Below are 72,089 nucleotides of genomic sequence, written 5' to 3' on the forward strand. Positions count from 1 at the left end.
TGAAAACTGAAAGAATTTTATTCATCATTTGGTAATGAAGGGGTTGCACCTTTTCTTCCAATGTCTTCTGACTGACCAATGGCTGCACTTAAATTCCCACTTTTTTTTCTTTTGGTGGTTCTTTTAGAATGTCTCTAACTGGCAACATCAGGAATGGAACATCTGTATTTTTTCACTTAACAAGCCTAGCACAATTAGCAGCATCAGTGCTGCTCTGATGCTGGCTCTGCTACAGAAAGAACAGATCCAGAGGCCCCCCTTTTATGGCAATATACAAATCATCTAAAATCCAGAGGGAGATGCACCATGTAAACACACAAAAAGCAAAGCTCATTATTACAAAAGAAAATATATATCCTTAGAATATGTCATTAAATGCTGGTGTCCTTTCTGAAGGTGAAGTCCCTTGTCAGGGAAAAGGGAAGCCACACATGACACATGGCAGGAACATAATTTTGTTTAGAAGCACCAGAATAAGATAGTACTGCATAAAATAATACAATGACTTGTAAAGTCAGGTGTGTTGTGGTAACTCTTTGTGTTTACCACAAAATAATTGAGAGGCAGCTTATTCCTAAGTGAAACTGAGATTAAGTTTTTGGTCATTTACAAATGAAGCAGCGTGTGTCAATGAGTAATAGCAGCAGAATAGTTAATAGCAAATTCACTCCTCCTGAATGTGGTGTCCATGCCTGTAGAGATCTCCTGAGGTGCACACAAAGTCCTTGATGATTAGAATGCATGAATGTCTAACCTGAACTGGAAGCAAGTGCCCATCGTTAATAGCCATGTCTGGATATAGTTTTGCTCTAAGGTCAGTGAAGATTTAAACTAAGAGCTTCAGCTTATCCATAGCAGCCACACAGTGCTTCTAATATGTTTGTACTTTCTGTCTATATTCAGACTGAATAGTGATTTGGAAGAAAAATAACTTTTTTCTATACTGTTCCTTGTTTTAGCAGCTTAGTTTGCTGTAAATGGTTGTTTTCTCAGATAAAGTTTGGAGGTAGGGGACAAAATAAATAGTGTTGTTCTGTCCTTTTTCCTTTTCCACTCTGTGAATATAGAATATATTTGGTGACATCCAAAACTATTACTCATGGAGGCAGCAAAAAGCTAGGTTTGTTATGAGTAAATCTAGAGACACTTGTGCAGAACAACCAAGAGGTCTGAGTACCTTCACAACAACTGCAGTTGCTGAGAACTAACAGTGCTGATGATTTCTGCTCAGACTTGGGAGGAAGTTGATCAATTTTCTGTGCTGTGTTTGCAGATATATTAATTACCAAATAAAGATTTTTCTCCATGTGCTAGAGAAAAATTCCTCAGAAAAAGACTTCATTCCTGTTGTGGCCATTCTAGAGAACACCCATTCCCTGAAGTGGACACCTGAGCAGACCCAGACCTGCAGCAGCTTGCAGGATTCTTGACAATAATTGGGCTGCAGCTCCATAAGATACCGGTGTTTTCAAGCTTGGAAGCACGTTTAATACAATGAGGACTAGAGAAAGAAATATGGGTCTGAGGGAGGTGGTAACCTCTTCAGATTGTACACTTTGAAGTGTGGACAGTCTGGTTGTGCTCTTACTGGATCTTGCTGCCCTGACCCCTGTCCAGTGCCTAGCACTGAGTAAACAAAAGAATTGTGGTGATGACATTGGGGGGTTGACCAGTTGAAGTCATTGGACTCACCAGACATTTCTGTTGTTTCCAATGCAGAGTAATAGAAGGATAATTAATCAATCTAGTGTAGATTAGCTTCCCTTCACTAACTGGGTTGCGTGCGCTACCCAGAATGCTAACCATGTTCTAAGCTCTGTAACACTGTACAGAACAGATCATCAAATTTTTGCACTTTCTATTTAAAAATGACCACAGTAAAAGTCCAACAAGAGTTGCCTATGAGGAAGAAACTACAATCTTTAAATATGGAAATCTTGATCTTTCCAAGAGTTTTCTCTGGTTTTCCCTCAAGAAAGATACAAAACAGCATATAAAATCTTGTTATCCCAAGACCAGACAGGATAAAGTCCTTAAAAATCTGGTTCTATTTTTCACAGTCTGCCTCTAGATAAAAGGCCTCAGGATGAAGTGAAAATAATACTTCTCTTCTCTATGTTCTTCTTGGATGATCCAAGGGATAGAAGCCATGTATCTCTGATGTCTGGTAAGAGAGCTGAAGAGTGAACTTCCCATCCTTGCCCTTTCATTCACCTGGGGAAAGGAAGCCTTGTTTCCATCAGATGTTGAGGAGAGCAGGCAAGAATTTTGTTCCCCCACTAGCTCCGTTGGGAGTCATCACTGCATAGCACTGCAGGAACCTTCCCTTAGCTGTGCTTGCTGAGTAATTATCTTCTCTAATTCCAGGCTTCTCACACTCCAGCAGATGTCATACTCTTGGCTGTAATCTTTACCAGTCTCAAGTGGCTCTTCTCACATGAAAGCTCTGGAATCACAGTACCTTTAAACTTCTTTCTTTCTTTTTCTACTCCTAGAGGAGTTTGAGATGCAGGTGGATTTAGCTTTGCTTTGTGCTCCTCAACAAGGGCTTTACCTTGACCCCAGGCTCAACACTGTTGATGCACAGATGATCTTTGCAGACATAATCCTGCAATGACTCTTCCAAATAATAGAACATACAAAACCCCCTGCAACTCATCAGACTGACACAACTCTTCTTTGGGCCCAGAGTGCAAGCAAGAAGCAGGAGAAAGGATCCGTGATACCATATCCTGTTGCATTTACTTACTTACTTCACTTACTTGTTTCTAGCACCTCATTGCTGCACCACGCAGAGACTTACCTGCAAGTGTCTGTGGCAAATCCAAAGGAATAATCTCAGAGATTGCATGGAAATACAGTATTTCACAACCACAGTGTAAGTCCCCAAAAGTATGCCTGAAACACAAAAATATTCTTAAATAAAATGGACAGAAATAACAATAATTTTGACAGTACAACCCTTTCACCTCTTCTCTGCTTTAATTAAACTTCAGTACCTCAAAGCACATATCAAATGTATCTTAGTACTGTTACTGCAGGAGACTGGTACTTTTAGAACACCAAATCTCAATGCTCTATCTTAAAAACACAACATCAGGATTCTTGGGCCAAAATTTGGGTCTTTGTCATGGACAGAATATCAGACAGACTGGACATCAGAGTATTTTTTTTCAGAAACTGTTCTAAGAAACTAACAAACAAAACATTCTACAAGGCAAACAAGGCAAAATGCCATTGAACTGATTTGAACTGATTAGATAATCAAAGCCAGGTTGGATGGGGCTTAGAGCAACCTGTTTTAGTGAAAGGTATCACTGCCCATGGCAGAGGGGTAATATTTAGATAGATAATCTTTACAGTCCCTTCAAACCCAAATAATTCTGTGATTCTAAGCTTCTACCTGGAGGAAAAATCTTTTAAAAAAACTTTGCGTTTTTATGCCAAGTAAAAGCTGAAGAAATCAGCAGATATTGACAAGAAAATTTAATTTTCCTGTAATTTGGAAATTGCCAAATTAGCTGAATTATCCTCATGGAGTTTGGAAAGTATCTACATTTGCTGAGCTGGAAAACAATCACAAGTGTCCTAGCAGCTTCCCACCTCCATTAATATACAACAGATATACAATCAGATCCAGCGTCACACACTATCCACTTGTGCTGCTCACAATCTCCAAGGTCTGAAACTTCATTAGGGATTCATTTTACAATATTGAAACATTAATTTTCACCCATGATGAGCATTGTTTGTCCCTGACAGAAAAGCAGCAAGGATTTTGGGGGATGTGAGATCACACTTATTAATAGATGAGCAGTTTAGGGTGGGGTGCCAGTAAATAAAGCATCTGGGCAGCCTGCTCAGAGAAACGGGTGGTAGGAGAGAGATGGGGACCTCTTCTGTTTGAGGCAAAGGTGATTTAAATGAGGCAAAGGCATTTAAGGCAGATTAAATGAAGACAGAGATAAGATGTCCTGCCTGGGACAGGAAATTAAAATCTGGAGCATATGGTTATGGGGACACAGGGAAGGAGTGACAGGTGGGCAGGTAACATTCTCACCCACCAAACTCTCCTCTGTGCCTTCATTCCTGTGCTGCTGAGCAGAGCTTTTTCTGACAATTCCTATTACCTGGTGATTTATAGGCATCTCTCTCTCAGATGAACCAAAACACATCTCTTCTGATGGACTGTATTCTGCAAAGCATGAGGTTTTACAATTCAGCTGCTATGTGTTATCCCACACAGTAAATGTGGGAATATTTATGTAGGTTTTCTAATACAACAAATATATTTCCCCAGATGCTCTTGACTGAACATATTGTTAATGGGAGTGTGCTCAGCTTTTCAGAATAAAATGCCTTTAGAAAGGAGAAGCTGCTAAAAAGCTCAAATTCAATGTGATTTTTTAAATTTAAAAGAAGCTTTCAGGTGCACCTGCTATCCTTTCTTGTCAAAACTGCTCTAAAATCAACACTACAATATTTCTCATTAGCTCCTTCTTCTCAAACATGTCATTACCCAGAGGAGATGGATCATAGTAGAAGAGAGGTGTATATTCGATGTTAGGATGAAATTCTTTACTCAGAGAGTGGTGAGGTACTGGAGCCAGGTACTTCCCAGAGAAGCTGTGGATACCCCCACCCTGGAAGTGTTCAAAGTGAAGCTGGATGGGGCATTGAGCAACATGGTCTAGTGGGAGTGTCCCTGTCCAGGGCAAGAGGGCTGGAACTGGAAGATCTATATGGTCCCTTCAAAACTAAACTGTTCTGTGATTCCATTAATTTTTAAACCTATGGATGCCAGAAACTCAATCTCAAAAGGCATTCTTGAAGATTTCTTACTCAGTACATTTTCCAGATTGCAGTCAAATAATTAGGTGATCAGCTGATTTTAATTTCACCAGATCTGTGTATTAAATATACACTGAAAAAAACAAATCTAAGAGGTACATGCGAAGTTTTTGTTCTTGTTTTTGTTGTTGTTAAGAGAATTCCTTCTAATTCAGATGTTAAACTCTAAACCAGAATGGAATCCAGTCTAAATGACATCTTGTAAATGCCCCTTTACAAATAAGACTACACTATAATATGTATATGCTTTCTTATGTGCTGGGTACTTGCTCCTGATATCTTCATGTGCTGCAGGACAGTTTGCATTTCCCAGGCTGTGTTCATAGCTTGAACAGAAATAGATTTTTAACTCCATACTTCATTTTCATATCTTCACTACCACTACAAAGAGCCCAAACATCAGATAATGCACATCAACAAAGTATCATGAATGTCTTGGAAGCATGGCAATTTAGAGCAGGGGGAGATCTAGTCTTAAATTGTAATTAAATGAGAAAAAAGAGGTCTGATCAGATTTACAAATCTGACACAGACTAAAAAGATTATTGATTTTTTTGTTTAGTGTTTTTGTATTTTATAAGCATGAATAAAAGTCCTTCTATAAGCAAACCTATTTGTTAAGAATTACATTGTGATTAATATCTCCCCTTAATTTATTTGTGCCTCAGATTTTGAGAATGACAATCATTTGTGTTACTGCCACAGCCTCTGTTTGCTCAATTGATTGCCTTGTTATTGTTTCTCTGTCTGCTCATCTATACAAGTGAAATGATCTTGTCCTTTCCCCTTTTCTGCCTTTCTCAGATCATTTAACGAGACACACTTTCCATGTAGTCCTTTGTGATGAAAAAGGGGAAAAACTGTTGGGAGAGGGACAGAGAACTGAAGTCAGTGTCTGATCCATACAAAGCAATTTACCTGCTGACAGTGATTTTGCTTTTCAAAAGCCTTTTCCAAAAAATGTTGTGTTCATGGTTAGATCCATTTATTTTCTTTTCCCATGGGGTCATACTTCAGCAGTTTAGTTCCACAGTCTAGCTTTATTTGAATCTGAAAATGCTAAGATTGTGTTTGTCTTTGGTATAAAAAATAAATAAAAAGTAAATAAAGCAAAACCGTATTTTTATTGTAGTTACCACTAAATGCACAGAAAGTAATAAAAAGTATTAAAAATCATTCAACTCCCACTTCTTTGACACTTTAAAAATGATTTACAATTGTATTGCCACTTTATTCCTGAAAACTCAAATTTGTTTGCAATAGACTTTACTGAGTATCCTCTTGAGCTGTGAGGGTGTGTGCTGGACTGCAGCCCAGAGCATGTGCCTGCTCAGGCAGCACTCATGGTTTGGTGTCACCTCCACACACCACAGGTTGGGATGCTGGGGGCAGTGGTTGCTGTTCCCTATTGACTCAGAAAATTGGTAAGGGATTGGCACATATCTGACACTAATGACCCAGGCATGTTACGTCTGCCTTTTCTCTAGCCTAACAGCACATGGGAGCAAAGCCAGAACCAAAATGGAAGCATGCCAGTGTGAGGAGGGATTCCTTCCATTCTCTGTGCCCCACATGGCAATGTGCATCTTCCTGGAGAGGAGAGGAGAGGAGAGGAGAGGAGAGGAGAGGAGAGGAGAGGAGAGGAGAGGAGAGGAGAGGAGAGGAGAGGAGAGGAGAGGAGAGGAGAGGAGAGGAGAGGAGAGGAGAGGAGAGGAGAGGAGAGGAGAGGAGAGGAGAGGAGAGGAGAGGAGAGGAGAGGAGAGGAGAGGAGAGGAGAGGAGAGGAGAGGAGAGGAGAGGAGAGGAGAGGAGAGGAGAGGAGAGGAGAGGAGAGGAGAGGAGAGGAGAGGAGAGGAGAGGAGAGGAGAGGAGAGGAGAGGAATTTATTGGGATAATTTTTCATTCACTAATGTGGATGGAGAGGCACAGAGAGAGGCTGAAAAGGAGACCATACCATATAACTCTGGCAGTAAGTGAAAGTGCCTATAGAAAGAGCTTAATAATACAAAATTTCCTAGCAGAGTGAAGGAGACAGAGGAATCTAGTACATACTCACATCCATGTCCAGAAGAAAACACCCCTTTTCCTTGGCTGTGTAGTCAAGGAAAATCTCAGGTTTTGGCTCAAGTAGATCTATCAGATGCCTAAAACTGGGTAACACAATTTTAGCCTTTACCACCAGTCTTTATTAGTCATCCAGCTCTTTGGATGAGTTTAGATCATCCTTCCTATTTCCTGAAGCAGAACTGTTGCTTCAGCTATCTGCAGACTCAAGAGGACAATATGGCATTAATATCTTCTTCATCTGATTTTCATTGGACTTATAGGAAGAAGAGGTTTCATTCAGAGCAGACCCCAAGTACAAAAGAGGGAGTTTTATATACTTTTCTTTTAATGACCTGATCCTGTAATGTAAACTTTATCTCCACCTTTTACTCTATTACTCTATTTCAATATTATAATCACTCTGTATTATATACAAAGAAAAAAAAAGGCATTTGAATTAAAACATATTTCAGCTTTTGGCATCTCTTTGAATAATTTCACTTTTTTTTTTTTTTTTTTTTTTTTTTTTTTTTTGTTGCTGAAATGTTTAATGGAAGGGATGCTGAAAAACTGAATAAACTAAAGAAATATAAGCAGCATCCAAGACAGTGAGGAGAATGCAAAGCTAAATCAGTTATGGTCTCATTTGTAATACTCTTGACAGAGGCTTATATTTGAGATCTAAAATTCATGCAGAGGAAGTTTAATCTGCAGGTTTTTGTCATTTGGTTGTATTTCAGTAAGACTGGAAGTGTTCTAACAAGTCAGGTACTATCTATCATCTGATGGCAAATCCTCCAGGCAAATGACTTGTGTGGAGCTTCCCAGCAGCCTCCCCACCCCCCGATATTTAATCCTCCAAAAGACATTCCTGATGCTTGCCCAGTTGCTTGCTCAGTGTCAGCCTTTGAGGGCTTTTTCTAGATAAAAACAGGCACCTGCAGTGGATAAGTCTACTTCTGAAGCAGTTGCCTCAGTGATCCCCTTTAGCCACTAGAAAATAATAAGATCACAGCAATAAGACCACCTTGTCCTTAGTAAATGTCTTCAAAGATTGAGGGGACCTGCATCTTTCACTTCAAGTGAGCACACAATTCACTGACCATTAAGGGAGTCTGGAATGATTAAGTCACATGAAGATGTCTCTGAAGTTAAGTAAGAAGTTTTCATATTTTTTGTTTAGATTGGTATGGTTGAGCTACAGACACTATCTACTGCCACCACAGTACCTGAGTTTGATACAGGCTTTCAACTCAATGGATAATTTAATTATTCTCCAAGTCATTCCTTAGATTAGAATAGAGAGAAATTAAAATCTTTGACAGGATTTTGGTGGGTTTTGGGAGGCTTTTAAAAATAAATTCAGTGTCATATCCCACATATGCTTTCACATATCTGTTGTGTGGAAGTCCCACTGCCCAGTGAGAATGCCCACTCTCCATTTTCTCCACTGGAAGGGAGGAGGAGAACAAAATGCTCTGTATATTTCACTAGAAGCTATTTAGTCCATAATAGTTTAATGATTGCTACTTAACAAGTAGGGGCATCATAATTAATATCACTTAGACCATTATTTTCAAAGATGAGTCCCTTATGTTATAAGAGTATCTGCAATATGCTTGACACTATTAAAAACAAACAAACAAACCCCACAAAACACCCAAAACAAATAAACAAACAAACATAAAAATACAGTCCTTACATCAAAGAGTTAACAGTGTCAAAGTAGTTTATTTAGGTGGAAAAGCACGATTTGTTTCTTTTTTTTTTTTTATTGCAGTGTTTTCTAAGGTCTTGGAACTTATGAGACCTTCACACAAGATAATCTTTCCCTCCTTGCTCCCAACACACGGGTTATTTGGGTGATTAAAACTGATCAGGCTCTGCTGCAGGCTAAAGGTGTTTCAGACAGTCAGGCTCGGATCTCCGGGAGCCTTTAGACGCTCCCGTGCGCCGGCGCTGAGCGCCGCCGGCACCGCGGCTTCTGTCCATGGTGCTGATGCCCCCGGAGCCTGCCCGCGTCCGCTTCCCTAAACTGCAGGAGGCAGTGGTGGGGAAGAGCAAAACAAAAGTAAAAATAATAGTTTCACTGGAAAGCCAGTGAAATTTTGGTGTGAATTTTAGTGAGAGGATTTTATTTTAAATTCATTTAATTGATCTATAATAATTCTTATGCGCATAAGAATTGAAAATAACCAACCATTTGGTAATTATTTTGTTATTATAAATGCTACCGTAATTCTTCATGCTAGTTTATATTTCTTGGGATAAAAGCCCAAAGCCAGTCTGTAAATTAAAAAAAAAATAGTTTAAAAAATAAAAAAGAAAAAAAGAAAAAAGCAAAGCAAAAAATGGAAAAGCAAAGCAAATAAAAATTAATTCTAAAGAGAAGTATGTGCATTTGGCTTTTTTTTCCCAAGAAGAGAGGTAGAGACCAATTAAACCAGTACAGCCTAACTATAAATACTGGTTAAGCCAGTACATAAACACAAACCACTGTATTGAAGCACTGAGTTAGAGAGGAGGCAAGCTGGAAGCGTTGCTGAGTTTCAGAAGAACCTCTCATTCATTGATAAAAGTTTCAGTTTTGTAGGTAAATCTCTTCCTTTTATATTGTTTGAAAGTTACTCCTGCTAAAGCCCACAAGGTCTTTTTCTTGTTCTCATTACTTCTAACAGCTGGATGGATAGCCTGTATAGCACAGAGTGTGTAATAAATAATGAATCACTTTGAAACATTGCTTCCATGAAAAGTCACATACAAATATGATGTTTACTTGTAATTCATTTACGTTATAAAAACACTAGCTGAAAGGGTGACTTCCCAATAAATCTGCTAGAGTACTGGGTAATGGAACCTAGCTTCTTTCCTTTTATTTTTTAATTTTTCACCTCAGCTAATTTATTGGCCCTTTCAAAAATTGTACTCCAAGGCACATTTTTTAGCAAATTCCCCATGTGAAATGCATCTATGGAATTGTCACAAGTTCCTCCAATTTTTAATATCAGTTTTCCCCAGTTTCAATTCAATGAGCAACAAATAATAGAAAAATACCACCTTTCATTATATTTATATTTGTTTCCCACGTGTGTCAAAGCACTAATACCTTAAGGATCAGTTAGTGAGCTCCATTATTCCTTTCTCTTTTTTTCTTCATAAATTAAACAACAAAAGTAATTATTCTTATAAAAATGGAATTAATCAAATGTGCTAAAGAATGTTGTACTGGAAGTGTCAGTTTTGTCAGAGCTTTAGTAACATTCATTTATTTTAAACCAGATACTTAGGCCTTTTACAGACTCACAGACTGGTTTAGCTATGCAAGCTCCCTTTTTACTTGACCTGCTCTGACCCAGGTCTGCAGGAACCACAGATCTTTAAAAGTCACATTCTCCATTTCTTAAGCACATCAAGATTAGCAGCTGGACACAATTATGGTGATGAATGTGGAGTTTTGACACACAGAGAACCTTGAATGCCTTGCCAACATCACCAAGAGTGCAAGAATTAGTGGTAGGTACAAGGTTTTCTGGTCAACATTGGCTATCCTAAACTTAAAATCAACTTCCAAAATCTTTCTTTCTGTGATCAGATTCTTTTTAATCAAGTATTCTAGTATATAATATGGAATATTTTGGTCATTTACACTCTGTTTTGCAGACCAAGAGTCCTGTAGCAAATCAATGGCATTTGGGGATGCCATTTAGTTTCCGCGATTCACCATTTTTTTTTAACTGAAATCAGTTACGGTAATTCTGTCAAGCCCTGAAGCAGGCTCTTTGAATTGGGATGATCTATTTACTGATACACAGAATATGCAATATTTTATTTGTAATTTTATCAAAATAGATTTGTGTGCCAAAAGCTTTCCTACTGCATTTTAAATACATACTTAGATCAGAGAAACACAGAAGCAGAAAGGTGGAGTTTGGATGAAAGCATTCTTAAATGAAAGAGGAGATTTTTGTCCACAGTCGAGAACTTTCCAGTAAGAGATTTTTTCAGCTTTGACTGATCTGTTTCAATATATCTGTAGGTACTGAGATTCAGAGTTAAAGAAGTTTGTAAATCTATTAGTGGAACCACTGAAATCCACAGGATTATCATGATGAGCAATTAGTTATCTGTAGGAGAACTTGAATTACTGAAAGTAGAGCCAAACTGCTACATAGTGATGCAATCACTCCATAGTGATAACAATGAACATATAAACAGATAACTCTGTTTTCAATAGATGTCATTACAGATGCTGTAAGCAAGATATTTGTATCTAAGCAGCACTGACTGAAACAAATGACAGTGATAAACACAGAACAATGCCTTGTATCAGATACATCTGTGTACAAGGGCTACAAAATGCCCAAATACTTGAATCCTTTGCACTGAGATAAATATGTTTATATTGTGTCTTTCAAAAGGTCCAGATTACCCTGCTAATCCAGTTGTCTTCCCTTTCTGTTCCAAATAACTTGAAACTGCTTCAAAAGAAGAGTTTTTCTTGAAATTTGAAGTACTTTTTCAGTTCCATTGATTCAAACTTGCTTTCAAACAAGAAAAAGCATTCCAGCCACTTTCAACTAAGTACTACAGTGCTATGTTCAATAATGTTTCTGAATGTGCATTAGTAAAATAAAATGAAACACGAAAAAAACTCCAAAAAAACTGCAATCTACTTCTCCCATGCAGTTTGAAACCACTCATAAAATAATAACTTGTGACTAGAAACAACTAGTGTCACTAGTGTCCTGCTGAAACTGGACATTGTTTCAGCCCAGAAATATTGACTTTGTGAACCGCATCATTAAATGTGTAGATTTTCCAATTTGAGAATTTTACATAAATTCAATAAATGTTTTATGAGATTTAACTACAACATTTAAACATTATCTTTATAAACTCCTGAATACTCTGTCTAAGATTATGACTAAACCAGAAAACTTACCCACACTTCCTTCACATTCCTCCAAGGATATATGTATTATGATACCATTTTCTCCCACTAATTACTGGCACTGTTTTCAAATTCCTGGTAGCAGTACATGTGCTTTTCAAATCACCTCCTATCAGCTGACATTGATGAGAATAATTACTTCAAAGGTGATAAAATCAAAATAATTTTACCATTTGACTTCAATGCTATTTCAAGCTCTCTGACTTAACAGGAGAGAAATAATACATTTTCTATTTTTATTTAGACAGATTATTTAATTTGAAAAAACCAAATTGCTTTTCTTGTAAATCACTTATAAATTAGATCACAGAACAAAGAAGCATCTCTGAAATGTACCCTGATGGCTGTATGCAGCTTATTGGCTGCTAAAAAGCTGACACTTTTTTTAAACATTACTGGTTTATACAGGAAGGATTTCCATTTTTGTTTTTCCTCTGTTTACCCCTGTTCTATGTGTGGTTATTTTGTGTTATTTAAGACATCTGTATGTAGGCACTGACTTCAATTTTCTTAAAGGAATGGAGTAGTCTAATAAGAGAACTGAGGTGAATGGTTGAAGAGACACTAGCCAATTTTAAAGACAGAATTTAAAATCTCTGTAGAAGGCAGGCATCATGTTTACCATAAAAACTCAAGAAACATGAACAAGCATGGTAATATCATCTATTAGTGGGTTTCTCCCTGTCAATGGATGACCATCTGTATATGCTTAACTTTCATTATGGAAAAAAAGTTAGCTTAAATTACATTTTATGTGTCTTTCTCAATAAGCTAAGCAGATGTAGACTTTAGTTAGGTTTCTGTAAATATTATACAGGAGAGCTAGGAATTGTTCTGACAAGTGTTTTATTAAAAACTTGTTTAAAGCTGATATATTTATCTTCTTTCTTGAGATTTTCAATTGACTGACACAAGTTTCAACTTTTCTGTTATTACAGACCATGTACATAGCAACAGACTAATTCATTGCCCAAATAGGGTCATGTGACTTCTGTGGATATTTCAGCTATACTACTCAAAAACTAGTTCTTAAAAAAATTTAAAAGGTTTGAGTTCTCTAATTTTAAAATCCTCACAAAATCCAATGAATTTTTCAAGATTTTCCCTTGAGAAATAATTTATTCTTTAGCCAAAACCTATGGACATAGGTGAAGAAAAGCTGAGTCCAAATAGTACCAGTTTTTGATAAAGCAATTTACCCAGTGCCACAGAGAAAATTAATTTTTAATGCTCGGGATCAGTTACTAATAGTCATACCTGGAAGGCCAGTTTTTCACATTGTTCTCGCTAGATATTTTCAAGGAAATTGCCATGGTTTAATTATCATAAGATTTTATTCAATTATTTTTGTCAGTTCATACTTGGTAAAATTATGCACTGAAAATCATGTTTGTCATAAGAACATGAGCACCATACCTACTAATAATAGTAACATCTAAAGTAAGGATTATATAGTATCTTAGGATCATAGTTAACAAAATTTAGTTTCTATATGGTTTAGTGCTTAGGAATTTTACTATTTGCTTTTCTTTTTGTTTGGTTTTAATTCAGTTTGCTTTCTAATTTCTTAGTAGATGGTGGTATCCATGGATCTATAAATATATTATTCATCTGAAGTTCATCATAAGAAAGAACCAGTCATCAGAGGCTTTGCCAAAATTCTTTAGATGTTTCCCCTAAAGACCAAAGTCCTATCAGAACAAAGTTCAAAGCAGCATAATGCTGGGTGGTGCAGATTTTCTGGTGAAGGTACAGAAGCACATTTTCCTGAACTCTTCTGAAACTGCTGTTGTAAAGGTCTCTTCCATGCTGTCACCAAAAAAAAAAATTCTTCCTAAACTAAGTTTGAAAACCTAAAGTTCTTGAAATGCCTTCTCAATTTCTATTTTTGTTTTTTCCAATACCACAGCAGAAAATTTTCTAGTAAATTATGCACCATTTGAATCCAGACATGTTAACATCAAGTCCTTGTGACTGGCACTGCAGGGCCAAGCATCAAAATGTGAAAAACAGGTGAGCGTGGATTAAATTAATCCTAGTTTTTTCTTGCATCCTTTTCAGTTCACACCCAAACTCACTACGAGCCATTTTCACCATGGTTTCAGAATGTTCATATGGCTCCAAAAATGGTTCAGAAACTTCTCTCCCTCCTTTGGTTTCTCCTTCTGCTCTGAGATCTCTTGGGATATGAGACTTGTCTCCAAGATCTGCAAACAGCCACTTGTGCATCAGTTTGCTCATGACTGTGTGGCTTTCTTTGCTGGGGTGAAGCAGGGGCAGCCTCCACTCACCACACTTCTCTTTCTCCTTTGGGACTTACTTGGTTTTCTGTTTCCTCTGTGGATGAAAATTACTACTATGGTTTCAAGATCATAATGCTCACGCAGGCATGCTCCTTCTTTTTTGGGTTTGTGATTGATCACTGACACACTCTAAGCTGTCATACAAGGTGAATTATAAATGGTAGAAATGCTGGCCTGTAGCTGAGGGTGCTACTGTGCCAACTGTCCAGCAGTTCAAAGGCCCTTTGCTGTGAGCTTGATAAATGGTGGGTCTCCATTCAGACAGATTTGTTGCTTAGGGACAGATTTACTCAGAAATCCAATAAGCATTTCAATCAACTTGATCTCATTTAGTTCATGGTATTCAAAGAAAGGTGGATCTCTGATTTATGTATTTCTATTTATTGGTCCTAACTCACTGTATTTAAAAAAAAAAAAATCAAAATAATTATATGCTTTACTTTTGAATAGCTTGCCAAACAGATATTTAGCATTATGTCTTCTACTAAGAACCCATTGTTTGCATTGTAGTTTCATTTTATTACAGTTATTTTCTTATTTATCATGTTGCTCAGTGATGCTGATCAGCAATGCAGGAAAGAATATGGGAAAATATGCAGCTTCTGCATCATGGTCTTCACTATAATACATTTCTTTAGCACTTATTGCAATGGAGCTTTGATGTCCCTGGCTTCTGGAAGTAACTGTGAATATAAGTATTCAATAATTATAATACTGCAAAACTTCTTTACTTTCTTCATTTCAATCAGTATCATTCAAATACAGGATTTCACCATTAACTGGTTTTTCTTTGATCTGATTTGCTCTTATTTACAAATTAAAATAGGAAAAATACAATACAGATAGTGTTAGAGAAAGAAAAAATAGAACATGTTCTATTTTCTCTTTCAATCCCTTAATTTTAAATTTTTAATAACAGCTTTTTTACTACAGGTATTCAAAATTTAATTCAGTTCAGGTTGCCCAAAATTTTTCACAATAAAAGGCTTATTTTTAATTGAATACAACTTTGCTGGGCACCAGTCTACAAGCTGAAATTTTTCATGCCAGATGTCTGACTTAGATTGGATATTGATTTTTCTTTTCTTCAGAACTTCAGAAAAGAAACAAAGCAAAACAAAACATTAGTTGCTGCTGAGATTTGCATAAGGCAGCTACAGAAACTGACTGGACTTATCTCTTAAATATATAAATCTATACAAAGGTGTCACATATTCCCTTAGTGTGCTCTCTAGATAAAATTATCTGTATTTCTGAAGTACTAATTTGCACCACAGAAACGTGGAGAAAATCACCAGTTTTATTTTCATTGCAAAGTTTGAATGAAGTGTACTTGTAAGGCCACATGGTTAATGAGAAATACAAAAAGAAATAGAGAAGATCAACGCTTATTGGAAGAGACAGGCATCTCAAAGAAGAATTAGTATGTGATTATGCAGTTAAAGACTCAAAAAGTACATGGACAAGAGAACATTAGTATTTCAGACACAGTCCTAACTCTGTTTCTCTTGTATTTTTAAGTACTAAACTTTAGATTCTTACAATTCTTTTTTTTTGTTTGTTTGTTTTGCTCACTTGTTTTATACTAAAAACTGTCTGGAACTATAGCACAGAATTAAAAAATACATCACATAGCATTTGTCACTGAAAAAAAAAAATCTGTTTCTTTGACACTTTATCCAGTTTACTATCAAAAGCGTCACATTTTTGATCTACATTGTCTGGAATCCTAAAAGCTCAGAACTGCAGCTATATCTTCCCAGCAAGGCAACCAGAGACTGCAAATAGCCATCTAATATATCTTTCAAAAGAGTTCTCATCCAGGTGGGGGTTTTGTGAGCTGTTGAGCAAATGGATGAATAATTTATTTGGGAACTCTATGGTTAATCAAGAAACTGCAGAAGGAATCTAAGATAGATACTACTCCAAAATGCATAAGATGGAGAGACCTCTCTTTTAGAACAATTCTACATAAACCTTTCTGTAAGTGTCAGTAAAACTCTAAATATAGGCCTTAAACTAAGCTGTAGTAAAATCTTTTTTTATTAAGGAACACACCTCAAAACCCTGGGGTTGGTTTGTTGTTGTTGTTGTTGTTGTTGTTGTTGTTGTTGTTTTCCTAAGAAGCAGGAAGTAACTCTGCAATCCAAAATCATAAAATGCATAATTACACCATGAAATTTTTAAACATAGAAATCTATGAAAAGTTACAATTTTGCCTCAAAAATTTACATAGCCATATAGATATTTATTGTTTAGATGTCCTACATCATGACCTAAACCTGTGACTTCTTTAATAGTGGGAATCACAGCCCTCCGTGTAAATGTTTACTGGCAGCAGCCTTCAGTTTCTTTCCCTCACTTTCTTATTGTTCAAACTCCTCTGGGAAACAAACTCACAGGAAGCATTAAAAAAAAACCAAAACAAAACTGGGTGACTGTTTAGCCTTATTTTCCCTGAAAAGATGATTTTTTATTTTTATCAGCTCAGTTAGTTGTATCCAGGGTGACCTTTTCCCAAGAAAAATTTTGGTGATGACCATACATTTAAAAATGCAAAAATCTGTATTATTGCCAAGAGGGAGTCCAAATAACCATACATAGGCTCAATAATTCTTCGTAAATATTGTAACATCTTTGCTTAAAAGGCAAGTATTGTATATGAAAACTAATTTCCATTGTTTCCACAAAGCACTCCTTAATAGCTGTATCAAAAAATGTGATTAAAAGCAGGAGTCCATGTCAACTTTCATAAAATCATAGAATGGTTTGGGTTGGAATGGACCTCAAAGATCATTTAAGGAATGGACCTTAAAGATCATTCTAATCCCTCTGCCATGAGCAGGGACACCTTTCACTCACAAGTGTGTCCTTTCTTAAATATAAATAAAACTAAGCTTCAGAATTTCAAACAGTATATTTTCAAACTGTGTTCCTTTAAAAAGAAAATTATGCTTAGATGCACTGCAATTGATTTAAAAGACAAAAATTACCAATGTATTGTCACTTTTCCTGGAAGAGGTGACCTAAGTTTAAGTGCTTCGACAGCAGAAATTACTCTCTTTGGAAACATGGTCAGGTCTCACATGGAATCAGTCTTGTAGTTGCATGAAATACCTCTATCACTAAAGCACATCTTTTCCCAAGGGACATAAAATTTGCTGTACACATTTGTGCACACCCTCAGTTACCATGAGAGCTGAGCTCTGTGGGGTGTGGCTGATGGATGCTGTTGGGTGCAGCTGGCAGAATGCACACAGGGATCCAGCGTAGCACAGTCCTTTCCCAAAAGAAAGCACTAGAAATCTACCTGATATAGTAGTAGTAGATGAGAAAAGAAGTCATAGTAAATCTAATATTCCCTAAAATAATTGTCATAGTCCTTCTCAGCTACATCCATATGAAGGCAATTTCAAAGCCCAAAGCCATATCAACTAAAGGAACCTAGAGCTTAAATAGAAGTCTCATGAGAGGATGTATAATTTAACTTATATCAAGGCAAAACTTGGACAGAGTTGATTCATGGGGTGGACAGTTGCTAATCATTCTAAAGCATCCAACAGACAAAACTTGTCACAAGAGCCTACATAAATAAAAATAGGTGTTCAGGATTTGTTTTAGTGAATTTCATTTAAATTGAATTTATTTTAAATTAAGTATTTTTGAGAAATAATTATAATGAAAAGTAGTTTTCCCAGTCCAGTTCCATAAAAAAGTGTTAATATAACCCACTAAGTACAAAAGAAATTTCTTACAGTCTTCATTGGAGATCAGAGTTGGGCTTTAATTTCAGAAAGGATTTTTTTTCCATTGGTTAATATTTTTTTAATTTGCCTAAGACAGGCTTGAGCCATGCACTGCATGGTCATGACTGTTTTTTGTTTTTTTTATTAAGCTGAACAAAACCAGACTATAATTGAAATTTTGTGTGAATTCCGTTTAATATTTGTTTTAACATCTGAGTATTTTCTATCATATTTTAATTCCTAGAACTTGTTTTTTTTTTCTTTCTAACTGAGACACCCTCATTGTTTCTAAGGAGGTGTGTAACTTCTACCTACTTTTTATATATAAACCATATGCGTGTATATATATATATATATATATAAAATACCTTTAAATACCTATTCATGTTTCTTCCATGGCAGTATTTCTGTTTAGATGGTGCCTAGATGGTCACTTGTGTCTGAGATACATCACAGCTGCCTACTACTGGGAGAGACTGTGCACTCCCAAGGCAAGGATTACACCAGTAGAATCACTGAACAATCCAAGAGTCTAGCTGACAAAAATAGTAACGTTTCTAACTTTTAATTCTTTGGCCACCTTTATATGGGTTTCTCAAGTGAGGCCAGACCTGAAAGCAGGTCTTATGCACACAATCAATTTATGAGTGTACAATCATAATTTATTGCCCATGAGGCACATAAATGGCTGGGGCTAATGTGGTGTGATGTGCTCAGCAGTTCGTGAGCAGGCAGACAAAGCTGCTCTGCTAGCCAAGCTGGTCAGGCAGTTGGCAAAAATACAGGAAAGTGCCAGTCCTTGGGTCCTACTTTGCAGTAGACTCAGCTTCTATGAATTTTCACCTTTCTCCTCTCTGACTTTACATCTACCCATATTGCAATTTTCCTCTTGAATCTAGGATGATTTCAGATTTTCTGCTTCAAGTTAGTTCTTCTGCCAGTAGCAGCTCTGTACTCCTGTGGGCTTTTTATTTCTACTTTTCAACTTACATGAGCCAATGGCCCATGTTAACTGCCTCTCAAGAGCTGACAGAGAATGTCACAGTTCAGCATGATCTTCCCTTTCTCCAAACTGGGGCAAGGGCATGTGTGGGTTCTCTTTGCACGTGTACCCTTATTCTAAGCACTTAGAAGCTCACTGTCCAGCATCATTTGGAGACGGAGAGCAAAAGTGCAAGCACAGGAAAGCTGGTATGACTGTAGCTCTGCAGATAAGGTTTGTAAGATGCATGACAAAAACGGTGTCTCCCAAAGAACCAGCTGTCCCAGATCTGAGAAAGGCCAATGCACATTCAACAAGGTTTGGACGGGGGGTGTGGCAAAAGATGGTTCTGACCAGTCTCTCATAGACGTACCTTGGCTTGGTTCTTGCCCAGTGCCAGGCCCAGGGGTGGCAAGGAAAGGCTGCCAGGGAGGCTTGAAGGGACCACAGAGCTCACCTTCCTCCCCTAACCTCTGCTCTCTTCCCTTTCTCCATTGCTCTTTTCAGTATGTCTTTTTAGATCAGCCCTTTCTTTTCTTCCTCTTTCCAGTTGGTTCAATAAGATCCTGTTCCTTCCTATTTCCCCTCATTCCCTTTTGTCTTCTCACCTCAATTTCACTTCCTAACCCTGCTTCCCTGCCACGACACGACAATCAGTCTCCCTTGAGTCATCCTTACTTCCCCCCAACGTCCCCTATCACTCTGACGTCTTTCCCCCTTCCTCCCCCCAGCTCTGACGGACGCGGTCCTCTCACCCCACCGAACCCTCCTCCTTTATAAAGAGATTTTCCTCTTTTTAATCCACGAGACCCCCGCCGCAGCCTCAGCACTCGGCGCACCGTCGGCACCGCGGGGCGAGGCGACCCTTCCCTCGCTCCTTCCCTCCCCCCGCCAGCGGGAAAGCCCCGGCCGGGCACAAAGCCCCCGGCGGCTCGGCCCCGACACCGCCCCGGGGATGGGCGGCCGTGCCCCGCGGGCGGCGGGGCAGCGCGGCGGCGGAGCGCAGGTGGGCGGCGGGCGAGCTCCTCTCGCTGCCCGACGGCGCGGCGGCCGGGCGGCCGGGCGGGCGCTGCTCCGCGGGCGCGGGCGGGGGGCGGCCGCGCAAGGCGGCCGGCGGAGCGCGGAGCCCCCGCAGGTAGGGCTGGCTCGGGCGGCTGCCCCGCCGCGGAGCCGCGGAGCCGTCGGGAGCGCGGACGGGTCTGCCCGGCGCGGCCGCGCGAGAGCGGACGCGGAGCGGCGGGGCCAGGATGGGGAGGGGGCTCCGGGAGAGGCTGGGTACGGGGCTGCCGCTGTCTGCGTCCTCCGGAGTTTTCCCCCGCTGCTGTTCGTATGCCTTACCATTTCTGCCTTCCGACAGCTTTTAAGCTTTCCGTTTGCTTCCCATATTGTGGGAGACCAGATTCGTAGGTTTCCTGCTGGACAATTAAATCGCAGATTTTAAAATATGACAAATGTTACAAGGGGGACAAGACTTGGCATTCCCATACAAATACTTTAAAGATATGTTTTGCTGTTGCAACTATTGCTTATACATAGTTCTAGTATTAAATAAGATAGTTTTGTCTTCAAAATAGAGATTTTTATTATGAAAAAAATAGCCAAGATCTTCTATGTCTTGTACCAAATTAGTCTGTGACTGAAAAGTTCCCAGACATTGAGGACTTGGTGATACCAAAATAATTCAGTGCTCGATAACTGACTTCTAAGGATAGTTTAGCTTTCACCCACGTCATTCATTCCTCTTTGTGTTCAGAGACTGTAACCACTGGTTGTAGCTCCACAGGCGTTTAAATTGGCATGTGACATTAATCTCAATTACATCTGAAACTCTCATTTCATAAATTCACTGGAATAGTCTCTTGAAAAACCATCTGAAGGCTTTTCTGCACTAATTCTAAAAAGCAGGCGTGCTAAAAGCAGACCTATTATTGCATTCTCTCCAGAGGTCTTAATGAAATAGCAATAAAAGAAACAGTTGGAACTTCAACATGGCTTTCCATGTGGAGGGACTGGTGGCCATAATTGTCTTCTACCTGGCAATCCTGGCAGTAGGGATATGGGCTGCTTGGAAAACCAAGAACACCAGCAGTGAAGGAGATCGCAGTGAAGCTATTATAGTCGGTGGAAGAGACATTGGTTTGCTAGTTGGTGGATTTACAATGACAGGTATGTAAAAGACCACCTTATTGTTTCCTAGTCAGTGTATAACTTGTCAGTTTTCCATCTGAATGAATTGCAATCTGCATGTTTAGTAATGCAAAGTGGGGAAAATATATATACTTTTTATCCAGTTTTTTAATGAACAGCCAAATGTAGCAAAACCAATATATTTGTAAATTTTACAAGAACTAGTTTTCATATATTTTCATTACATGTTCATCTGTAGGCCAGATTTTTTTGGGACAAAAGTATGGATTTAATATAGATTAATTAGAAAGTTTTAAAATAACTGTTATTGTTTTTAAACCCATCCAAATTTGTGTGTTATTATTGGGTTTCTTTAATCTGAGTGTAGGGAAAAAGACTGGTCAGAGGGGGAGGGTGTACAACATAAATTAACTTTCTAAAAGAAAATTGGCGTAACTGCAGACTTGTAACTGTACATATTTCAGCAAACTTATTTTGTGGATTCTTTTAGCTTCTTTTTCAGCAGCTGGACAAAATAATACTTTATTCTCAATAGTAGCATCAGTAAGAAAAGGCTGGGTGAAGGAAGAGTTCTTCACTGATTTTGTAAACAGTGCTCTCTGACTCCCAGAGCCAGTCAAACCAGCCATCCTACATGGGTAAATAAGATATTCACAATATTGTCCAAAATCTCAAAACTTCTATTATGGTATTGGAACAAAAAATAGGAAGAGTAAATTTGCCCACCATTATATTAAGGCAAATTAATGTTTAGACATGTGTTGTTGTTTGTTTGGTTGGGTTTTTTTATTCTTAATTTAATCTAAATCCTATTCAGACAAAGTCCTTTCAATTGTAAAATTGAATTTATCTGACTATATTTATGTTTTGGTGTTTTGTGCTGTTCTGCTTTCACGAAGATCTAATAAGGAAGAGCCAGGTAAAACTTGAGCCAAAACTCTGCATTCTTTATTTGAGATAAATTCACATTCTTTTGCAGGGATGTTTTGCTCATTCAAAGACTGAATGTTTAGATATTAAGTAAAGAATGTTTGTAAAAGTCAATAAAGTTTGAATACAGTCAGATGTTCTACTTTTTGCACTATGCTGTAATTTACTGTATCACACATCCATCAGCTGTTGGTGCATAAGATAAGAGTCTGCTCATAGTGAGAGCTGGTTAGACTGCTTTTTGCTGAATGAAATGTTTTCAAGGGCACTGAAAGCAGAATATTTTGCAAAAATATTTGTTGCCACAAAACAAGAAACATTAAATCAGGGGAGTTGAGATTAAAAAAGGCATTTCCCACAGAAGTGGGTACGACTCACAGATCTGCATATAGAAGGTACAAATTCTGGTCTCCTTAATCCTATTTTGCAGGAATATTTTGTGTAGCAGCTGAAACACAGATGAGACCTGAACTGGGATTTCCTATATCTCAGACATGTTCTATAGCTACCACAATCCACATCCGCACATGTTCCTCCTGTATTGTGCAAGCTCTAGAGATGGCGCAGTATCTCATCTTTGCAGCAGAATATCAGACTGATCCCAAAGCCTTTGGTTTGCTAAAACTATTACAGATTTTATACTGTCAAGGCTGACACTCTTTCTCCCCTATGCCTTCCTTAAACCTGGTAATTAAAGCTTGATATGGCAATTAAGCTACCTTTCAGTTGTAGCGTGCCATGCCTGGCGCATAAAGCAAGATCTGGGCACAAATCTGCTGAGCCAGGGGTTAGTCCGAGTTTTTTCTCGGTGAGGGTGTTTGAGGCACTCGATTTCTAATGTCATAAGAAAACAATTATGAAAGTAAACTGATGAAAATCCACAATAATTTTTACAGGTTGATAATTGTTACAAAATGGACACATTATTCAAGGGCATACTTGCTTTTTAAAAAATGGTTTATGCTGATTTTGCATCTCGCAACCATGACTATTTGCAACACATGACTATTCCAACATCATCTTTATGTTTTCCAGGTTTAATTGTCTAAATATAAACTAGCAAAGCCTACCCTGCAACAGGAAAACAGGAATTGTTTTAAAGATCTTCAGAAAATATATTGGTTTTATGAACATTAAGTACTTTGGATTATGAGATAAGGCCTAATTTTCTCTTTTTTGCCTGTGACAAACACTACAATATTCCACTGGTATTGGCCATAAAAGTGGCAGAAGCTTCTAGAGTTACTTAGTGGAGAGAATGACAGCACTTAGCCTATAAATTTGAAATAAAATTCAGAACATAAGCATCAAAGTCAAAATTCCAGAGTAATTGTAGCTGATTTTCTAAACAACATTGAAAAATCTTAAAGGACTACCTATGAATAACAGCTGTGGATATTTTTGGATATATGCTATGATCCTGAAGAAGAAAAAGCTGCATCAACCAGCTACTGAAATGCTGAACACAAAGCCTGTTGAAGGTTGAGTGTGTCTGAAAATAAGAAAACAGAAAGAGTGAAAAGGTTGAATTCTGGATGAATCACAGCGGCTTATATTAAAATGAAATAACATTGTACCATAGTAGACACATTTAATCTGTGTACAGTTTTATATAATTATAGATAAAATGCTGTATTAAATACTAGCATTCTAGCATTCCTTATTTTTGTGAACAATTTTTTAAGTGATATCTGCAATGAAATTGAATCAAATTTGATTTTAGTGATTGAGTTTAAACCTCAAAGGAAATAGTTGAGATTACATGAATAAATGCACATAAACATGACCCAAAATTACATCTATTGATGTAATTACACCTATTGATGTAATTTTTGCATTTTAGTTGGATAGAGCTACATAACCCTTCCACATGAAAAAAAATACACAATTCTACTTTATTCTAATCCTTGGATCAGAATTTTCATTTTACAGAACTCGTTGAGTTTATTAAATAATTTGAGTGTTCAGACAAGGAATTCTTCCTGAAAAGTGCCAAAAAATTGGTCTCCTAGTATATATCACTATATATCAAGAACTCAGAGATCAACTTCTGTGTGTCTCACAGGAACTAGAAGAAAAATTGCACTCTTTACCCTCAGTATTTGTCTGATATTTTTCACAGTGCATGTTTTAAATGGATGTAATGGATGTTGGTATTTGCTGCATTTTTTTTTTTGTTCTTCAGACAGCAGGCAAAGAGAAGATTAAAATAGATTACCACATGAATGCTTCCATAGATTATTAAATATTGTATTCCTTTTGGCTGATTTGGGCAAAAACAAAAAGAATTTAACCAAAAATAATGGTATTAAACTAACTTTATATTGTGGCTTAGCAAACTAGGATCAGAAAATTAATATCTAAGTTTGAAATCCCATCCTATCTTATCCCTTTATTAAATTTCTAATGTATTCACTTGTGTCAGTGTAGGCACTGACTATCCATTCACTCCCTCAGAAAAAGAAATAAAACACCTCCTAGAGCTCTGTGGTCCTTGACAGGTGTTCCAGAACAGTCATGTGCACAGAAAAATTGATTAGCAGCAATTTTTCAAACGCCAATCTAGAAATCAAGAAATAAAATTAAAAATAAGGGCTAAATCCTTCATGCCACCTTACACAGCAATATCTGTCTGCAGGGCAGACAGTGGAGGATAATGACCCCTACAACATCACACAGATGGAAATTGTCTTGATCACCTCCAGAAGAAAATAAGGGAGCTAGGCATGGCATCCAATTGCCCCTTGGGGAACACCTGACACCTCTGTAGCAGCCCTTGGCAAATCAATGCTGGAGCTGGAAGCCCCCTTCATCACAGCTGCAGCAGTGTTGGACACCTGCCCTTGACTATGGGATATTATTCCCACCTGTAACCAAGTATATAATTAATGTAGAATTCATGCTTATGCATTTTCTGGGAAAAGAGACAAGCTTCCCTTTCTAAATATTTACTTTTCGAAATTGTATACAGGTTCTTGTTCCATAAGATTATGCTGCTTAAGGCACAATAGGCAACACACATCCCAGGTAGTCACAGATTTTTCCTTAGAGAGTGGTGTCCCTCAGGGGTCCACATCAGGACCAGTACTATTCAACAGCTTTGTCGAGGCCATGGACAATGGATTGAGGGCACTCACAAGCAAGGTTGGAGATGACACCAAGATGAGTGCTGTGGTTGATACTCTAGAGGGAAGGAATCCCATACATAGGTACCTGGCCCAGTGAAACAGGCCAAGTGTAAGATCCTCCATCTGGATCTGGGCAAACCCAAACATGGTTACAGGGTGGGTGATGAGTGGATTGAGAGCAGCCCTGTTGAGAAAAACTTAGAACCACAGAATTGTACTATCATCAGGATTGACAGAGACCTTCAAGATCATCATGTCCAACTGTCAAGCCAGCCACTGTAACCCCTAAACAACTAAACCACATCACCCAGTGCCAGATCCAGACACCTCGTAAACACTTCCAGGGACGGTAACTGCACCACCTCCCTGGGAAAGATATTTGAATGCCTGACCACCCTAACAGTCAAAACTGTGTTTCTAACATCTAATCTGAATCTCACCTGTCTCAGCTTAGGACCATTTCCTCTTGTCCTTTTACTGCAGGCATGGTAGAAGAGACTGACCCCACATCACTACATCCTCCTGTCAGGCTGTTGTAGAGAGCGATGAGGTCCTACACTTCTCAAGACTAAGTATACCCAGCTGCCTCAGTTGTTCCTTATCAGACATCTTTTCTAGATCTTTCATGACCCTTGTCACCCTTTGCTGGACACCCTTCAGCATCAATGTCCTTTCTAAAGTGAGGGGCCCACACAGTACTAGAGGTGCCAAGTATAAGGGGATGATGTCTGTCCTGATCCTGCTGCCTGCACTATTGCAGATGCAAGCCAGGCTGCCATTGACCTTCTTGGTCACCTGGGCACACATTTGCTCATGTTCATCTGCTGCTGACCAGCACCCCCAGGTCCTTTTGTGCTGGACCATTTTCCAGACACTCTGTCCCCAGTCTGTAACACTGCCTGGGGTTGTTTTGACCAAAGCGTAAGACTTGGGCTTGTTGAACCTTATGCAGTTGGCCTCAGCCCATCTCTCCAGCGTGTCCATATCTTACACTCCTGCAGATCGACACTGACCCAACTTCGTGTTACCTGCAAATTTGCTAAGGGTAGACCTAATCCCCTCGTACAGGTAATCAGTAAAGATATTAAAAAGAACTGGGCCCAACACTGATCTCTGGGACAACTCTGAGAGAGTTGGGCTTGTTTAGCCTGGAGAGGAGAAAGATCTGTGCAGACCTGATAGCAGCCTTACAGTACCTAAAGGGGGCTTATAGAAAAGATAGGAATCAGGGCATGTAGTGATAGTATGAGACGAATAGGTAGGGAATTGAAGGGTAGATTTAGATTATATATTAGGAAGAAATTCTTTACTGTGTTGATGGCGATGCACTGGAACTGGTTGCCTAGAGATGTTGTGGTTGCCCCATCCCTGGAAGTGTTTAAGGACGGGTTCGACAGGGCTTTGAGCAACCTGGTCTAGTGGGTGGGATTCCTGCCCATCACAGAGGGGTTAAATAGAAGATTTTTAAGGTCCTTTTCAATCCAAATGATTCCATAATTCTAGAATTCTGGTAAACTAAGTATCACACTCCCCTCTATCTTAATTCACACTGTAAAGAGTCACAAAATTCCAAATATTTGACAACTTTTTATGTAGATTATGTATCCTTGCTCTTCTTATTAAGAATCAGCCTTAATCTATCTTCTCCATGTGGTCCCATATGGACATCACTCACCCCTTATCTCTGTAGTACACAATAGCTCTTGATAACCAAAAGTCTACTTGTAACAGCTCTTCTTGGGTCACTTCTTTTTTTGCAGTCTTTCTTTGCATGCATACACCTCACAGAAGTTCATTATACAATTTCCAACAACAAAATGGTTCATTCCTGTATTTCAAATTGCTGAAAGAGAGACAATTGTAATTCTCTGGTTGTTGGAGATCTTTGATTCTAAAGCCATAGTGTAATTCAGCAAAATACCTTGTAGTAGTACTTGAGAGATATCACAGTCAAATGTAAAATAGTAGTTATTTAGCTCTTAATGAAATTTCTTAAGGAATTTTATTAAATTTTCTTTTTTTGTTTTTCTCTCAAATTGTCTTAAACACAAAATCATGTTTGTTTGTACAACGGTGGATGATGAAAAAATTCTGAGGAATGTTTAAGGAAAACACATTTCAAACTATTGTGACTTTTTACACAGAAACCCTAACTACTCTTACATGAAAAAGTAAGGGCTTCTGACACAAACCAAAAGATCATTACAAAAATCTAGGTCTGTCTGCCCTTGTTCAAACTGGAAACTTGGATTTCAAAAACTTGCTCATTATACATTAGAAATAATATTTTTTTATTTTTGGCATGGAATCTGTAAACAGGAAGGGATGAATTCTGTTTCTTGATTTGTTATTGAATATTGCTGCAGATGTAATCCAACACATCTCTGTGTTGGAGTTTTTCTCTCATATATACTGTTGATCCCAAATTCTCAAATGTAGAAACTTCTCTGAATGTCAAAGAATCAACTCGTAAAGTGTCAGAGGTCGGTATATTAAGAATACTGATTTTTGGAGAGAGAGATAAAATCAAAAATATCGGAGATAGCACATATCTTTTATTCAATATGGCTCAAGGAACCAAAAATAAATTAATTAACGCTTAGAACTTATATGGCAACAAAAAAAGCATATATAGAAATATTTTGAGAACTGAGAGTTTATTAGTATGCATCATGTAGCAACAATTTAAAATTTAACAATGTTTAAAAGGTGCTTTTTTTTATGAAGGTCCTGGTAAATAATGTGTTCATTAAACTAATTTAAATGTTCTTCTTCAGACTCCCCCTTATACCTCTTCTTCATTTGTACTAACACAAACAAAATAATAATGGTAAACAAGTAGTGGGGGACTCAACCTTCACATCTTCACTGACTATAGAGAGACTTAGACACTTTGATGATTGCCTCAGTCCATTTGACTTCTTTTTTTATATGCTTAGGCTGTAAATTCAAATTAGGGCTGCCTTTAATAAAAGGATGCCATGCCTGGCACTTGTATTGTTCATTTTATAAAAAACAACCATATCCTACAAAATTATGATTTTATTATTCAGTGTGTGAGTTTTTCTTTCTTTGTGGATATGAAAGACTTTTCCATCTCTTCCTTTTCAGCCACATGGGTAGGAGGAGGTTACATCAATGGGACAGCAGAAGCTGTGTATGTCCCAGATTATGGTCTAGCTTGGGCTCAGGCTCCTATTGGATATTCCCTTAGCCTGATTGTAGGTAAGTAAATGCAAAAACTAATAATCCCTCATTTTAAAGAGCTCTGATGTCAGGTTCAATCTTTGAAATAAAGAACTAGGGTCTGATAAAAGGTTGCTGAGGTAAACTGGATCCCTTCTTCTGGTACGTTTGGCTATTGAAAAAAACAAAACAAAACAAAAGAAACAAAAAAAATCTTTATAAATAATTTGATATCTCAAGTCTCCTAAATTGCTTACCAAGACCTAATTGATTATTACAGCCATATTCTTGGGGCGGGGGGGACCAGGGGTCAGAGGTGGCGGGGCAATTGTCAATACCAAGTTTTTAAATTGTCAATACCAAGTTTTATATACTTGAGTTATCTTTAATTGCCTATATGATCTGGAATATGACCCAGCTGCCCAGGTATTAGTACACCTAAAAATCTTGGAATTAGACAAATATCCTTTTGGGTTAGGAAAGTGCTTATACTTTATAGATATCCACCAATAATCTAGGTAACTTCTGATTTTGTGTAGGAAGTACGCAGCACATATTTCCTCTGTAAATTATTTCCCTCAAACTGAAACATCCAACCTCTTAAATGTAGTACAAAACTCTAAATCACAAGTCAGAATGCAAATGCACAATCCTGATATATGCAGGGTCAGAGTGTAAAATAAAGACAGCATTGCAAGTTTTAATGCTGCAATAATGGTTCAATTGTTTAAAAAGCATGTTGTAACAGAAAAAAAGACACTGTGCTTTTAATATTTCCTTAGCAGGACTGATATACTAACCTTTCTAATATTACTTGACCTCTCAGTCTATTCTGAATCTATTCTGAGGGTCCTCCTAAGTAATCTGTCCCTTTGTTTCCTTTGGTTGCTTATCCAGATCCTCCTTCAAATTTTATTTCTTCCTATACAGCTTGTTTTCATTCCTTTCTTTTTTCCCCTTGAAAATGCTTTCCAATGGCTTGTCCTAGTTATCCTCACTTCCCAGGCAGAAACTTCCCCCAGTGTAGATGCAGGCCAGGTCCAGTTCTGGCAGTGGTTGTCATCTCTGAGAACAGCTCTATCTGCTGTAAGGAAAACAGTGACTGTGGATTATCGGTGCTGGGATCCCTGACACAGGAAGAATGATGCACAGAACTCCATGATATCAGAAGACTAATTAAATACTTTATTACACTATATTATGCTAAAACTATATTACACTATATTACACTAATAAGAACTATATCACTACTAACTAACTAGAAAACCATGACTCTCTCTGCCGAGAGTGCTGACACAGCTGTGACCTAATTGCTCAATCAATCCAAAACACCATCACCAGTATCCAATTAAGAAATCACCTTGGGTACACGATCTCCAGAACACATTCCACATGTGCACAAACACAGCAGCAGCAAGTGAGATAAGAATTGTTTTGATTCTGTTTTCTCTGCTTCTCTCACAGATTCTCTCAGGAGAAATCCTGAGAAAGCTAAGTCCCTCTGTGTTCAGGGGACATGTGAATACCACTGTGGATGTCTGCCTGGAGATGATTTGGTGTCACTGTGAGGTCATGAGGGTCACGATCCATTGGTGTCATTAACTGGCTGTTAGGACTGGAGTCACAAGCATCCTCCTGGCTCTCAGCCTCTGCAGAATTGACACAAATTACCAATAGTCCAGGAGAATTAGCCTCTCTGCTTGTTTGCATCTGTTTATAGATACTCGGACTTGCTTTCCTGAAAATTATGATGATGACTGCAGAGAAAAGCAGTCTGTATGTGTAACCATATGTAACATGCTTTGTGGAGCATGGAGAGATATATGGAGAGAGCAATTTCTCTAGGCATGATCTGTACATGAAGACTTGAGGGGAGCAATTATTTTGTCTTCTTTAAAAAAATACATAATCAAAATTATACAAGGCTGGGAGAAATATTACTGCTTCAGACAGGAAGTATTTATGATTGGTGTAATCTTCCCGTTTGTTCTCCATACAATTTTATTTTCCTTTTTTTTTTCCAAGCAATTTAGTTTTAAAAGTTTCAATACCTCCTATTTCCTTTGACAGGTGTTTGAGGATCCTAATGTATGCTTTTCTTCTTCAACTGTCTTTTGCAATGATGGCATAACAAGTTGAATAGGAAAAGGATCCAGTACCAAACCAAGAATCACAAAAAAAAAAAAAAGCTAAAGGGTTTCTGCATCTACCTGCCTAAACACAGGATTCACATAAGCACTAGAAATTGGGATGGCAGTGTGTTACCCAGTACCTTCAGTTCAGGGAACTTGATGAAATGAAGAAATAGGAGTTATAAAAGGCAATACATAGAAATTTGGAAAATCTTCTGTACAATACAATGAATAAATGACCAATTTGTCATGAGGAATCTAATGAAGGGTTGCCAAATGCCATACAGTATATCTTATTGGGAACTGACAGGGTTTTCAGTTCATTATTATACCTTATACAGCAGTTTTGCTGTGGTGACTTGGTTATAGTCATGTGCAGATCTCAACGACACAGGTTTCCATACAAGGGCTCTTTCAGCTTTCCTCAGATAGGTCCTTTTTTTTCCCCAAGACAGAAAGAATTTGAGGAGGGGAGGCCTTTGCACATTTATGTATAAATCCAGCCCATATACCAGCCAGGCAGAGCGGAATAGTGATACAGCAAAAATACTAAACATACATAAGTGAAATAACCATATGACAAATATTCATGAAATCTGACACTGGCAGAACTCAGAATGACCCCTACAACCCCCTCTGACCTATCCTGCAGATGTACTAAAGTTGTTTCAAACATACATAATAAATCTGAATTGTCCTGAAATCATCCGATTTGCTGTATGTGCTCTAAACCTCATGTGAAATTTTATTTCTGATTCAGGATCTCAAGGGTTCTCTTTTTAGAGCAGGACTATTTGAAACTTCATGCTGGATTCTGCTCTAAGAATCAACAGGATTAGTAGAAAAGCCATTCTCTAGGCTAATTCAAAATTAGACATAACTCTGACAGTATCTATAATGGGAGATTACATAAACTGAGACAGAAAATGCCTTTTTTTTTAAATCATCAGACTATAGATACTAATGGAGTGTGTGTGTTAAGTAATTCTGTAGACATATGTAAGAGTTTCCAGAGGATATTTTACTTACAAACAAACAAACAAATAGTACTGGTGACATTTTTGTACCCTTAACTGTCAATGGATGTTTTATCCCTTAATGATAATGCATTTCTAAACTGCAGCTGGTGTCTTACGCAGCTTTTTCTTTATAGGTGGCCTTTTTTTTGCAAAACCCATGCGATCCAAAGGCTATGTGACAATGCTGGACCCCTTTCAGCAGCTTTATGGAAAAAGGATGGGAGGACTACTGTTTATTCCAGCTTTAATGGGAGAAATGTTTTGGGCTGCTGCCATCTTCTCTGCCTTAGGTAAGGAATAAGCAGTATAAATATTAATTTATTACAGGTAGAAATTATTAAGAATATCAGAAATGCATTAAAATCCCGGCTTCAAATTTTAATGTTTAAGCCAAGTGATTTGGACTGTGACATTTCTAAGACCCATGCTAACTAGCAAATAAGTCTGGTAATGCTAACGCTTTATTATTTTGATAAGGGAAAGATATGCAAACTATCTATTCATTTTCACATACCTTTAAGTTATACCTCTTCAAAGAGCATGAAAGAATTTTGGAACAAATTTCTGTTAATGGTGAGCGTGACATAAGTGATTCCAAATACCACTTTTGTGTCAAATCTGAACCAGCTTTTCTTTTAGATTCTGGGATGAGAGAAGGCAGTCAAAATTTCCCTTAATGATACGTAACAGTATTTCCAATGCATCTAAACAAAATAATCCTTGCATATAGGAGATCTACATATACAGACCATTGCATAACACAGACAATAGAAGTAAACCAGACGCTGATCAACAAATTGAAGAATTCTTCAATTCTAAGTGGCTTTATTCTTCACAAAATGAAGAAAATGCTCAAGAAAGGATTTGGAGAATTAGCGAAACTATGACTCAATAGAAAATCACTCAACTACTCATCTAGTCCTGAAAAAAATCAGCTTCCAGGGTTTTTAATTATATTTCAGGCCTGAATTTAGCAACCCCTTTAAGAATAGAGAAAGCCCTTGAGTTGAAGCACCAGTAATTGACTTTTACCAACTAATCATACTAATAATGCACATGCATGTGGTAATGCCTTCTAGCATAAGCTATTTTAAACAAAAATAAACTTTGAAGGTACTCTCCAACTGCGCTCTGATGAACTGCAAAGCAATGGGGAGCTTGTTTACCACAATTTCATCACAAAATCCTTAAAAGACTAAGAAAAAACTGCATGCTGAGGTGATAGGAGTTGAATAACTTGAAGAACACTCAGAGTATTTACAATATTTTTGGTTAAGGACATGCCATTCTCCTTTATTTCAACACAAGTGGTGTGAATACCCTTCTAGATTTATAGAACAGCCAACAGTTAAAGACTGTCAATGATTATAAAGGTCATTAAAGATTTTGATTTTAATTATTTTGTAAGTAATCTAGCTCCTTTTTCACACCCATTCTCACTGATGAATGTTTAATCCCAGTATTCTTCACCACTTGCTTTTCATCAATACTCCTTGCTTGGCAGGGTTTTAGATGAGAAACACTGGTCTTTAAGCTATAGAAGAGGTCTGAGCTTGTAATTCTTAATTATATGAATTTTGAAGCCCCATTGTGCAGCAAAAGCCACATCTGTCTGCTCCCAGAAGCTTTTATATATCACATATCATACTGTCTTCTAAGGCCAAAACTCTTCCAAATACGTGCTCCAGAATATCCATCTACAATAACTGCAAGCACTAAAAGCAAGATGTTCCATTGAAATAATAGAAGGAGAGGAATTTTTTAAACACGGTCTTAAAACATTGCAATCTCTTGACATAGCTAATACATCTAAGGGAAGTGTATAACCATCCTGAGAGCTGCTGGAGGAGCAGTGCAGGAGGACACAAGCTTTCAGGAGGTTTCTTGGGTGCACTGGCAATAACTTCTTGACACTAATGATCAGGGAGCTGTTGTAGGGAGGTGCTCCACTGGACCTGTTACTCAGACACAAGGAAGAACAAGTCAGGGGTACAAAGGTCAAAGGCAGATTTGGCTGCAATAGGCATGAGATGGTGGAGCTCATGGTCCTGAGAGGGGGAACAGGCAAATATCACTACTGCAACCATAGACTTCAAAAGAGTAGAGCTGGGCCTCTCCAACATTCTGTTTGGAAGAATCCCTTGGGAGACTGGAGTCCAGGTGTCCAGAAGAGCTTGTTGATATTCAGAGATTACCTCCTCCATGCTCAAGAATAGTTCATCCTAACAAAAGGGAAAATGTGGACTGCTGCTGAATGGGATGGGGCAACTGGTGGTAAAAGATGTGGGGAAAGCTGAGGTATTCAGTGTCTTTTCTGCTTAATTCTTTGCTGGTAAGATCAGTTTTTATGAATCCCAGGACCCTGAGAAGCCTGGGAAAGTCCAGTGCAAGGAAGACTAGCTGGAAGAGAAGCAAGTGAGGAAACTTTAAAATACACTGGACAGACACAGTTTCATGGGACCTCAGGGGATGCATCCTGCAAGTGCTGTGGCAGCTGGCTGGTAGCATTGCAGGAGCATTCTCAGTATCCTTCTGAAGACTGTGGTAATCAGGGATGGGCATAGGTGGTTTTCACAGACAGAACAAGAGAGTGTAGTCCTTACAGACCTTGAGCAACATAATGAAGTGCTGTTGGGACATTTCTCTCCTCCATTTCCTAAGAACCTGCAAAATGACACATGCTAAATTTAGACCAACAGGAACAATTCTTTTCCTATTCCCTTCAAAGGTGCACAAAGGGTGTGCAGAATACAGAGGGGAGGAATTATTAGTGCTGTTACTAAGTGTCAGACCAAAACCAATATATGCACTTAACAGAGGTGGGGTTCTCATCAGACATGCTGTGATACACACTAACACACAGTGCTTTGGTTTTCCCCTTAGGTGCGACTATAAGTGTGATTATTGACGTTAATGTCAATATTTCAGTCATTATTTCTGCCCTGATTGCCACTATGTACACACTTGTGGGTGGGGTTTATTCTGTGGCCTATACTGATGTAGTTCAGCTCTTCTGCATCTTCCTGGGACTGGTAAGTTTTGCTTTTTTCACTCTTTTGTAAAGGATTTTGTCCTGAGCAGGTGAGCAGGATTTTGCCCTGAGAAGGGCCAAGCGTGTTCTGGGGTATACCAGGCACAGCATTGCTAACCAGTCAGACTCACAGAGTGCTGACTTTAAAATAGAGTCTGCATTTGCATCAGTGTACAGCCTGTACTTTGGAAATAGTACTGTCCAAGAGGTCTGATTCTTTGGCTTTTTTCCAGCCAGTCTGGCAGTCCAACCCCTCTTGCAATTTTCCTCTTGAGTATACATCTAACTCGGAATAGGACTGGTGCTGACTCCTTCCCTGTCTGTCTGTAGGACTGTGAGTCAGGCACTGGAAGGAGGCATCTGACATAGGAAGCTGCTGGTAAAGAAATTCTGTCACAGGACCTACTGCTTCTCTTCTCTGTGGTTGTCACCTACACTGCTTAGTTAAGCTCCTGTTAACTTAGTTAACCTTTTGGTTTTTCCCTCATTTCCCTCCGCCACCCTTGGAGACAGTAATACAGAAGTCTTACCAGATGTCTTAGCTGTTTCAGTGTGGAAGTGTGGCTATCCCTCATCAGCTGTCAGTGATATGCTAGTGGGTAGCCTTTTATTTTCTGCTGTTCTTTAAGTCCCATATTGAAAAACATCAGTGTGACAGGGTCCAGATCACAAGGGTGCAATCAAAGAAGCTGCTGGCTGTGTTTGCCAGTGGCAGTGACAGTCACAGGTGTGCAGAGAACAGTGATATGCTAAAATAAATGGAGTGACTCAAGATGAAGGAATCAAAGGGCACCTTGGGGGCCTGGTAGTCTTTCTCTGCTTTCAACAGAGCTCTTGTGCAGCTCTAGGGAAAAGCCAGTGCTTACACAGGTGGTCACTAACCAGCTCTCTGTGTGTGCTTACTCTGTGGCTTACTGTGAGGACTTTGACCTTTAAGTGATTTAATCGAAATGCAAATCCAAGTTCCAAATTGCCACCTCAGATGAAAAGTTATTCCAGACTTTCTTCCCTTTCTTCCCTATTTTTGTTCTTCATCTGAACAGAGGGGAAAATACTGTCTCTTTCCCTAACATAAATGTTAATATTTGTGAAACATTAAGTTTCTACAGATGGTATGCATTACAGAAATTCCCAAAATTGGAGATAAATCAAAGTACAGAAATTGTCTTCCAGAGTGATCCACTCATGAACCACTAGAGAGCCTGATCCCACAGGAATAACTTAAAAATTAGCAAGAACCTGATGGAGGGGTTGGAAGCAAATGAAGGTTGTACAGAAGTTTTCTAAATTATTTGATCTATAGCTGTATAGTGTTTTGCTTAATTCAGGTTGGGGTCTTTATGTCATTTCCTATTTGAAATAAACAGCAGTAATGTAATGCTGAAGAACTCATATTCATGAACTCAAAAGTGTCATCAGTGAGGCTGAAGAGTTAGTATCTAAATGCTCAAGGGAGGCAGGTTTAGATCAGATGGGACACTCCCACAGTAGATGTTGCAGCAGAGGAGAGCACAAATTCAATTATCCCAGCTCCTCCTCCTCCTCCAGATTCTGGAGCAGTTTTTACTCCCAGTGTCACAGATTTTTGCTGCTCCTTCCTCTAATGTCTGGTGGTCCAGGAAAGACTGTAAACAATATGTGAGAAGGTTAGGTAAACTAGAACAAAGTTGTATAAATGTGTCTTTGCTTCTACTTTTGCAGTTTCCATTTATTAATTCTTTGCTCACGCTCTCCAGGACACATGTGATACATTCACTACCAAGCCCTCTGGATTTCAGAGATGTTCCACCTGCACATAATCTGACTTTTGCAAATCATCTTGATAATTTGGTATTCAAACTTATTCAAACAAGCAAGAATAAGAAAACTAGATGAGTGTTAATATTTAAATTTCACCAATTTAGAATATCTTCTTTAGACCTGAGCACATTGTTTCTCTTTGGTTACAGTGGATCAGTGTCCCCTTTGCCATGTCCCATCCTGCAGTAACAGACATTGGGCTTACAGCTGTGCACCAGGTGTACCAAGCACCCTGGCTTGGATCTATCAACTCACTTGACATTTACACATGGTTGGACAATTTCTTTTTACTGGTAAGTGATGATTTGTATGAAGGAGTGAAGCATTTAAGCACTTACACCATGTCACCATAACAGCTGAAAATGATAGAGTCTAGTTAAGAGCTTCTCTCAAATGGAAAACTTTTACCCTCTTGACTTCTGCTTGATATTTCTGCACATTTGAATGTTTTCCATGACAGATGAGCCAGCATTGCCAGGAATGCAATTTAAATATCATCAGACTGAAAGAGCTGACATGTTAAAATTAAATAAAAGTGTGCAGCTAATGCTTAACTGATGTCATTGTTGGCAGAGGAATTCATATATTGCAGAAAGCAATAAAGACATTATACAAATGATTAAATATGCCTTAGGTACAGGGGAAGAAAAGCTGCAGAGATGGATGGCAGGATAGATAAATTCATACATGCACACATGCCAGAATGAACCAAGGTTTTTCATTATTTAATACCTATATTACACATGGGATCAGTGGTTATTAAGTACTTTCCATTAGAGGATCTAGAAACACATGCTAACATTTTCCATTCTCAATGTCCCTATGCAAATTTACACTGGTTTTATTACCATGTTTTACTTTAGGATTACCTTTTCTGGCTTTTTTTAAAATCCTCTCAGCCAAAAATCTTCAGGGGGTTTTTATAATTGGTCTATTAAAAGATGTTATTTTATTCAGCATTCTCTGAGACCTAAAGTATGACATTAGCTCAAGTGGCTGTATTCTTTCCTGTAAGCCCAAAGGTTCAATTTCTGCTGTTGACCAAAGGAAAGTTCTGACATTGCCAAATTATGATACACTTTCTTTTCATCTTGTCTGTTTCATTATAGCTCAAGAAATTTACACATTCTTGAAAAGCTTTGATAAAGGAACATTATTATCAAGGCAGCAAAGAAAAACATAAATAGAAAGTCGAAACCAGACTTGTCTGTGAAACATTAATTTAGTCCCTATGTGTGCATGAAGCTATATGAAACACCTGTATACACACTTTCTGGTCCAAATGCCTCCTGCCTCATTTAGTCTATAGAACTAGGTTATGAAATTTGCTTGGCTTTTTTTCCACAGTGTTTAGAGACAGACATTTGTTACTTAGTGGAGACTATTCAAATCCTGCTCTCAAGACAGAATTGTTAGCACTTGAGTTTTCAACCTTCAGTAATACTCTTTTGTGTCATATTTTGCAGAAATAATTTTAAGTCCAATCAGGATTCTCAGTTACATATCCAAATAAAAGAAAAGGGGTTTTACCATAAATAAAAACTTTTCCTTTCTTTGCCTATGTCTTCTACCAATTTCTATTCTTATTGTATTTGCTTAAGGCAGTAGGAGAATCATTTTTCAGATTCCTGAGTTCAGTGTACACAGAATGCCTTGCCTTCTGTAAATGACTACACGCATTCACAAAGGAAGATAAAATCTTGCTCTAATATCATGTCAGAGTCTAATCTAATTTTAATGGAAGAGGAGTATTGGAGGGCAAATTCTTCAAATATGAAATATGAAAATATTACTTTCTATAAAGTTGTATCAAGTCAAAAGACTTGGTATTACAGAGACTATGAAAGTGCAAAGTATTGATGCTAATTGTATAAAAAAACAACTTGTCTAAACGAATGGGATTTAAGCAACTTACACAGGCTTAACATTGCTTATAAGAATAAAAGTTGCAGTTATTACTGGCTGGCTGATATTCAATAAATAAATTAAAAAGTAGCAATATGGCTTTCAGCATTCAAGAGATTCTTGTGCATGTTCTCTATATGGTGATAGTAAAACAATTCAGCTACCCCACCAGTCACAGCATGCTGTTGTGTTTGCAGACATTAGGAGGAATTCCATGGCAAGCGTATTTCCAGAGAGTTCTTTCCTCGTCTTCTGCCACATACGCTCAAGTTCTGTCATTCCTGGCTGCTTTTGGCTGTCTTGTGATGGCTATTCCTGCAGTACTGATTGGTGCAGTTGGAGCATCTACAGGTAAATTATCAAAAATAAGTAGTACAATAAATGTAAAATGAATAGTGCAACAAGTATCTGAAAATAAATCTTGTGTTATATATAGGTGACATATAGGTTAGATAACCTAAATGGCATCATTTTCAACTCATGACTCCTTCAACAGAAGACTACACAGAAAAATAATGTTATAGAATATTTCTCCTAAAGGAAATTGCTCCTACCACAGTGGATGCAATTAAATAATTTTGTACATTCTAGGTATCTACAGACACAATACTTCTATTCAATGTTTGGGTTAGACTCTGGTACTTTTATTTGGTTGTTACAGTAATAATGGGGAATGGCTGAGGGAGCTGTGGTTATTTAGCCTGGAGAAAAAGAGACTGACATTTTGCTCTCTACAACTACCTGAAAGGAGGCTGTAGCAAGGTATATCTCCCACATAACAAGCAATAGGATGAGAGGAAATGGCCTCAAGTTGCAGAAGAGACAGTTTAGAATGGATATTAGGAAAAACGTGTTCACCAAAAGGTTTTTAAATCACTGGAACAGTCTGCCCAGAGAAGTGGTGGATTCTCCATCCTTGGAGCTATTTAAAATATGTGTATCTCTGGCTCTTGGGGATGTAGTTTATTAATGGGCTTGGCCGTGCTGGCTGATGACTCAACTCAATGATCATAAAGGTGTTTTCCAACCTAAATGATTCTTTGATTTGTCAGAAATTGCTTACCTTGCCAAGTTTTTTTTTTTTTGTCATAGTGAAAGTGATCCCCATCACAGTGACTGTATAGTTAAACTGCTAAAAATATTCTGTTAGAAATGTTTACATTGCTTTTAGCCCCATTTGTAATCCAAAAGAGTAAATAAGTCACAAAAAAACTTGGATCCCAGACTTATTTTATTTAATAAAACTACATTTATGAGCTATTTAAAGTTTATTTTAGAGACAAGGAAAAATGCTGAGCAGAACCAAATCTGCCTAATAGAAACCTGTGTGACACTGCCTCCCTGAAATGCCATCAGTCTGCCCTAGTAACAGTTTGTTCATTGAATGTGCATGAAAATGTGGTAATATGAATCGATTGCTACACATGAAGTGAAGAGGTGTAGCTAATGTTACTTATAACATACTGGTGTCCATATTGCAGCTTGGAACCAGACTGAATACGGTGTCCCTGACCCCAAGAGCAGAAAAGAAGCAGATATGATTTTACCTATCGTGCTGCAGTACCTCTGCCCGGTCTACATCTCGTTCTTTGGTCTCGGTGCCGTATCTGCTGCTGTGATGTCCTCAGCTGACTCCTCAATTTTATCAGCAAGTTCTATGTTTGCTCGGAACATTTACCAGCTTGCCTTCCGCCAAAATGTGAGACAATGTTTTCCTTTTTACTTTTAGAGAAAATTTTAGGTGAGACCTTCACTAGGTGATGCACAGACTATTTCATAATGAAACATCTCTGTCATGTTCCTGCCTATATCTAGAAAAATAATTTAATTGCTAACAGTATGTTGAACAAACAAATAAAAATAATTATGGTTGTGACTGACAACAAAAGTGAAAAAGCTGGCTTGGAGAGGCCAGTTAGCAAGAGTTCTCATGGAACTGCAATTTATTCAAACAGCTAATTAGTGTGGCTATAAGTGTAAGTTCCACTTAAATTCTTCACAAAATGAGACATTTTTCTAATCTTTCATTTATTGGGAAACAATTTGGCAACAGAATGGTCTAAGGACTTGGAGTTTTTCTTAGGAAACAGAGAAGAAATTCTGATGCTGACAGGTTTTTTCTCTTTGCCTCATCATCAAGCTTTTTGCTATGTTCAAAGAGTAATGGCTTTGGGAATGGCAACCATAACCCCGAGGGTTTTTTCTCTGAGCTTGAGATTTAGATAGAGTTATTAGATTGTAATTATTATTGAATGACTCATGCAAAACTTTCTTTTACATTCAATATTTTATATTGACTGTATCTAATGTAGGGATACATGTACAGACATGAAAAAAACACCTAACACTGCCCTTCTTTTTGCAGGCTTCAGACAGGGAAATTGTGTGGGTGATAAGAATCACCATTCTTCTGTTTGGCGCATCAGCAACAGCAATGGCACTGCTGGCTTCATCGGTGTATGGCCTCTGGTACCTCAGCTCCGACCTCATTTATATCATCATATTCCCCCAGCTCTTGTGTGTGTTATTTATTAAAGGAACCAACACCTACGGTGCCATTGCAGGATACCTGTTTGGCCTTGTCCTCAGAATAACCGGAGGAGAACCGTACCTCTACCTTCAGCCCTTGATCTTCTACCCTGGCTGGTATCAAGATGATAACAACCTCTATATCCAGCGATTCCCATTTAAAACACTTGCTATGCTCACCTCCTTCTTTACTAATGTCATAGTCTCCTACTTGGCCAAATACTTATTTGAAAGTGGGACTTTGCCACCAAAGCTGGACTTTCTTGATGCTGTTGTTGCCAGATACAGTAGAGAACACATGGACAAAGCGACTCTTGTAAAAAGTGACAATATTGTATTAAATGAACTTGCACCTGTGAATCCACGACACAGTCTAACTTTGAGCTCAACTTTCACAAACAAGGAAGCCTTCAACTACGTTGATTCAAGTCCAGAACTGTCCAACACTGAAGATAATTAAAAAATCTTGTAGCCACAGGCAAAACAATGAGAAGCAGGATATTCTACAAAGAATAGTAAGAAGCATTTTATCAGAAGAAAAGCAAGAATTGAGAATAAAATGCCACTGCACATGCTTTAAGTTCTGTCTAGGAGCAAGAGCATCCCATGGGAGAAACTCTTTTCTGCTATTATCTAATATGTTGGATTAGATCACAGAGTGTTTACTAAAGTATATGCTCAATCCCATTCCTTCCATCCAGAGCTATATACTCTGCCATTAAAAAAAATATTTAAAATTTAAAATATATGTAGAAGAAAATGTGCAACAGTTCTTAGCTAGGATATCATATGAAGAGATTACAATACAGTAAGTCTGAAATATTATCACTCAGCATTTTATTGGCATTAAGTGAAAATATATTGCCACAGCTATAAGTGATTTATTGCTAAAGAGCTAGTTGCTTGAGCAAAGACAGATAGAGAAATTCCCTGGGGTTTTGGTCTGGTAATTTTTTTCCTCATAAAGAAATTTAAATAATACAATCTAGTACTTTATTATTTGTATGAGACAGCAAAATGCACAAATAGTAATAAATTTCTAATAGGAGTGATAAACATGATATATTAATTTTCAAAATTAAAATTAAATCACCAATTTAAAATTATATTATAGCTGATATAAGGCAGCTTTAAGCAAAATATGTTAATATGGGTGTTCTCTTTCTTTTTCTGTGGTTAGTGAATGACACCAAAACTCTTAGAGCAATAACTGGAGTTAAAATTCAGCTTGTGAAAAAAGGCTCCTATAGAAAATCTCAAACTAAATAGAATTTTTCAGTGTTGGGTGGAGAAGACTTATCTTGACTTATCATCAAAATGAACACAAGCGAAGCAGTCTGACACCAAGCAACTTCACCAATGGAATAAATATTGAAAATTAAAGATAATCAACAAGGCTTGAAAAGAGAGATCAGATGATTTTCCTTGCAGAAAATTCCCAATTTTCACTTATTATAAAAAGCTATTCTTAAACATGCTGAAAAATCTTTTGGCTTGATCATGCTGGAATTACACTGAAAAATCCATATTTTCCATAGAAAATAACATTTCCTCAAAAATTTCTCAAAAAACCAGGCTTGCTGTACAGCTTTCCACATCTCTAAGTGTTTGCCTCTGAAAGCAGCTTGGAGAGGAACTGAAAGGAATGCTGAACCCACAAACATAGTGAGAGGCACAGTGGTGTCTTCCACTAAGTGCCGGACTCCTCCATTGATCCCTGTCCTCCTGGCCGTCACAGTGAGCCTGTGGAGCAGCAGCAGTGGCCAGGTGCAGACAAGACGTGGCTCACAGAAGGCAATGCTGGCCAGAAGCAGCAAAGTGGGGAGATGAGGCCTCTGCTGACTCTGCCCAGGCCAGCAGGAACGTGCACTGCTGTTTCCACTTGCCCACGGCCAAGATGATTGTGTCTGTCCCCATTGGTATGTGCCTTTCTCAGCGCGAGCTCTAGTAGCTACATTTCTCTACACTTAAGAGTTATGCTCCAATAATTCTTTTTAAAATCTTGTGTATGACGCAAAATGTGCGGTTGAAATCCAGATATCTTCCTGTTGCTGGTCACCAGTGAAATTTCTTTTGTTAACACTTACAGCATGAGGAGTTATACTGGAGGATAGGAGATGTAAGAATAGGTTTTGCTGCTAAAGGAAGAAGCCATCAACTTGTGCATGCAATGTTGACATAAACTTTCACAAGGTTGAATCCTTAGATACGTTTTTCTCCTTTTGTGGAGTCTTAACAGCAAACATATATGTTTAACATGTAGAGAAATTTGATTTCAGAGATGTTGGGCTTTTTTTCTCCTTACACTGCATTTAAAAACAACATTGCAACTCATTTCTGAATATGCACTGTGACCTGCAGTACTACTGTGCTTACCAATATGGAGTGTGCTCTGGGTGGAGGGAATCAAAACAAGGACCTGCACTAAAAACTCAGAGGAGGCAATATAGCAAAGAAATTAAAAATTCCTGTGAGATGAGTTAATGGGCCACCAATAAAATTTGGGGTGCTGACTATCACAAACTAAACACAAGCCCAGCACTCTTAAATCCCCCATGAACCACAGAGGGGAGATAAGGAATTAGACTTTATAGAGGAAAGAGGGGAAGAACAGAGGCACTGCTGAATTATTCTCCATTTTCAGCCCAAGTCCACTAGTCTGAATACCTTCTTATGGGAAAATATCAAGTCACAGTTTTACCTGCTTACATAGCCAATGCCTTATTCTGCTGTTCCAAATTAAGTTAGAGGATTCCATTTTACAGTCACCTCTAGGCCTTCCTAAAAACTTTTCTCTTACCTCAGTTTTGTCCAGGAATTGCTAGAATTTCACTATGAGATGCTGCACAGTGACCAGATGCTTTGAATGCAGTAACATTTTAATATTATTTATTTCAAAATGCCCAGCTGTGGGGAAAAAAAGAAAAGAGAAGAGGATTGAGACGGAATAATATAAGAAATTTTGACTGAAAAATAAAAATATTTTTCTTTTGTAATTCCATTGTTGCCATAAAAATGTATGGTTTTAAAATGCTGAAAAAATAGGTAGGTGAAAAAAATAAGTGTTAGTCCAAAAATTTCAAAGCATATGCTTTCAACATTATCAGAATATTTTGCACTTTCTATCCTATAGATTTTTTTTTAATTTATGTGATTTTATGCAGTATTCCTGCTTAAATGGACTACAAAAGCCAAACCAAACAGTCCCAAGCAAAGTCTGTTTACAGGTTTTGTTGCCTTAGCTTTCCTACCATTAAATTTGCATAGAGATGTTCATATAACCAAAGGCCATATCTGTGATTGATAGCTGTGGGGGAAAAAAAAAAAACAAACAAAAAACCAAAACAAGCAAAAACCAAAACAAACAAACAAGCCAACAAAAACTATGTTACTTCCACAAGCAAAATGCCAACAGGATATGATTCTTTAAGCAGATTTTATTTTCAGAGGAATTATCATTCTTTCTCCCCTTTTGCAATTTGTGGACAATAGTACTGTGCAGTAAATTTGATTTATAATCAGTGAAGCAAACAGCTCATTTTCAGACACTGAGGTTATTGTTTCTGAGTCTGAGCCTACAATTTTAAAATAAAATATTCATGACACAATCATACATTTTACTTTCATATTCTTAACATTTGTGAATAACATTTATTTGACAGGGTTCTTTTTTCTCCTTTGCATGAGATGTGTTCATAAAATCAAGGCTGGTAACATAGCTGACATGTCAAAAAAGTTCATCTCTACTTGTCCAAATGGGATGGAATACATATTATAAACAAACCATACTTTTGTGAATCTGAACTGAATGTAAACATTAATTGAATCAAATAGAGTCAGATTTAGTCTTTTATTTTCATATAGTACAAGAATTTAGGATTTCAAATAGAAGTGTCATAGGAAAAAACTGTTATTCATTTTTCCTTCTGCCCTTCAAGTGTATTGGTCAAGTTCCATGTGCAGTTAGTAAGTTATTGTAAGTCTGCTATTAATCAGGGCAGTATTTGTGGATGTAGTTTAAAAAAAAGTATATTTTTGTCTGTGTCAGAAATGCTATATTATGACTATACGTAACAAAGCAGATAGGAAGCAGAATATAGATATATATGTTTTAACTTCATTTGTATTGTGTTCAATGGCGTCCATGCATTTCAGGAAAACACTGTCTGGTTTTGGGTCTATTTTGTCCATCTATTAAAAATAAACACATTTATTTTATTATCACTCAGCATCACCTGAGGTTCTGTCTCGCAAGCCCAGCCCCACAGAGATGAGGTGGTCCTGGCAAAAAGGGATCTGGCCCTCACTCCGGCAATCAGTGTGGTCTCAATGGCTACAGCCCTACCCCAAAATCTGGCTTCAGTGTTGGAAATAGAGCTCTCATTTCAGTAATCTGCCCCTTGTTCTCACAGTCGCAGAGAAGAAGAGAAGCCCCTGAGCTCCAGGATAATCTACATCCAGTGGGATTCCCTCCTGCAGACCCCTTGCCAAGGACCTTTTACTTGGGGGTGCCACACTGGGACAGAGGCTGTAGCTTGATAAGGAGCATAAAATGCACTATGAATCAGGAACTCCCACACCTAGGGACTGCAGCTGTGATCCACTTCTGTGTGAACCCACTGGAGAGTGGGTCTGATAGCTTTTCCCTTTGTAGAGGGACATGAAGTCATCCTGGGCATTAAATGCGTTATAAATATAATTATTTAGAAATACAAAAATTAGTGGATTGAAAACTAAATCTGTGCTTTTATACTCCTATTAAGAGTTTGATCATCACAGGAAAGATAAAAATGGGTGGCATTCCAAATGTTAATGGCATTGTCAAATAATGGCACATGCCAAATATACAGAGTATTTATCCCCCAAATGCTTTGAAAAAATACATGAACAATACTGGCCACTCATAGATGGGGAAATAAGGCACACTGGTTTGTTTTCCAGGGCACTGAGGTGTTCCTTTATGGAACAAGCACAGTCTGAGATTTTCAAAGAGTGTTGAGCAGTGGAGACATTTCAGTGAGGCTGTAACGCTCTGGTCTCTTTTGCAATTAGTAGTTTAATTCCCACACGCATCTTTGAAACACTGAAGCATGCTTTTAGACAAGACCCCTGATATCCTGTAGCTTACAACTTAGAAGAAAAGCAAGTCCATAATCCTACAGATTCAAAAAAAAGAAGAAAAAACTTAAGTAATGTTGTGCTGATTGTTGCAGTGGAAACAGTAATGAATGGTTTCGCCACCCTACATCATAGATAAAATGCTATGTGCAGGCCAGCTCTGGCCAAAAACACAGAAAACCTGCCTAGGAAACTCTGCTTAGGGATTCTGGGGCTTTTAACCTTCAGGAAGCATTCCCAGAAAGAGCATAATTCCCAGGGGTGAGTTTGCACCTGACTGGAGCACTGACCTTCAGCAACCAAGACCAGAAAAACAGATAAAGAAAAACATCCATCTAGGTTGCAGGGCACATGATATGATTGAGAGAGACATAGTCTATATGAACAACTGGTGTTAATAAATAAAAGGTAAAGTCAATGTAAATGAGGATGTAGTCAGGTATAAGGCTATGCTGGAGAATAAAGTAGTGGAGACAAAAAATAGTATTTCTGTGAATGAAAGAATTGATCAGGTTGGCTATATTCAATTGACTTAGGAAACACTCTGAGGCCAAAAGGAAACAATGAAGTTTTTTGTGGAGTAATGCAGGAAATGTGGGTAATGAGATGGAAGAACTAGAACTGCAAGCAAGATGTGGAAACCTCTCATGCAGAATAGAGGAATGACGATAGAATGGCTCTCAAGATAGAAAAGGATTTGAAAAGACTATTTTCTGAGGTTATACAGACCTAAAGAATTTAATATGAATGTGGAAAAATACACATTAGTATTTTTAGTGAAAGAAATCCTACTTCAAACTGTATGATCCTGTAAACATTTGAAATCTGACACAAACTGGGAAGGAAAGACTCTTGTGGTGCCCAAAAATTAGCAGGTTTAGTCCTGTGGGTAACAGATTTCTGCCTCAAACAGTCAAAGCACAGAAAAACAGTGCTGATATTTCAATTTTGCACTTAATGCAAAACCATGTCATTGAAAAATATCTGGTGGTAGAAAATCACTTTGTATTGGAAGCTAAGAGTGATAAGATTATCTTTATATACAAAGATTAATGAGAGGAACATATTTAAGGTGGAAATACACTAATTAAGTGGAAATACACAATATTAATTATTAAAAATATATTAATTAAAATACAATACTATAGAGTAGATCTGCAATGGCAATTAGTAACAAATTCCTTATCATATGATTGAATTTCTGAAATAATTGGAACAAAAAGCAGAAGTAGTGCTAAAAACGAATTGTGTGGATGAAACAGGAATGATGGTCAGGTCCTGCAGATCACAGACCAACATCTCCTGTTGCTCCTGGACCTAATGTACATCATTCTAGGAGTCTAGGCACACTTGAAGTAAATTTGAGTGCATCCTTCAATATATAATGGCACTTAGCCACTTGTTAATTCTTCCAAATGAAAGTTTTCCACAACTATGAGTGAAGCACTAAAATTGACTTACTCCTTTCAAAATGGAAAAGGTCGTTTTTTTGCCAAGCTAATGAATTTCATAGCAAGCAAAAGGAATTGAATATATCCGGCTAATTTGCTAATGGAATATAATTTTTATCTATATATTAATAACAGATATTAGAATGCTGAACTGCTTTTTGTGTTATTCAGCAGTTCACATCCATCAGAATATTGGATACAATTTTCAAATAGACTGAGAAGGAAAAATGCTCCCAAAACTTATCTGCCACTTGAGAGCATGCCAGTCAAGGCATGGGCCTGCTCCAGTTATTTGGTTTCTTGTGGTTTCAGCATGTTTAGATAAAACACAGATTATCTTTGATCAGTGCTACTTTGACAACAGAGTCAATTTTTACATTACACCACTAACCACTGCAGAGCCATGACTGGGTAAGGCTTGTCCTCCTGTGAGGCTGGGCAGGAGCATGGCCGGGGTGTGAGGAATGAAGAGGTGCCTGCTGGCCACCAGCCTTTAGGTCTTTTTGCTGTCTCTCCATCCCTTGGTACTTGCATTGTTCTGGTCTATGGTCAAGCATAGCGAGCAAGTCTGTCCTCAGCATCACATGAGCTGTCTGGGTATGAACTTGCACATAGCTTACTGGCAGTCAGTCAAAAATGAGAGAAAGCCATCTTTAAAAACCACATTATCCCACAGAATCAAACAACTTTATTTGATATAAATGAAGTTCTCCTGGGTTTGATCGCATGTTATGCTGAGCAACTCCATTTTGCTTGTGGAACTGCCCATCATAACTTGTAATTGCTCCTTTAACAGTGTTAAGGTTTCCTTCTTTTCTTTACGATATACCAGCGTCTTTGGAATCTAAAGTACTTAATTTGACATCCTTCACAATGTGCTCTTCCCACTCCAGTAATGATCAACAGCTACTTTTGCCAGCACATGAAGTGCAAGCCTAGTTGCTCAACACATAAGAGGAATGTAAGTAGTTTGCAATAAAAAAACGCGGTTTCTGTACAGACTGTGTCCTACCCACAAAGATGAGGTGAAAGAAATATGACAGTGAAGTTAACTGAACACCAGAAGTAATAAAATTTCTCAGGGCTTGTGTATCAGAGAGCTATGTAAACTTTATTATCCTGTGAGATTGTTAGAAAATATTATGCTCCAACAAAGCAATGAACTAATAACTTCTGCTTAATTCTTATTTCCTGCCCAACAGGAAAGTAATATTTGAAGACACGATATTCTTTTACGTCAATTATCTGTTCTGCTGGATATTGGTAAATGTACATTTTAATTACTATACACTCAAAATCATATACTAATTGTAGATCAGTGATAATCTTCAACAACTAAAGGTAAGACAGCCAACCTAAAAAGGACAGCTCTATTCTTTAAGTTTTAAAGTAGGCTATTAATTATTTCATCTGTAAAGAACTATACAGAACACCAGGCTCTGGTTTATGAAAACAGGAAAGAAAAATAACTGTGGTTCCTAGATAAGATGGGAGATTGTTTTACTCAAAATAACACCAAGAAAACTGACAATAAAAATGCAAATGTCTGGAAAGTCATCTTATACAGCCTCTGAATTGTAGCCATTGGATAGTAATGACACCTTCCTGGTGTCACACATGGGAACATGCTGTTGAGTAGGATCAGCTGTGTGAAGCCAGAAGGTGTAGAAGCACCTATTGCAGGAGACAAAGAAAGGAAGATTTGGGCTCAATGAGTTAAAACTCTAACTATCCAGCAATCATGGTGGGGTGGCTGACAGAGGCTGGTTAGTATTCTACTGTGTAAGTTAAAATTATATTTGCACATTATTTGATATTTGTGTATGCACTCATATGCAGCAGCTATGCACGTAATGTGTCCATGCTGAGGAACAAGCACAGTTACTCAATTTTAAGACTGAAAATAAAATTTGTATTTTCCATCAGTTTAAAATCAAGTTTTCTGCTTCTGGTGAAGTGTCCTCAAGGATTTTACTTAATCAATACTGTTTGTAATATAAGGGAAATGTCATTTTAGCAGCCTAACATAATATTTGAATAAGGAAAATAAACTAGTTATATTTTCACAAGGATCTTATTTCCCTTCTTAAAAAGGGAAAGATGAAACCTTCATTCCTGAACAGGCCCTCTTGCAGGATTTCAATGCTAACATTTTAAGGGGACCTCATTTTTAAGAAGAGTTAAATGTTTGCTCCTTGAATACTAAAACAGCTCAAAGCAGAAATACAAACTTAAGAAAACCCGGATTGTACAAACAGTTCAGTCCCATGCCTGATGAATTAACTAAAATATATGTTTAGCTTATCTTGCATGAATGCTTGCATCAAAATTTGGGAAACTTGGCACTGCTATTTTATAACTGATTTTCATTCACAAGCAGTTTCTGTTCAGGTGTACTATGAGAAAAAGTACATGCACCAGAGCAAGGCAAAACCAGAAATTAGTTGTGTTGTAGCCCATATGTTCAGAAAGAAAGGCTTTGTCTGAGGGATTTCTCATGTCATTCCCTTTTGCTTAACCTAGTAAAGCATTTACAGCTGCACTGCTCATCCATTTCCCTCTCAACATATCCTCTAGATTTATGTTTCTTTCCAACAACCTAAGGAATACTGCAGAGGTTTTTAATGAATCTAGAGAAACTGTCAGCAAAAACATTTATTTAACAACATGTTTCTAATTTAAAAATAGGGATATAAAAATGCAGAGGTCTCACAGCAATTACAGTATCTACAGTCATGAGAAGAAATGTCAGAGAAAATAGACATTTGGCAATATGACAGTGAATAGCAATACCAGGACAATACAGAGCATTTCCATTACTCAATTTAGTAAAGAAGGTTAATGGTCCTGTCTCTGCTGTCACTGCATGCCAGAGTAATCCTGGAAACAAGCAGTGGGGATGCAACTGAAGAGTTACCAACCATAACTGAATATTCAAAAGTAAACTTTACATTAGTAATACATTCTTATTAATCATACAATGAGCCATTGTGCCAGGTGTTATCAGTGAGGAACTTCTTGCTTATAAACCCACTCAAAATGCATGGTCTGGGATGGTTTTCAGCCACACAGGGTAACAAGACCACATGAAAAATATCATGCTTTAATAAACAATCTATGTATGGAGATAAAGCAAGTTGGGAATAAAGGTAGCTACTGATAGCAAGCTGACTTTTGCTTCTAAATCAAGGCATCACCAGCAAATTAGGATGCAAATGGATAGATCATATGTGTTTGTCCTGCTCCTCATTGCACCTATGCAATGATCTGTGTACAAATATTTTGTAAGGAGGGTTACTAAACTTCTAGATAAACAGCAGAGTCTTTGTAATTAAAAATCTATAAGGCACCAATAAATTGTTTTTCTAAATGCAGGTCCACCACATCATATATATGTAGCTGGAACTGAGGGTCTGTGACAAGGAGGACAAGAATAGGGCTCACATAGGTGGTATAATTTGGATTTCCCTAGATGATGCATTAGAGGAAGCTAAAGCAGGCCTTGGAAGACCTCTTCAAAGTCTTCATACTGCTTCTTTCCCATCTTTTTCTTCTCAATCTGTTACTAAGGGCATGAGACAATGAAAATGTTTGAATCTATTTGCTGGATTTATTTGTTCTACCATAACAAAGGTTTGCACCAGACTATTCCTCTGGGTTTGTCTAATTTCTCCTTATATAATTTCTTCTCACAAACTTATGTTGATTTTTACAATTTTTGCAAAGGTCAAATGGCTGCAGTTTCACTTCACTTAGGAAAAGCACAAATATACAGGGAGACAGTCCATGTTCTGGAGAGTTATTTCCATACAGCTGAAAAAGAGGACATACATAAAACTACCAGGAATTAAATGGGAGGATAAGGGCAAACGTTCATACAAACTGGCTGGGAACACAACTCCTGAGGTTCAGCTTTTAGTTTTGCTATTAAAAATAAAATAATAAATGCCAAATTAGGCCACATGGCTCTTAAGTGTCCTGTCTTATAACCTGAGTAGTGGGACCAGGAAGGGAATGGCATTGTCTGTAGAACCAGGGAATTGGAAGGGTGGCAAATCCATCCAAAATGTCTTCTTAGGTGTCTCAGACCACCCTGTGCACTTTTACAAAATGGATTTTTGATGCTACTGTTCTAGTTCAGGCCAGCTGGGCAAGCAGCAGAGCAGAGGAGGTGAAGAAGGGTGTCTTCCTGCCTCTCATGTGTTGACTGGTCAGAAGTCACTGCACCTCCAGTCACTGCACCTCTCTGCTTTTGCTTGTGCTCCACTTGTTTATTTTGTTTAGCTTTAAGGTCTCTAAGGCAACGTCTCTTCCTATGTGTCTGCAATGAGCCCAAGAAGGCTTGAAGTTGTCTAGAATACCTATATTCTGTTATAATATAAATAATGATATAAATAATGAATACATCCCTAACCTTCTGCTTCAACAGCCATTTCCCCAGCACATTAGCAAACTTAATTCAAAAGCTACTTTCTTTGACTTTCATTGCTCTGAGTAATGTCTGGCAGGTTTTCTATGCCCTTGTGCAGAACAGTGCAGTGTGGTGTTTACAATTTGACATGCAGAACTATTTCCTGTAGTAGAGGATTTATAAAACTCTCATGTTGCCATGCAAAGACACTCTATTCCAGTCAAACACTGTGTTTGTCACAGTAGTTGCTGCTAAATTAGCAATTGCTAATGGGTTACAATAATATTATTGTTGAAAGAGGCATTTCATTTCACATGAGCTGCCTACTCATTTACAGCATTTCTGTAGTTGATGGGAAAATTAGAAACACCTTAGAGGCTTTGAAATTCAGTGCTCTGTCTCAATGCCAGAAATGATCCCCTCTTTAATGAAATGTGCACCCTGAAGGACTAGAAGGTAATGAACTTTGTAGTTGTTCATTTTTCCAGCCTGTTTTTAAAGTCTGCCCTATGGCTTTTATAATTTAGTTGTGCTTTTATTATCTAAGGCTCAAGGTTTTACGCCTGATCTAGTAGATATTTGAGTTCCATTGCTAGCACTTTCATAATAAATAACTGTCTCCTCTTTCAAATACTGAAATATCTCTTTGAAGCCAATTATTAAAGAAATCCCGGAGAAATAGCACATGCCCTAGACAGCCTGTCAAACATATACTGCCAATATCATATATTTGTACTAATCCTGTGTTAGAAAACAACCATTCCTTGGATTTCATAACACATAACTCTAATGGTAAATGAATTTTTCATCCCTATGTAGGTAATTTTCTGAAGGGCTTTAAACTGTAAGCTCTTTAAGCCAGGACTTATGTTTATATTTGTCTTCTGTTCTTGACTAAATATTTTTAAGACCCCAAACCCTTAACACAATACCATTTTTTGCATGGTTGACAGATAAGTTGTCCAACTAGCTAAGATTTACTGTCTCTCCTTGGGAGACTTTGCTTGAGTTTTGCAGATGGATGGCAATATAATATCAAAAACACTGAAGTAATTTTAATAACAGTACAGAGAAAGTGGTAAAAATCAACTGTATACATACATGTAACTTTGCAAGTACATATACAAGGAAAGACCTTGATTAGAACAACTAGCACTTACATATATTATGTCATATTTGAGACCTGGAACACAGAATCTTTGAAATACACAGACTTACAATAACAAAGAAAAATATTTCATTCACAGACCATTCATGCCATAGTTCCATTTCTTGTAGATTTTTTTAACTATCTAAAGAGCAGTGTAAGTGTATGTGAAACTTCAGAGGGACCTTCACGACAACTGTCAGGAATTCCATAGTAAATGTTCTGTGTTCAAATATACACAAATATGCACAAATATATATATATATAGGCTATACTGCTCACTTTAAACATTTTCATTGTTGCAGTATTCTCTTCCTCCAAAATTATATGGATCATATGCAGATATTCTTTTAAAAGCAAAAGCTCTTAAATTAAAAGCTTAGAGCAAAAAGAGTAATTATTTGTCTTCACTCTCCAAGGGCCAGCTGAAGAAGAAATACTTTGCAAGTCAATCATTGTGTGCAAGCACCAAAGTGAAATCAAGTAGAGTGAAGCATAAATCACCACCATCAATTCTGATCTTGTTGCAGTCAAAGCCCCCAATGCAAGGTCATTACTGAGGGAAATGAAAAAACTTTAGATGCTGAAGGTCTTGCTTCCAATAAATAAAATTCCCACATGCATATTGGTCCCTTTCCACTTTAACATGTAATTGCTGGTATATTAGGGGACTACCACCAGCAGTCCATGAAAGATTTTGAGGGATATTTTAGTTTCTGCAGTGCTTTTGTCTGACCATACTAATATTAACCAGCTCTGCCAAACACTAGCTTGTCAGGCAGGCAAAGTTAAGCAAAGAAATTTCAAAATCATTCTGAGCAAAACAGTGACCATTGAAAGGGCCACTGAAGTAAGGAGGGGTGTCAGCAGAAAGGCTACGTGTGACTAGCACAGGAAAACTTAGGCCTGCTTAAGACGCCAGTTGGGCAGGTCCCTACCTTGGGAGGCAGTCCTGAAGAATAAAGGAGTCCAGGAAGGCTGGACGTTCTTCAAGAAGACAATCTTGAGAGCAGCCCATCCCCATGCACCAGAAGATGAGCCAGAAAGGAAGACCAGCTTGGCTGAACAGACAGCTCTGCTGGAACTTGGGAAACGAAAAGAAACTTTACAACCTTTGGAAAAAGCAGCAGACAGCAAGGGTGTCATGAAATTAAGCAGGGAGAAAATTAGAAGGGCCAAAGCACAATTAGACTTTAGTCTGGCTACTGCCAGAAATGATGACAAAAAATGTCTATAAATGCATCAACAACAAAAGCAGGACTAAGGAAAATCACCATCCCTTATTGGAACCATAGTGACAAAGGATGAAGAAAAGGATGAGGTGTGTAATGATTTCATTGGCTCAGTCTTTAATAGCTGTCCAGGTACCCAACACCCTATTCTGGAAAAAAGTGATGGGGAACAGAATGAAGCATCCATAACCCAAAAGGAAGAGACCTGATACACCACTTACACCCACACAACCCTGTGGGACCAGATGGGATGCACACATGGATACTTAGGGAGCTGGTGGAAAGGCTGACTGAGACAGATTCCCTCATTTATCAGCAATCCTGGCTAACCAGGGAGATGCCAGGTGTTTGGAAGTTGGCAAATATGCTGTCCATCTACAAGAAGGGCTGGAAGGAGGATCTGGGTAACTAGAGGCCTGTCAGCCTCACCTCAGGGCTGGGGAAAGTCATGGAGCAGAACATCTTGAGTGCTGTCATGCAGCAGGTACAGACAGCCAGGGGATCGGGCCCAGCCAGAACAAACCTGGGTTTGTCAAAGACAGGTCCTGCTGGAACAACTTGATCTCCTCCTATGATAAAGGTACCTGCTTTGTGATGCAGAGTTACAGGCTGGGGGAAGAGTGCCTGGGAAGCTGACTGATGGGAAAGGACCAGGGGATCCTGGTGAAGAGCAGCTGAACATGAGGCAGTGTGTGCCCAGGTGGCCAAGAAGGCCAGAGGCATCCTGGCCTGTATCAGCAATAGTGTGGCCAGCAGGAGCAGGGCAGTGATTGTACCTCTGTACTCAGCACCAGTGAGGCCACACCTCAAGTCCTTTGCTCAGTTCTGGCCCCCCGCTGCAGGAAGGATGTAGAAATGCTGGATAGTGTCCAGAAAAGAACAGCAAAGCTGATGAAGAATTTGGAGTATAAATCTTATGCAGACCAGCTGAGGGAGCTGGGTTGTTTAGCCTGGAGAAAATTACTAAAATTACTACTTCCCACAACTACCTTAAAGGAGGCTGTAGCCAGGTGGCGATCAGCCTCCTCTCAAAAGTGACATGTGACAGGAGGAGAGGAAATGGTTTCCAGTCACACTAGGGGAGGTTTGGATTGGATATTGGGAAAAAATCCTTCACTGAAAGGGTGGCTAAGCATCAGAACAGGCTGCCCAGGGAAGTGGTGAAGGATACTATTCCTGAAGGTTACTGTGTCACCTGAGAACATGCTTTGGTAGTGGACTTCATTGTGCCATGTTAAAAGTTGGGCTCTATGACCTTATGCCTAATGATCCTATGATTCTGTGAAATGGATGGGAAGGAAGTTAAAATAATACAGCAATCTAATATTTAATTAAGACGGGATTGTATGTTTGAAAAAAGCACTGAGAAAAGGTAAAGCTGTAAACTCTGGAGCTGCCCTGTACTGAATGGGTAAAGAGAATGAAGGCTTTCAAGGTTAAGGGCTGTCTTGGCACAGGCGTCATATTGCCCTGTACCTTTTTGGTCCTAGACTATAAAGGTACTGTGATGTCAGTATTTATGCAGGACAGTAAAACAGATACAAGATCACATCACATTCATATAGCTAAGTAGTAATAAATCAGAAGAGGAAAAAGGAGTTGTCATAGTCACTTCAGCTTTTCCCAGTCTAAAGCTGATAGCATATTTTAAAGGGGTTTGTTTCTTTGCTTGTTTGTTTTAACAAAAGAAAAGTCATTTAATGCTGCTAAAACTTTGGCATTTGGCTGGCTGCCTGAGCCAAGGTACAACTATGACAGCTATGACAGCAGACACCACAAATGGCTTGTTAGCTGAAGCTGGAAGGATATTTAATATCTCAGTTTTTTTTAAAGAACTAAAAGGACCCTGAGACAGTTCATCAATATCAGTACACAGAATAAATAAAGCAATGTATGGATCCATCCTCCTTTGCATATCTGATATTTAGACAGCTTGCACAGACTTTCATCTCAGATCTGAAAAATGGCTTCTGAATGAGTCTAAATTTAAACACAGAACAATATGAACAGTAAAGCTCTGTTTCAAAAGACTTATTTCTTAAGGAGAATGGAACAGAATGATTCATCATCTTATCATAGACAGAGCTGCAAAAGTGATCTGTAGGAATGCTCAGTGAAGATGCTCTGAAGCACAGCTGCAGAACTACAAAATATGGTATGATGGAGAATGTGTGGTATCAGTAATTCAGTGAATAGATTAGGGTCATCAAGTTGCATTGAAAAAAAAAAAAAAAAAAGGAAAGTTATTATTTGTAGCATGCATTTACTGCAGCTTAGTTTTCCCTATCAGTGATTGCCTCTAGAAGTAGCTTCCTAGGGAAGTTCTGTAGGGACCAAAGACAACCTGCCTAAAACTTTGACATGGCTATTTTAACATTAGTTAAATCCTTCATTCACATTCAGGATAGTTGCATTCTCACAACCTTCTTTAATACACGTCCCTGCATCTGTGTCTTCTGAAGCTCTACAAACCTGGATAAATTGCTCACTTTAAACAGCTGCTCTAGTCCAAGTCTGTGTCAGGATGCTTTTTATAAAGTTGTCTTTTTTCTAAGTTAGATTTCTGTGTTTCTTGGGAAAATGTGTATTCTCTGAACGAAAATATCATCTGATACAGAAGATTTCCCCAATTAGGGAGTTTAACTATTAAAATGCACATCATTCATGACACAATATACTTGGCATTTATAAGCCTTGTGTACCAGTTTAAAATGGTGGCAGACTTGTGTCTAAAAAGTCTATTGCAGCCAAAAGTTTTGATTTTCTCCTAAAAAGCATCTTGCCAAATAGTTGTGATGCTGACATTTTCCAAGGTGGTTTCTGATTCTGGTTATTTTATTCTCATGAGTCCAATTTTCTAAGCCACTCTCCATCCATCCTTACAACTGCTCCTCATGGGTGATCTGCCCATGCAAACATGGGCCCCAACATTCCTGTAGCTTGCAAAAATTTCATAAGTAGTCAACTGAAAGTACAATTATGTTAAAGCAAATAAACTCACGCAAACAAAAGTGCTTATACTGTTAAAAGTTCTGGAACTATTTGTTTAATTTTCAAAGCAAATTGGCTAATGTATATTAACCATCGTTGGGAAGATATTTGTGTTATAAGTCCAAGGTATTGGTATTATTCTGATAGCTGAGTGACGACATTGCAATAAATTTTGTGCAGATACAGACTTTAGATACAGAATGGCAAACAGACAAATGTCCCTGAGGGGCTTTTAAGAAGCAGAAATCTTAATGAGCTCATCACTTAGAAAAACTGAGTACCTGCCTGGGGACAGACAATGTGAATGGTAGAGGAATCATGTGGTTATGGTTCTCTTCAAGTTCATCTTGTGTCTGCTCTTGCACAATGCAACGTGCACTGAAGCAAGACTGAGCTATATAGGTTATATTAATCCAAGGAGATATTTTGTTTTCTAGTCATTCCTGTAAAGGATGTGAATGAACCCTTCTCAAACAAAACAGGTTCTCTTCTTTTGCAGTTGTTTATTCTATTTAGTCTTTAATTGCAAATATGGCTTTTAGAAATCTTAGGTGCTCCTGCAGGAGCTAAGTGTTTGGTTTGTAACATTTAAGCATGCCTGGTCAGAAATACAATGTCTGCAAAAACATTGACTTTTATCACCTCTCAAAACCTATAAATGCAGAATATTGTCAGTTTGGAGTTTGATTCTTCACCAAAATCAGATTATTCTTTTCTTAGTGGCTTCTGGGAAGTATTTATAAGTCGTTATACATAAAAAACCAAAAAACATGTATGTGTGTCTCCCTGTTAAACAACTTACTAAATGTCTGTGATAAAAACTGTTTTATTCTGGAATATTTCAGATGTCCTCCAGTCTTCCTTACAAATCAATTTGTCCTTACAAATGGGATTTGTTTTATAGCTTTTCTGTGAGCATCAAGCTAAATCTTCCAAGGACTTGGACAGAAATTCCTCTAAGGGCCAGTTTAAGCTGCATGATGTGAATTGGTTTTGTTTTCCTTTTTTTTTTAATTTCTGCTTAGCTACCCAGGGACTCAGTAAGTCCCTTTCTCCATGGGAAGTTCAGGAAGTGCAGTCAAAATTGAGATGTGAGGGAAGGAATCTTCTTTTACTGGTAAATAGATTCAGGAAAGGGAAGGCTGTCTCCTACAGAAAGCAGGTGAAGTTCTTATTACTTCAATGCCAATTCCCATCTGTGTTCAGCCTCTAAGCCAGGCCAAAGAAAGGGGATTCACCCTTGCCCAAGCTGCTATGCATTAAGGAAAGAAATGTGACAGCACAGAATATATTTTAGAGAAACCTCTTCTGGCTAGCAGCATGGTAAAATTGAAGCCTAAGTGCATGCCTGGCTTTTTTCCTTCCCCAGCATCACTTACCTGGGGGTAATAGCAAAACCATGACAGACCCTCAGCTCAGGATTCAGAGACCAAAATAATTTTCATTTTCATGTTATACATTCTCCTGCTGGCTACTGGCCTCTTATTACAGTAAAGCACTACTTCGGCATCTCCCCACTGCTCACCTCCCTGGGGGCTGACATTGGCCAAAAAAGCAGATATCTCATCCCATGGTTAAATCACCATACAGTCAGCATCCTGCAGACACTTCAGGTATCTAGGAGCAAACAGATGCTCACTGGCTCCCCAGCTTTGTGCTGAGTGTTGCAGGAGCATGCTAGGCATGGCTAGGCTGGAGTTCTTAACTATGGTCAGCATCATGCAGAGACATAAACAGTCTGGGGTTTTCACAACATTTCATTAAATTGGACTGTGTCTGCAAAAAGAACCACATCTACTGATCAAAAGAGAGAGGTAATAAAAAGATACATGGGACAGAGCAATCTACCAAATGGGCACATGAGCACCATTGTAGGCACAAATATACTTTCCAGAGAAAAAAAAACCACCATAAGAGAATAAAAACATTTTTTGTATTAGTGCTGTGGTCGGTTTCTCCAGCTGCTTTCTTTGTGACTTCCTGGATTTACAGCAATGTTGCATGCAGCCTTTTTTTTTTGTTTTTGTTTACCCCCCCCCCCATCTTTCCTATTCTCTTAGCCTTCAAACTCCTTTTACAATTTCAATTATGTACTCCAGCGGGAGACCTGAGCTCTCAATGACTAACAACCATAGGAGCTGATTTCATATAAACTAGGCAAAAGTCCAGCATGTGACTCAGAAGCAGTCATTCTATCAGAGTTCATGACCTGCAGGAGCTCACTGTGGCTCCACCACTCGTACCTACAGCACTCCAGTTAGTATGGGGCTGAAGGCTGTGCTCCAGCACAGGACAAATCAGCTGAAGCCTGTCTGCCTTCATCCTACTTAGAGCTAAATGGAATAAACCAGCAGAGCTGGAGTAAATGAGCCATAGCAAAACTGATCTTAACCTCCACTCCCTTGATTTGGCAGGCAGGCACTAGGGCAGGAGACAAGATAATTCCAGTCAGCTCCAGCGGGCTTTGTAATGCAATTTGACAAATCAAATAGATAGTTTTATTAACATAACTAAATGAATTATTGCAAATGGGAGATGTGGACATTGATCTGTCTTCATTTTTGCATTCTGCTTTGGGGGAGGGGAGATAGCCTTTAAATTCAAGCAGCTGCTGCCTGAGGTAGGAAGTCACTGTAATGAATCTGTTCTGCAGTTTCATATCCTCAAAATGCCCATTTAACATCAATACCAATAAAGATAAAAGGGAAATACAGAGGAGTACTATGCATGTAGAGCTGTCAATGTTCACACTTGGACATACGAGTGACTATTCAGGGCCAGATTTTTCTAAATATGAATGTCTGCTTTGATTTTCTGGTGATGAAATGGGACTTGTTGAAGACTATGATACCAATGAAAAACAAGGATACCCTGACTATACTCCTTAATAATAACTCTTCCTACATAAACTGTTTAAATAATATATTTTACAGAACATATGATGCAAATAGACAGATGACTTCCTCAATGAAATCATCCAAGTCCAGTTCTCACAAATCAGACAAATAAATTCAGAACATAAAGAAACCTTAATATTCTTGCCCTATTATCAGGGCTGTGATGGAAGAACATCCATGTGAAAAACCTAGATTTCATTTGAAACAGGACTTTCTTATGTCTTCACATTCTCCAGAGTTAGCTCTGAGAAAGCTAGAGGGTGATTTGTGTTCTTCCTCTCCTCTCTTGTGTGTACCCCAAGTTAAAATCCTGCTGTGCAGATGCCAAGCATACCTATGCTGGCTGAAGCATAGAATGGATGACCTCCCAGTACTGGAAGAAAAAGCAAAATAGCATAAGCAAAGATTGATTTAACATGCAATAGAGGAAGTCTTCTTGGAACCATTTAATGTGCTGAATTTCTGGGAAAGCAGATTAAGCAACTCTTGGCTTTGTATGTAAATCACTTTCAAGATAGCAACATATTATATTGAGCTGCTGAACATGTCAGATCCTCTCGGGTGGTTCAGCTAGAATGGTTCAGCTTTCTACACAAGACAAACTGGGGATGAGTTTCGTTTCATTACCATCCAGTAAAACAGGCACCCTATTCAGGTAAGCAAAAATATTTGTGTTCAGGTTTTTGGAGGTTTTTTATTCTTACCAAAACAGAAAGTTTTGGTTTAGTTTGGTTTGCTTTTATTTAATTAATTTGGGTAACAGTGAATAGCTGTTTAAAGTACTTCTCGAAATTTTTATAGTATTTATTCAAGTTGGTTTTTTTTTAAGCCATTCTCCTAACATCATAATGGAAGAGTGTTAATGCAAACTTAAAGTATGCCATGTACAAACAAAATCTATGTCTCACAAGTATTAGGGAAAAGTGTGACTGAGATTGCAATTATAGTTTAGATTTATTTTACTAAAGGTGTTTGATTTGAAGGTATCTAATGCATCAACTTATTGTCACAAGGAACACTATCTATACAGCAGAACAGAAACTGACATTTTCATCAGTATTGGAAGTTCTGGACAACAAAGGTGCACCTAAAGGTCTTTCAAAGCTTTTTACCAATGCCAGTGTCCCCCTTTTAAAGACAGAAATCCTGGCTGCAGAGACAGGCTATCACTAAAGCAAATCCTCCCAGTACAAAGAGACCCTTGGTAGTACAAAGTCTTCATCAGCCTGCAGGCTTCAGGTAATTTCAGTAGGAAGTTGTACAAAAAGAATAAGTAGCAGGTTTCTTCTCTGAGAAGAATGCATTCATTTCCTTCCCTCTTTTTATGCCTTTCATTGGAAGGGTATTACAATGAGCATTAAAATAGAGACTTTCAGGATTATAGTGGGAGAGAAATCACAGCTCTCAAAGTGGGTCCATGAAACAAACCTGAGAGTTGTCCTGCTTCTCCTCTTTTACATTTCTGATACAGGACTAACAGTTCTGTCACACTCTCTCGATTTTGAGAAATACGTGCCCATTACTTTGCAATTGCAGCTGGTTTTGCCAGAATGAGTTCTTGGTATCTGTTTGCTGATCCAATATACCATGACAGAATACACCAGAGACCTTGGATTACTTTTGACTCCATCTCTGCTTTATGTTCTATAAAGATGCTTCTTCCCTCAACAACCAGTTGAGACCTGCTTACAGACCTTCCAAAAATATTGCTGGGCAAATTGCACAGCCTCCCAAATTTAATTAACTGTTCAAGTCAGCATATCTCAGTTTCTAAAAGGGACCTTGGGCAAACACTGGGGCAGGTGAATGACTGTTTCTTACTGCACTAAGTCATCAGTGTGTACAGCTCAAATGATCCCAGCTCAGGCTGATGGTAAAATACAAATTCACTATTGCTAGAATGGTATGAAGGAAAAATAAGAAAAAGAATGTGATACTCAAGCACTATTACTGTTTGTTGTGGAAATAGGAATTAAACCATGAATCCATCCTTTCCCATCATGCTTCCCTTTTGGAGAGATGCCATTTTAGGCACAGAGGCTCTTGAGGTATCTTCATGTCCCAGAAAAATGCTGAGCAGCTGTGGGAGGGGGTCGCGGGGTTAGTCCACCTGGTAAACCACTTCTGTATAATTTTCCCGCCTCCCCCGATGCCAATCATTTATCCCTGTTCATGTCCATCATCGTTTGAGCTATCCCTTTGTTCTGGAATGTTCCTTGCTCTTTATGCTTTCATTGGTTCCCTATTGTTAGCCACCCCTTCCCCCCTGTCCCCATCGGTCCTCACCCTGTCGGTCATCCCTACTCCTCCCCTGTATCGGACCATTATCGGCTGGTTTGTACCCCGACCCTCCGATCCCGTTTCTGATATATACCTTACCCTGCCCTCGGGACCGTGCGCTCAGACCCCGCTCCATTCCTGAGAGTTTGTCTCCCTGCACCTCCGACTTCACTTTTCCCTCAACAAAACCCTCTGGAAAGCACAGCAGCCTGAGCGTCATCCCGCCTTCGATGGAAGCTTCTCTTTGGCTATCCGGCTCCGGCAGACCGTACCCTCCGTGGCATTCCCGGTGGGACACAGGTCCCGGCTGCCACAAGCAGCCATTGAGCAAGACCACAGAAAGAGAGGTCCCAGCAGCATTTATTCTAAAACATAAGTGATGGAATTTGCCAGAGCCAGCTTTGACTAAGAAATGCAAGAGAACATTAACAGCGTTACCCAAGACAACTTTAACAGTATAGAGATCTTTAGTATTCCCAAATGCTGACAGATCAAGCAAACAGTAAGGCTTTGTCTGAATTGGCAATTGCATCTGAGTAAAGAGAATTAGTTTTTGTCTGTTTTGAGCTTTGTCTAATACCAGAGCATGCAATAATGAAAGCATAGGTAAACTGGACCTGCAAGGCTTTAGATGCCTTTCTGATCCGTGGTGACAGGACAGTACTTCCTAGAACATTTACAGCATTTTATGATTTTATGGCAGTGAATCGTTTGGTTTTCCTTGTGTTACTGAGTTTAATAAAAAAGTTGTCATCTTAAGCTACATGATATGGATGGATATCTTTTTTTCCCTCACAGCAAAAACATTACATCAGCAATAAATTGTGTGGAAGACGGTAGTTTTGATGACCTGTTTACTTGGAAAAATGCAAAAAGTAACATCTAAGATTTTACTGGCTCTTAATGCCAGTCAGACTGAAAGAGAAAAAGGAATTGCTCTGGCTTTATTAGCAATCTTTATTGCTCAAAGTATGAGAAATTGGGAGAGGACAGAATCAATAATCTGTATTTTCATCGGTTTAGAAGTTCCCTTGGGATGAAAGTATGCATGTGTATTTCCAGTGAAAATCCAGAGCAGAACTCACTGCTGTGCCTAGGGAGGCAGCATCTGGATAGCTTTACTCCACTGCGTTCTTTTCTCTTGCTCACTTTTTCCCTCTGTAAATAGCATTTACTATAAAAGTTTGCAACTTGCATTTATCTTTTTGTTCTATGTGTATCACTAATAGTCTAATAAGGCATTAAAACATATTACTCTTAATATTTTAGCTTCTGGTCCTGTCCTGCCTAATGGACTTGGGAACTCTTCCAAGCCCCTGTACTCTGCTGCCCATGCCCTCATTGACTCCTGAATATCAGTACAAGCAAGACTCATGCACGCAACCTTCCTGCCCTCCACTGTGCACAGTTTCCACAGAGAGAAAAGCAAATTGTTCAGGATAGACAAGGCTGACATACCCTTGTCCCAGTCCCATTCCAGACGGCCGAGGACCCTGTACTCTGGGATGTGCTTCAGCACACAGCCACCCTCAGCTGTGGTGAGAAAAAGGATGTGTTCATTGGCTTTCAGGCAAACAGCACATTCTTAAACAGTCTGTCCTTTGAAGTTGGCGAGGATTTGTTTTCCTTAAGAACCTGTAGCCTTTCTACATCTGCCCAAAGCATCTGGAGGGTCAGCTGGTGATGTGCCAGGCCTTCCATTTGCTTTGAGTAATTTCTTCTTACTCAACTGAAAGTGCCAGGTATGTCCAGTACCTCTCTAAGTCTCAGATCTTAGCAAAACCACTGTCAGCAACCTAAAGGATAAAAGAACATTGCACTTGTTTGGCTTGGCCCCTGCTAGCTGTGGCTCCTTGACCATCGTAACCATAAGTCTCACTCCGTGCCAGAACTACCTTGTAGCTTTCCAACCAGTCAAGCAGTGTAGTGAGCAGCAAAGCTTTTGTGTATTTCTGTCCAAACTAGTGGGATCCAGCTGGAATCCAAGGTTACCAATATAAATCCTGTTTTCTACAACAAAAAATAAAAAAGGCCTAATACATTCTAATATGTGTTCACTAATTGATTCAAGAGCTTGTCTGTGAATTTCACACAGAAATATAAAAACCTCACACATCTGCTGGACAAATAGCCTTCTAGATATCTGGAATTCTTCCCACTTACAAGTATTTTCATGGAAATTTGCAGATGTGATTTGGCCTAGCAATGCTGAGGGGCTCTGGTTTATGTTAGACATGTCAAACCTGACAGAGATTGTACTCTACCAGAGTGCAAAACAGAGTGCAAAAAACAGCAGAAGATGACAGTACCTCTATGAGCTGTCATGTACAATTTTGGCAATTAAATAGGCCCAAGTCTATTTAGAAGTATAAAGGGCTCTTGAAAGAACACAAGTCTGTTGTCCCTGCTGTGTGTCCTGCAGAAGAAAAAGTATCTGAGGGAGAAGAGAGTGGTCTGAGCTTAGAAAAGCTGTTATTTTCCATTGTGAAGCAGAAAAAAAGCAGCCCAGAGGCTGTTTCAATGTCAGAGGAATCAACATAAGTTCTGTACAGTTAGAATATAAATGCTGCCCTAGGAGACTTAGGGTCAGTGTGAGATCACATTGAAGCAGAGCCAGCAGAGAGGAGCATTCCAGTAACTCACCCTAGATAACCAGAAAAGTGATGGATGCTGCACTGACCACAACATGTTTCCAAAGTATAGGCAGAGTCACTACAGTGGGAACTAGTTTTGCCTCAGCTCTCTGGAGGAAGACAATTTGCTCAAGGAAAGCAGTCACCCCTTGGTGCAGCTCCATTAGGTGAAATACCCAAAAAAAATGAGAAACAGAAGTGTTGCTCCTATTTTTGCTTACACTCTATGCCTAGATTTATGTTTGTCAGATAGTCATAAGCTAGAAGAGCCTTAAAATGCTTTAGTATTTGTAACACATGAATAAAAATAATTCTATTATTGAGCAAAATTTTTCAACTCATCTGCCTTCCAAAATGTTGGCATTGCTCCAAAGGAGAAGTCCAGACATGAGTCTGGAAATAGCCCTTCATTTGTACTGTATTGCTGCAAATATGAGGTCATCTTCATGTATTTAGAGCTCTAACAAAGCTTCACCAAGTTTGAATATTTAGATATTTCAGATAGTCTAAACAAACAGGTATGATAACAGAAGCAATGCAGATGTACTTTCCCAATCATAGACTAAGCTAACTAAACCTGTTGCTGGGTAAGGTTGCTTTCAGCAGTCTTGCTACCTCTAAATCTAATATTCCCTCCATTATCCCTAGAGGTAAACCAAGTGCTGTTACCCAAGAAGCAAGACTAGGCAGTGGACAGAGACCCACAGAAGAAACAGTGGGATGGACCAGATGGGCGAGTAGAGCAGTAGAGCTTGAACACATGCAGCAGACAAAAATAAAATCTCACGAGAGCTCCAAATGTTTCTCCTCAATGAAGACAGATCATAACACTGTAGAACCATAGAATGGGTTGGGTTGGCAGGGACCTTTAAAGGCCATCTAATCCAAACCCCTGCAATGAGCAGGGACATATTCAACTCAATCAGGTTGCTCAATGCCTCATCCAGTCTGACCTTGAATGTTGCCACAGATGGGGTAACCACCAATTCTGTGGGTAACTTGTTCTAAAGTTTCAGCATCCCTCACCATAAAAAATTTCTTCCTTGTATCTAGTCCCTCGGACTTCTTTCAAATCCAGTTGAGGAAGAGGCTGTTTCAGTAAGTTGAGGGTTAACCTCAACTCATTAAAGCTCATCTCCCAAAGGCTGGAATTCTAAATGTTATTGTCTCTGTGATTCATTTTGTTGGACACAGTACATCACTCATTTCACTGACCTAGTGCAACCACCTTGGCATCATCAGCTCAGAGTAAAAACCCTGAAGGATGGAAATATTAAAGTTGAAAAATTAGCCCTTATAAAGAGATCATTATGATGAAACTCAGTTTTTAAAGTAGAGCAAATCTATTTGAAAACATAGAAAGATTCAATAATGATCATTCAGTCAGTGGGAATATTTATACTTCAATGGACTATGGCTGCTACCACACTCACATGGTATCTGCAGTTCATCACACTAAATGCATTTACAGACCGAATGGACAGCACCATTGCCATGGACACACACAGCTGAGTGAAAGGAATATGTACCTGAGAGGGTCCAACAAGCACTTCAAACAGATATTCTTCTGAAACACCACAAACAGGGCACAACAAGTGTCTAAGTAATCTTAGGTTTGTTGCTCTTTGGACAGATTTCCTATTACTGGGGCCACTCTTGAATGTATGAGAGGATGAATGAAAGGAAAAGGGATTAATTTATAAAGACTGTGTTAGTAACTTGTTTCCAGACTCCTTAATATAATGAGGTGTCAACTACCAGACTTTCACATTATCCTACCTTGTTACCCCGCAGGCTAAAAGTCCTGAAACATTAAGTAGCCTGCATTCACTTCAACCACTCACTCCAGTAGGAGCAGGTATTTCACAGTATTGGGATTACTGTCAGTATACAAAAGCAAAATGCTTTGCAAAAGACTTTGTGAGCCACCTTACTGAAATGGCATATATGTGCATCCCATAGCTCTGTCAGATTGAGCAGAAGGGATTTGATACACTCATTTGATAACATCCATACGGCCAATATAATAATGCTATTTGTAATGCTGGGCTACAAACCTCCTGAATTTCTTCAGAATACAGTCACAACTCAGAAGGGAAAAAAGCATAAAAGTATTTTACCTTTTAGCTCTTGCAGTCCGCTTTCCATTTCCTTTACACTAAGGTTTATACCCTTGTTTATAGAGAACTATGTCCATGTACCTTTGCAATAAATAATCTAATCCAACACACAACACCAACATACAACACTATCATAATGTGGAGAATACAATATATCACAAGTTTATCCTGCTAAAATTCAGATTTCTATTCAGTCATAATACTAAAATTATTTCATAAGCAAATCTACCAAATATTGATGAGGTAATCTTTCATCCTTTAGATCAAATAAATCTCAGAGATACAACTGGGATTTTCCTTGAAAATAAAGATGTCTAAGATTTCTTGTATTCATCTCACAGGGCTATTTTTCATATTTAGTGATTTACCTCATTTCCAGCTAGCAATTTGTCTCTCCTGTCAGCTTATCTGAAGGTCAAACATTAAAAATAGAACTAATACTTAATCCTGATAACATTTAAATAATTGCAGATAATTATTGCATTTTTCCAGTCCCGGCATTATTTTCCAAGCTACCAATGTCTAACTCTCTGGCATTCTCTTAAGATCAGTACCTCTTGTCCACAACTAAAAAATTCAATTCCTCTAAAATACTACTCTCAGCATTTCAATCCAAAATATTAATGTTATCACTAGTTATAGAAATAAGGAATTTATTCATATTCCATTCATAATCAAGACTCAATTTCATATTATATCATATTCCCACTTGTCATAAAACCACGGGACTTCCTAAATTCATACATAGCAAGGGCCACTATAGTTGCTCTATTTTATTATTAAAAGAAATGTGATAACTCTTGCATATTCTAGATTGCAAGAAGGACAATACACTTCTGGTTTTTGTGTCTAGTACCATTAACATGAATAAATTTCATCATATATAGAAAACAAATTATTAAAGCTTATTTCTTAACAGTAAAAAAAATAAATTCTATGGTTTCATATATGTTTTATATATACATATAAAATATGTGTATATGTATATGTATATGTATATGTATATGTATATGTATATACATATGTATATATGCACACACACACATACGTTGTATGGCCTGTAATTTTCCTCTGTGTGAATAATACACTCCATACTGATCAGGAAGCTTTTGTGCTCCAGTAGCAACAGCTCCTGTCATTAAGATTTAAGTTGCATGGGGCACTTGTAATGGAATTATAAAATCTATTTCTAAAAGAATGATTTATTCACTTCATTACCGGCTTTCAGTATACAATAAAAATTTTCTGAACCTTAGCATAAAAAAAAGTCATGAGGCAAATCCAAGTGATAATAAATCATCTGTATAAATGTTAACAAAATAGACTCAAGATGCAAAACTCACTATGCATGGCCACAATGAATGCTGTATAAATAAAACATATTTTCTTTTTCACTAAGTAACAATTCAAGGAGTTAAAATAATTCAGTGTAGTAGAAAATGGGTAAAAGCTGGCTGTAGCAAAGTGCACAGTAAAGATCCTTATTGACTGATTAGCAATTTGTTTCTACAAACACTGCACAGCAGTCGCCCTATTTTGCAGCAGGCTATTAGAGCCTAATGAAAAATGTGCATTTTCGTTAGAGTTAATGGTCTTGAACAGAAGCCCTGTGCTTCTACGAGGCTTTATTCTGTACTTAAATTATGGATTCATGTCCATCATTACAGCTATTGTCCCTTGTTTGTACAATGTATGCACATTACACAGGTCTCTATTTACGGTGTGCCTCCAGCGAACATGAGGAACAAAACCAATCCCTCTCAGATGGTGAAGGCACTGTCCTGTGAGAATGAGCAGAGAGACTCTGTCAGCAGATGGGCTGATGCCTGAAGAGCAAATTTAGCTAAGTGATCCCTGTTTTTGACATTTCAGGCTCTCACTTAAAAACTTCAGCACAGGGAGGGGTCTGCTGTACATGGCAGCTGGTTACAAGGAATAGCACTGTACGTGAAGTTCTAGATTAATTAGAGACCCGGGCACTGGCTGGGGATTCCACTGCCTGGGAGAGCACAGAGCTGTGCAAGGTGCAGGCACCACAGCAGGGAGAACAGGGCAGTGTCACATGAAAACCTCTCTGCTGTCACCAGGGAGCCAGCACAGCCAACAGCTGTGCCTTGTTCTACAAAACCACAGCAGCAAAAATCTAAGGATGATACAAATGGGCAAGCAAAGCAAAAGAGGTACTATATTACATTTTAACAGATGATAACAGGAGCTTTCCCCTTTCTACTAGGGGGATAAAGTTGAGAACTGGGGCCACAAAAAATTTAAAATCACATGTTGCAATAAAAATTATTTACTGGAAACAGCAATGACATTAAAAAAATGAACACAGACAGCAACAGTAATAATTAAAAGAGGTATATGACAAAGAAATAATTTACATGAAAAGTAAAACAGTACTGGACCATTTCACCCACCATGATTTTTCCCTCAACTGGAAAGGAGACAGCCCCTTACTCCCAATCCTGGCTCCTTTCCTCCTGTCCTTGACAAGTGACATGACATGGTATTGAATAAAATTAGCACCTGGCCATGCTTTCCTCTACCTCTGTAAAAATGAACTCTGTCCTGACCAAAACTAGGACAATCAGTCATTGCCTATTTTTAGGTATGCCTTAGTAAACCTACACTGGGCTGATTTTTTGTGTGGAGCTGCATGTTTTACCTCATGTTATTTTGTATCTAACTTGAGGTTATATGGCTCCAAACTAAACTTTGTATTTACACGGATATGTGGACATATATACATGTGTGTGTACATGTGTTATGTGGTTTGTGATTACAGTTTGTGATGTGGTTTCATGTGCACTGGAGAGTGTTCACAGACATCTTTGGTCTACATACATGTATTTATGCCTAAATATGAGACTTGCTTTTATTTTCCTTCTGCTTTCTTTATGGCAATGTCTTGTTCATATCCAGCTCTGGTTCAGTTGGAGTCTCTTTGTACTTTCTCTGCCCGGTTTGGCTCCTTGAGGCTTGGGGCTGCAGCTCCTCCAAGCCAGGGAAGGGAAAAGCCTTTAGATGGGCAAACAAAGCCAAGCAAGCCCAGCAAAACTGAACCATGCAGAGCTTGTCCAGGTACCTGTGGATGGCCCATCTTTTTGTGGTGCCCCTGCCCCGTTCAGCTTCCCATCCCCAGCAAAGGCACCGAGGGTGCACTCGAGGCCCTCGGATGATAAAGGCAGTGACAAGCCCCGGTGCTCAGGCAGGGCCCTGAGGGACACCCCTGGTGTCCCTGGTGTCCTTGGACTCCATTGCCCACAAGTCCCTGGCATGTACGTGAAGCCAATTCCTCATGCCCTGGACAGAGCAGCCTGCAAACGCCTCTCTGCAGTGTGGGGCTGGGGCTGCCGTGTGGGAGCGCGGCCAAAGCCTCTCAGAGCTCTGGGCACAGCAGGCCACAAGTCCAGGGGCTGCCACCTGCCCATTCCTGCCTGCTCCACTGTTGCTGGGGTGCCAGGGGTGGCCCTTTGTGACACAGGTGCTGTGTGTTGGGGCACCACCCTAGCTGAGGGCATCTAAGGGATGCAGAGTCCTGTGTTGCCCAGTCACAGGAGAGTCACTCTCTGGAGGAAGAGGAAGCAATTCCCTGCATCTGTCTGTGCTAAATGCCAATAGCGACAGACAGCGATAGCAACAAGGACAAAGCCAACTCCAACTCCCGGTCCCCCAGCCCCTTCCCAGATGTCTGGAAGCCCCCAGTGGGCAGTGGTCAGGGCCATTGGGCTGGTCAGTCCTGCCACTGACATAGACTGAGGAGGAGGAGAGGCCCTCTGCTGATATGGCCCAAGAGATTTCCAGTGGGAAAGTGATAGTAATGAGGAGCTTTCCCAGTGGGAAGATGTGACAGTGAGAGAGACGCACCAACAGCAAGTCCTGACAGCCCAAGAAATCCCCCAGCAGGGAGCCAGGAGGAGCTGAGAGCCGTACCAACACCAGGTACGTGTGCGACTTCAAGAGGTTTCCTGTTGCAGTTCATGTTTATTTCATTAAGCTGCTGTTAAATTCTTATCATTCTGTTATCCTCCATGTTTTCCCCAAGCTGGTTTATCCCCAAGTGGTACTCTCCCTTAAAGCTGTTCCTCAAGCCATTCCCCCCTCCCTTTGCTATAGCTCCTTCCCTGCCTATCAAGGCAGCCCTGACCCTTTTTCCTGAACCTTCCCAGCCACTCTCTCCCTTGGCCAATCCCTGATGGATACACCCGCTTGAAAATCCCCCAATCTACAGTGACCCATTGGCCCAAGTGACCTTCCCCCTCTCCTCCCCCTGTCCTGATTGGTCCCACACTGCTAATGTAATCCCCTTACTCCACCCTTGAAATTTCCCTATTGGTTCAGTTTTGTATCCACCCCCTGATTTGTAATGCTATTTAATCCCGTGCAAGGGGTAGGGCGGTGCTCAGGGTTTTTTTTGTTCTGTCCTCTTCTCCTAGAATAAACCTGTCCCTGTGGAACCTCAGAACAAAGAGCCTCCTCCTTTCTCCTTAGCCCAGTCCCTGACATCACCAATTCTGCACCATAGAGCAACTGGCTCTTCAGGTTTGGCTGTGGGCAAAACCCAGTCCCCAGCCGGTCCCTGGTGCTAGAGTACCAACAGAGCTAGCCAGGGCTCCGGTGGCTGTGTCAGGTTCCCAGTTCAGTGATGAGAGACACATGAAGAGCTCTATGAGAGCTCTTGAAGAGACGTCTTTGCCCTTCAACAGTGGTTGGCTGTAAAAGCAGTCACAGCCAAAAGGGAAGAGAACTCAGTGCCTGCCCCACACAGCACCCCCAGCCCCTCGCCTGCCCAGCTGGGACCCCAGGACCCCAGTGAGCAGCAGGAGGAGGCAGCAGTGGGGTCAGTGCAGGCACTGGGGGAGAGGAAGTAGGACTCCAGCGAGGAAATGAAATGGTGACAATTCTTGGATGAACTGCAGCCTTTCCTGGTGAGAAACCCAAAAATATCTCAGGTGTCTGTCACAGGACACAGCGTGAGTATTTCTTTGGGAGAGGAGATCCCAGTGCTTGCCCTTTGTGAGGCTTTGTTTGAGCACCTGGCACAGGAGCCATGCAGCCCAGGGCAGGTGCCTACCCCACACAGCCCCCCCAGCCCTTGTCTGCCCAGCCCAGGCCCTCAG

General features: G+C 38.9%; 1 protein-coding gene across 3 annotated transcripts; it reads left to right on the forward strand.

Moving 5' to 3' along the window:
• The first annotated feature begins 19,155 nt into the window (after nt 1–19,155).
• SLC5A7 (solute carrier family 5 member 7) lies at nt 19,156–44,910 on the forward strand. 3 transcript variants are annotated; one of them, XM_021545555.3, is made up of 9 exons: nt 19,156–19,884; nt 20,822–21,044; nt 28,196–28,309; nt 31,556–31,711; nt 34,305–34,453; nt 36,402–36,545; nt 38,355–38,508; nt 39,639–39,856; nt 40,523–44,910. In XM_021545555.3, the coding sequence occupies exons 2-9, from the start codon at nt 20,867–20,869 to the stop codon at nt 41,144–41,146; spliced, it is 1,737 nt and encodes a 578-aa protein (XP_021401230.1). In that variant the 5' UTR covers nt 19,156–19,884; nt 20,822–20,866; the 3' UTR covers nt 41,147–44,910. The 3 variants fall into 3 exon arrangements, with proteins under 3 accessions (XP_021401230.1, XP_085439585.1, XP_085439574.1); XM_085583459.1 differs by lacking the exon at nt 19,156–19,884 and adding an exon at nt 19,935–20,013; XM_085583448.1 differs by lacking the exon at nt 19,156–19,884 and having other exon boundaries at nt 20,165–21,044.
• Nucleotides 44,911–72,089: the final 27,179 nt, after the last annotated feature.

The sequence above is a fragment of the Lonchura striata genome, chromosome 1 (assembly GCF_050655825.1).
Source record: "Lonchura striata isolate lonStrDom1 chromosome 1, ASM5065582v1, whole genome shotgun sequence".
Lineage (NCBI taxonomy): Eukaryota > Metazoa > Chordata > Aves > Passeriformes > Estrildidae > Lonchura > Lonchura striata.

Coding starts and splice junctions, on each gene's coding strand:
- SLC5A7 (XM_021545555.3), top strand. CDS start 20,867: ATGGCTTTCCATGTGGAGGGACTGGTGGCCATAATTGTCTTCTACCTG. Junction 21,045..28,195: donor TGGTGGATTTACAATGACAG/GTATGTAAAAGA, acceptor CTTCCTTTTCAG/CCACATGGGTAGGAGGAGGT. Junction 36,546..38,354: donor TGGACAATTTCTTTTTACTG/GTAAGTGATGAT, acceptor TTGTGTTTGCAG/ACATTAGGAGGAATTCCATG.